Raw genomic sequence first — 67977 nt, forward strand, 5'->3', positions numbered from 1 at the left:
GTTGTGGGAAGAAGGATAGGTTTTATATCATGCTTTGTTCATCAGCTTTCCCCCTTGTGGTTTGATGTCGCTCAGACACAGCAAAAATGTCTTGTGTTTGTTACTCTAGTGGGTGAGAAGACTGATGGTACAGGATCAATCTGTGCAAAAAAAGAACTGTAATCCTGGGATGTGTATTAGGTTAGGTTTCCCAGAAGAAGACCTGGAGGCAGTGGCTTGAGTTTCTGTGCTTTATTTTGGAATTAAAAGTTGAACAACGTGGTGGGAGCATAAGGAGAGTGAAGCGCACAAATTCAGTCATTCAGCAATGAATAGATTCTTTGTGTATACAACTGAGACACAATCACTCTTCAACAGCCTTGGAACCACTGGATGACAGTGTAAGGCACAGCCACAGTCATGTCTCCTGAGGAGAGGAATCTGGATATTCATTTTTGTACTTCTGTCTTTTATTAAGGCTGCTACCAGAGGAATCAAATGTCTGCCTCGTGAGCTAAGTATGCTTTTGCAGTGAAAAGAAATTCTAAGTCTAGGAAATACAAACTCCTTTTACAAAACAGCAAGCAAATGAGTATCAGGGGCATATGTATAGATCAGCAATATCTATTAGAGGAGGACAAACCAGGAAGGGCCAGGAGCTTACACACCTGCACAGAATTTTTCTACTTATTCATATTGGTATTGATGGGTTTTACTCATATCTCTCTGACATCGATAAATGTTTAAATAAATATTTTAAAGTGTTATTTGTTCTTAAGGCAAAGGCAGATTTACAGAGAGAAGGAGAGACAGAGAAAGATCTTCAAAAACTGGTTCGCTCCCCAAGTGGCTGCGGTGGTAGGAGCCAAACTCAATCTGAAGCCAGAATCCAGGAGCTTCTTCTATGTCTCCCACATAGGTACACCAACCCAAGGCTCTGGGCCATTCTCTCCTGCTTTCCAGGGTCATAAGCAGGGAGCTGGATCCCATACCCATATGGGATCCTGGGTGTGCAAGGCAAGGATTTAACCATATAACCATCATGCCTGGCCCAAAAATATTTTTTACAGTTATCTATAATTACAGAAGTTAGTGAGTTAAATATATTCTCCCTGAGAGTAAAAGACAGCATAATAAATAATTGGAGGATAGCAGGAATAACAGTACTGACTGTATTCCTGTATCTGTACTGTATTCTTGTACTTACTGTGTTACTGTATCTAAATGTTACCAAACCTATCAATGTATGTCCCTATGCAGAGATTGGGTACTTGCTCACCAGATAAGTAGCATGATGGAAATGATTGCCCTCGAAGGGAACATGCTCCCCTGAGAGCTCCCTGCTTGTGGACTTTTTCCTAACTCCTATATCAGAATGAAATCCATCACTTCTCACAATGTTATTTCAAGGAACCAGTGCCAGAGAAGAGCTGCTTTGGTCATCATTTGTTCATGGGAATGCTGATGCTTTGAAGTTCTGTCCTCAAGTGAAGTTTATAGTGAAGCTACAAACCTGGACAAAACCCAAGATACAAGTTACATTGAATTCATGGTGATAGGCTAAGAAGTTAGTTTTTTTTTTTTTTTAAACATGAATCTACTTTCATTTGCTATCCACAAGCACTGCTCTGTAAAAATATGAGCAAAAGATAATTTTGTCATGTCTGTTCCATGGTTGAGGGTAACAATTTGGAAGAAAGTAGATAATTCTTCCAGGGAAACAGAAAAGTCCGTGATAGGTGCAAGATCAAAATCCAAGCATCCTGGCTCTGTGATCCCATCTCCATCTTGATGCCTCTGGAACTTAGTCTTTAAACGAGTACCTGAGAAGCAGTTTCTCCAACATGACTCAGAGGTCTCCCAGAGATGAATTTCTGGTTTCAGTTTTGTAACTCACATGCTCTTTTCCTTCTTTTTGAGGAACAAAGTCAACTTCTGTGCTCAAGAACACTGTGAACAAATCTGGGGGCAACTCCATCTCGTACTAATCTTTTAGCTTACATCTAGCTGTTTGGACTTTGTTCTGAAATATTGACATGATTCTAGAATTCAAACAGAACTTCTTACATAAGCAGATAGTATAGTGAAGCTTCTGAAACAGAACAAAAATTCTGGGAAAAAAAAAACAACCCTAAAAAGGCATGCACATTTGGTTCTTAGGGCCCGGAACAAGCAGATCCAGAATCTGGCAGGTTGGAGAACAACTTGGAAATATTTATTGATTTATCTCTATTTTACTCACAGTGACAGTGGAAAGTGCCCAAGAAACAGCCACTTGGCCCCAACTGTATTGCAAGGACATTTTTATTCTGTAACTTGTCTGGATTTACAGAGAAATGTAACTGATTTGATCTCAGATGAATGTAGCCTCGTTACATTACTGCTATTCTTTTAACCTAGCTTCATGTTCTATGAGGATCTAGTTGTCATAATGCCCAGTGTATTAATGTTACATAATGAATGCTCAATGAGCATCTGTTAAATGTATGAATGAGATAGTTAAGGATTGACTCCAACTGCATCAATAAGCCGAATGTTTGAATTGATCGTGATCATGAAAGTGAGTTACACAAAATAAAGCACTTCTAATATGCATATATTGCATGTCAATAGGCATACTCAATTTAACTTGCACTTTTCCTTATCCGTTACACTCTGCCTTTAGTTGCAACAGCTTCATGGCAATCCTATCAACAATTAAATCATCTCATAATTATTACTTTGAAATATAAATCATGAAAATAAATATGAGATGATGTAAAGTTTTAACATATTTGGAAAATTGCTTCATAAATACCTGATATGCAGTCACTTGAAATGATTCTAAGTATACATATAAAATACACATGTAACAATGTAAGTAATTAACATAACATCCACCCAATGTGCTGATTTAGTGCACACTCATTTTCTAATTTTTAAATTAATTAATAGGTTAATATTATGATATAATTCCACAGGCTCTGGGATTTTCCCTTCCCCCACCTATTTCCCAACTAGTTTCCCTTATTTTGTTGCAATAGTATAGTCCTTCAAAAGCATTCATAAGTTCATCATTCTATTTAAGTGTATCCTAACATTGTGGGTATATCTGACTTTGTAACAAAGATAAATAAATCTTTAGAAAAAATACAACGATAGAGAGTGTAACACTTGAATGTAGATCAGTAAAGAAAATAAAATGTTTTTGTTCTGTTTCTCAAGAAGCTGAAGAGACTTTGTATATGTATATATGCATATGTAATATGTATATATGTATATCTTGACTTCTACTTGAGCGAGAGAGATAATAAAGAAGTAAGCAAATGCAAGGTGGGGGACAATGAGAACAGTATAGTTCAGAGTGAGAGGACAATGACCATGAGAAGGGATGAGTGACATGCGTATAAAGGTGGTCAGGGAAGGTTTCCATGATGAGCTAACATTTGGTTAAGCAGATACCTGAGTGATGTGAAACATTCTTCCAAAGAGAGTGGACAGGAAGTACCAGTGTCCCCTGAAAGAAAATACTCGTTATTATAGAGAAACATTAATGTCAGTGAGAATAGTGTCTTGCAAAAGACCGGGGGAGTGCTCAGAGTGGGTGTAACTCAATTAAATTAAAAAGTAATGGCCAAATTAACCACTTATAAGAACTTACAGAGAGAAAAACACATTGAGTATTATTAATATTTCAAGGCATTTCAATATAGCATGACTATCAGTAATCACATATGAATAAATAAAAAATTTACATTTCCTATACCTTTCCCATACTCCAGCCATTTCATTTTCTTGGAAAATGTAATGTGAAAATGTATGTTCTACAAAATGATGAACTTGAGCCAAAAATGTTAACATACCTCCAACATTTCAGCTGTACACCTCTTGGTAAAATAAGTCAACAATAGAACTACACATCTTCATTTAAAACCGTGTAACTTTCCTCCCCAAACTAAAACTTGTATAATGGTTATTCAATTAAACAAAAAAGCAACAGTGGTCAGGAATTTATATTCTACTATGACAAATGAACATTTAGATTATTTTTATTAAACACTAACAATATTCCATTTATATCTGTCTAATTTTTAACTTTCATGTGTATATACCCAGGGAAACTTTTGCTAGTATTTTTTTCAGCAGGCTTGTTTTTGCCCCCATTTTACAGGTATGTTAGTTCTGACATTGAAGGGAAGACAGGTGTGTGAAAAGGAGTAGGTACATGAAGTCTCTTCAAACAGTTTTTTGACAAGCAGAAGAAAAAGATTTTATTTTCTTTACTGATCTACAGTCAAGTGTTACACTTTCTTATATTTAAATCCTTCTATGTAAGAATCTAAGCTCTGGAGAAGATAAATATCTTCCTTGCAGAATTTAACTTTAACCTGGGACTTAGGATATCACTTGTTGATACCTGGAGAAGACCAGAGAAGAACGATTTGGTTATTATGCGACCTACAACGGTATAGTTACAATCTTATGGAAATTTTGCCTTCAAAAGAACTTTCCTGAATGCAATCTTCACCTCCTTGTTCCTCAGACTGTAGACGATAGGATTCAGCATGGGGATAACCATGGTATAAAACACAGATGCAACTTTGTCTGTGTCCATGGAATGTCTGGAGCTGGGTTGCAAATACATAAAGATGACTGTTCCATAAAATATGGAAACTGCAGTGAGATGGGATGCACAGGTAGAGAAGGCCTTTTGATACCCAGAAGCTGAATGCATACTTAGGATTGTGATAAAAATGAGTGTGTAGGATATTAGGATAACAAGAATGGCAAAAAAGATATTGTAGGTCACAACATAGATAAGAACCATCTCATTAATATGTCTGTCAGAGCAAGAGAGAACCATTACTGCTGGAATATCACAGAAAAAGTGATGAACCACATTGGACTTACAGAAATAGAGACTGAATGTGTCTCCTGTGTAGATGAAGGCATTCAGAAGACCACCAACATAGCAGCTTATGACCAAACGAGCACACACACTTGGTGTCATGGTGGTGGTATAATGGAGAGGTTTGCAAACTGCTGCGTATCGGTCATAAGCCATTGCTGCCAAGAGGAAATTTTCCACACTGGCAAAGGTTGCAAAGCAGAACATCTGAGCGGCACAGTCATTGTAGGAGATGACTTTATGTCCTATACGGAGCCCAGCCAGGACTGTGGGAGTGACAGCTGAGGAGTAACAAATGTCGGCCAGAGACAGGTTACTGAGGAAAAAGTACATGGGAGTGTGGAGACGAGAGTCCAGCAGAATCAACATGACCAAGCCCAAGTTGCCAACCACAGTGGTGAAGTAGATGAGGCTGAACATGACAAAGAGTGGAGTTTGAAGTCCTGGGGCATCGGTTAATCCTAGGAGAATGAACTCTCTTACATCTGTCCTGTTCTCTACCATTGTAATTTTAGAATCAGGGGATGTCCTATAGCAAGAAAAAATGAGAGACTTTCGAGGAAACAGAAATGTTTATAAAAATATACATTATTCTAATATAGCAATAAGACATGTTTTGGGTGTTTCTATAATTAAAACGAGCTTCAAAACAAAACTTAATGTATATATAGAGAGCTCTAGATGATTGAATGAAGAATCTTCACATTTTGCCTTTACCATTTTTAATTTTATGTATTTTAAAACTGAAATTATGGAGGTTTGATTAATTATCTTACACAATAATTCTTTACATATGTGTTAACATGTAATAATAATAGCAATAAATGCCTCACATGTTAAATATAAGTTGGGTATGGATAAAATCAATGTAGGAAGATTTACACAGGAAATATTAACAGTATCTATAGTGTTTTCAAAAAGCATAGAATTCCAGTGTTTAATAAAGGTGATCCATAGTTGAAAAAAAAAAGAAACTAACAGTTTAGCTTTACCATAGTAAATTCATGGGTTTCTGTTACTGATGTTTTAAGAACTGGTATCCATATTTACTTTTCAAAAATTTTATGAGATACTAAAAATGTCACTTTCACTTGCACTGAGAAGAATTAAAAGTTGAGTAATATGACTATATTAATGTTTATAGGAATTTTTATTAATAGCCATTTGATCTAAGACAGATGTCTGCCAAGCCCAACCAAGTATAAATGATGGAACCAAGTTAAACTTAACTCGTCTTTTAAGTGATCATACTTTAAATTGCTTCAGTCTTAGTGTGTGAATTTTTAAATCTTTATTATTGTTATCATTTTATGATACAGTTAAAAAGGCTCTTGGAACTTCCCTTATCCCAGACCCAATTTCCGCCCCACACCTAGTTCCTCTATATCATTAATATAGTTCTTCATACACAGTCATATGTCCATCATTGCGGGCATGGACAGTGGCAGAGAGTTCAGCATCCTATTGTTAAGATACAGTAAACAGTTTCATTTTAAGTCCATCTTTGTCTGGAAGTAGAGATGAATACTACATTGCATCCTCACATCTGGATATGTTAGTCTCCATTTCGAACTTACTGTGAAGTTTCGAAGTTAAACATGTTACTAGATATGACAGTCTCCATTACACAGCTACTATACATTCCCTTAAATAAAAAGACACAAAACAAAATCAACAAGAGGAAGAAAAAAGAAATTAACAACACCGTGAAGTGAAACAACATGCTACTGAATGACTAATGTGTCACTGAAGAAATGAAAAGCTCTGTTTCCAGCTGTTTGTTTGCTTCCCTCTGGTGACAGGAAATACCTTTCAATTCTGAGATTCTTTCTTCTGCTTGCTTCATTCTATTTTGGAGACTCTCCATTGTACTTTTAATTTGCTCTACTGTGTTCTTAATTTCTAATATATCAGTCTTGGTTTGTTTTATTGCTGTTGTTTCCTGTTTAACATATTCCTTAAGTTCTTTGAACTCTTGTATGTGCTTCTCATTATTGATCAGAAGCTTTATAATGAGTTATCTGCATTCTGTATCCCCCATTTTCTCAATGTCTTCCTCAGTGAACTCTGAGGTTGGCAAAGGGTTTTGCTCCTTTGTAGGGGAGTTGTCGGTAATATTCATTGTGCCTTTGTCTCTTCCTTTGCTCTTGGTCATTGTACTGGTTAGCAGAGTCTTCTCCTTGGGGCAGGTTTCTAAGCTCTGTCACCCACAGGTCTACAATGCGATTTTACTTATTACAGTTGGTACAATGCTCTTTGCTTGCAGCCAATTGTGCCACTACCTCCAGAGAATTCCAGTTCTGGGTTCTTATGTTAGATTTCCACTGTGGTCCCCGCAGCTCCAGCTCCTGGCTCACCACTCTCCACCTCCTGTGATACCATGCTGAGACTGCGTTGTTGTCTCTGCAAGCTTTCTTCCACTTCTGGTTGGGGCAGGTCCCAGGATTAGGGAGACACCAGTTGTCCTATATAGCTAGTTTGTTGGTGGTGCTGATCTTGACAGAACCTGTTGGCAGTTTGGTCTGGGTGCCTCATGGACCTATTTTGAGCGGTACAATGCCACATTCAATATTGTTTTCCTGTGGCACCAGTGCAATCCACTGAACTCAGTGAGTTCTCACGAGCTCAGCATATGTGCAGTTCGCTGTTGTCCCCTGCAGTCCTAAAACTTTTGCCACACTGTACAAAATGGCGCCTAATGTGCCACTAGTAGAGTTCCTGATCTTCTGGCCATCAGATCTGAGGGCTACTTGGACCTATCTTGGTGGAACCTGTAGAATGCCATGTTGTTGCTACAGTTCACTCTGTCAGAAAAGAGTTCACTTCCAGCTTGGAGTATGCTCAGTCCTTTCCCTTGCCTTTGCCTCCTTAAGCAAAATGGTGCTCAATTTGGCTCTAGGGGGCTGACTGGGTTGTGAAATCCACCCTTTTCCACACTGCCTGTCTGGGATTTGCTGCTCTGTCTCTGCTCCTGGTCAAATCAAACGGACCAGCAGGTCAGACAGCTCTTTGTCTGGGTTCACCTCCCAAGCTCCCAGTCAAAGTCCCTTCCCACCTGGTTGCTGGTGGAGTTCTTTTTCTGGCTGCTGGTGGAGTTCAGATTGCTGTTAGCTGAATGCTGCTGGAGTATCAGTCACTGCAACACTGCACCATTGTGTCTGCTGCTTTCTTGTCAGTCTCCAGGTGCCCCTCTGCTGTTGTTCTGTCCTCTCCTATTTCCTGGAATGTGCCCGCTATGCTCCACACTGATTAAATGTTTCTCTGTGTATTTAAATGTGTCCTTACCCTATTCTGCCCTCTTGATTCTCAGAGTGTGAATTTTAAAGTCAATGTATTGAGAGATATACATGTAGTGGCTTTGGTGAACTCATGGGAAATGTGCAATCAGCAGATAGAGTTACAAGGCAGACGGGAAAGCACAGGAGAAGGCGCTCATGCTATGGGAAGAGGTGTGGGTCAGTGCACCTTCGCAACCTTTAGGTGAGTTGCCCTAAAATGAAACTCTGTAGAGCGACATCAAGGCGATATTGTAAAAAACAGTGAGAAAATACATGCAAAGCACACTTGATATTGAGCTCAAGCTGAGGAATGCTAAGTGTACCTCTATTTTGAGATGGCATGATAATATCTATGTAGTTTGAGAAAGGTGAATGGCAGCACACAGGGCTTCATGTGTGGTTGAGACAACTCTACACTCTTTTACACACCACGTCCCCTGACATTTGTGTGCCCTCTGTGAAGTCATAATCTGTATTTGTCCTTCCCATGTGACTAGCTGCTATGCCCTTCCATGTGGACCAACACTTTCATTTAATACCTTCCTCAAAATACATATACATTTATTTTCTACCTTATGTATTTTTATTATATATATTTTAAAACACATGAAATTATAAGGACCTCAGTAAGGCCTCAGATTTTAATAATTTTTAACAGTTTTTAACATTTCTTTAGTAATGTTTAACATTTATATATATGTATGATTACTATCTTTTGATTCATATATTCAAATTAATATTATAAAATAGATATATTTTTAAAGATCAAAAATGATTAAGGAATGATTTATTACTACATAAGGGGCATAATTCAGCAAAGATAACATTTATTTATATCTATATACCCAATATCATGATATGCACACATTGATTTCATTCTGTGTGTGAGAGAAAACATGTTGTACTTTAGTTGAGAAAATATTTTTCTCCTCCTTACTACTGTCATTCTGTAGCTAAGGAATCATAAGATACTGGGGGATTGGAAGCTCATTTTTCATAGGTTATATTTCCCTGTAGATTTTTTTGGGTGGAAATTCTATGTTTAATTTTTAAAAATAAATGGAACGAGTCTAACATGAAAGCATATTTTATTTTAAGCCTTTGGAAGAATATCCATCCTGTTCTTCTCAGTATTCCCTCTTATTCGCCCCCTATTCTTTTTGTAACTTCACTTTAGCAGCCTAGTTTCTAAAGACTTTGTTTGACCACATAAAATTATCTCTAGCATATATTACATTCCAGAACATATGGTGTAAGCATTATATCTATTCCAGTATGTGTTTCAATTTCTGTGAGAAAGTGTGAATACAATTTATTATCATTGATGTTATTATTGTCTCTTACGTATGGTTAATGTGACTGGCGATTTGCAAAGTTAAGCAACGTTCTCTGAAGATCCTTCAAGGCTTAATATTTAAACTCAGTTTCATCCTGTTTAAAATGCTGTGCTGCTAGACGTGTGTCTAGTGATGGTGATGATGTCCATGAGATTATGGGAGGTGTTAAAGTTCAGCTCTTGCTCATTCATTTAGGTTCCTTAGGAGTTTGAACAAAGGTCTTTTCACTACTTTTTTTTTCTGAATTTCCAATGAAAGGTGATTAGATAATAAATAAATCAAAATTAGTACCTACTCTTCAGAGCAACAACTATTCTATTTTTACTTAACAACACTTTGGACAGCATGCCTATGTCTCATAAACATTGCTAAACTCTACACCGAAGAAGGCTTGATATTTATAAACCAAATTTTCTTTCCTGTTACAGAAAAATATTCAAAAGAATTCATTGTTCAAATAATCCATCATGCATTCAACTTACTTCACTAATTTTCCATGTATTATTACTTTCTTCAACTTTTATTCTGAATATATGAGCTTACCTTACTTGTTAAAAACAAGCAACCGTCAGTCCTGAATACTGTGTTTGAAGTTGGAAGCTCTCCCACGGAATAATGCATGAACATCATCAGGGGAGCTCTCTTGCACGCTGTGGAGAAAGGACTCAGGCCTCTAATGCATATAAATGTGGGAGAAAGGACACTGATATGCTTCCAGATTCTAACCTAGCATTCCTTTTGTGACCCAGAGGAGTCACTTACCTGCTCCTTGTCTGTGATTAGAATCTGCAGAATTGTGCTTATAAATAGAAAAATTTAAAAAGTCTACAAAATGACTTGATTATTTCGAAGTCACTCAGCGTAATTTCAGTCTTGGGATGTGTTTTCTAGTCACAGTTGTAGTCCAGCAGCAAATATTCAGGTTAGAAGAAGGCTTGTGTGTACTAATAAATATTAGCATTCAGATGAATAAGTGATGACCAGATGTATCCAGCACTTAGTCTGCTCCCTTACAAAAAGGTCATGCATAATTATGTTGGATTTGGAGCCTAATGCACCTGAGTGGAAATGGAATTATCAGAGACACTAAGCTCTTTGAGGTTATTCCCCATGAGGACATTTGCAGCTCCTCGTCCTGCTTTCCTAGAGTAGAAGCAATTAAGCCCTCTGCAGGGACTGAGCTGGATATGTTAGGGTGTACACATAATGTTTATGCTGCTTCTTTTGTCCCTTTCTTTGTCCTTAATCAATGTAAAATTTCTCATTTTAATTGTTAAAATTCTTAAGTTAGGTTGGTGGCAAGAGGGAATGTGAGAAGATGAGAGAGAGAGAGAGAGAGAGAGAGAGAGAGAGAGAGAGAGAGAGAGAGAAAGAGAGAAACATGAGGGGCAGAGTTTATTCTCCTCATCCCTTTGCTCACTTCACAAACAATGACCAGACCCTGGCCAGGATTCCTTCCAGTTGAATTATCACCTGCTGTCTCCTAAGGTCTGCAACAATAGATATCCGGGATCAAGAGCTGGATCTGTGTTAAGAACCCAGGCACTGCAGCACGGACTACAAGCATGGTAACTGACTTCTCAATCACAAAATGCCTGATCAAATTTAAACTGTCAGTACTAACACCCATACTCTGTATGGTACAGCTCACCATACTCCTAACGTAATCCATGTACCCAGTAGACTACCATTCCCTATTAAGAAAGATTAGATCTATTCCTACATAGTATCATAGATAAAGCAGGAAGCCATTAGGTTAGGTTACAGAAGCCAAGAACGCAAAGACAAGTGCTAATCATCTCATGCTGAATAAAAAGGTTGACCTTATAGAAGTTAAAGATATAATGGTGGTTACAAGAGGCCGGGGATATGTTGCTATTGGGTCCTTAAATAGTTAGCAATGAATAAACAGATCTGGTGATCAAATGTAGAGAGACCATAGGTAACATACAATATATTTTATATTGGCTGAATTGAGATATAGTTAAATAACAATGCTTTAAATTGAACAAGAATATTTAAATGTGAATTTAATTTATTACTTGCAAGTGAAATTTTATGAAATGCGATATTAATGTCAAAGATCGGTATCCTTTCCATGAACAGGAAATAAAGCTATCACATTATCATAGACATAGATATAAATAATAAAAAATTATGCTAAATATAGAAAATAGTTACTATACATCCCCTTTACTGAAAAGCCACAATACAAAATCAACAATAGGAAGAAAAATAGAAATTTATAATGACATGAAATTAAATAACTTGCAATAGATATGAGAATCTCCATTACACCAATTCTTAAAAAGTTTAAAAAGAAAAACTGATAATTCCCTACAATCACAGACCAACAGGTGGCAAATAAAAGGAAATTTTGTTATACTCAATCAGAGCACTATTTTATATGTGTGACCATCTTCCCTTCTGTGTTTCTTGTTTATGAGTTAACTTCCTACTCAATATTTTGTCATTGGGACTGCAGCCAAGTGTTCTGGAAAAATGTTCATGACATCCTGTTTTGAATTCATATAACTCATGGCAGATGTACCTTCCAGACTGTTTCTGCATGTATCGGGATTCTTACTAACATTGTGTGTGGAATGTAGATGCTTATCTCATTCTTTTAGAAAAGGTGCTGAAAATATGAATATTCCGTGAGGCACTGCTTGGAAAGCCTGCCAGGGGCGACTATACACATGCCCTAGGGGCAGCTTGCTCCAAAACTGCGCACAAGTGCTTGGGGTTTTCACCTGATGCCAACCTCGATTCATTTATTTGGGAAATAAAAATAATTCAGGCTTCCTCACATACCACAGAACTGTGAAGAGTTATACATTGGCTGACAGAAACAAATGACAGAATGCCTGCAAAACAATTCAGTGGTGCATCAATAGACGTTATTCAATATAATGTATATCTTAAGTTGTTTATCTATCAATCATGCAGGCACAGAAACCCCTAAGTGTGGGGAAAGGCTACTGTGTAGTTTTTTTTTTTTATATATAAATTTAGAGGCATAAATGTTGGGGTTGAGGATCTCTGCACATGGTCTGTTCTTTCTAAAACTATGTCAACCAAAAGATATGTGTTCACATTTTTAAAGCTGATGAGTAGGGTCAAGGGAATCTCCACTGGACAGCCACCCACCCCCTGTGAAAGAAACAGGTTCTTTCCCCTCTGTTTTTAGAAGGAAGAAATTAATTTTTAAAAACAAATTTATTTATTTGAAAATCAGAGTCACAAAGGGAGAGAAAGGCAGAAAGAGAAATCTTCAATCTGATGGTTCATTCCCCAAATGACCACAGAAGCCCATGTTGGGCCAGAGTGAAGTCAGAAGCCAGGAGATTCTTCTGGGAGTTGGATCATCTTCTGCTGTTTTCCTGAGCACATTAGCAGGAAGCTGGATCAAAAGTAAAGCAGCCAGGACATGAAGCAGCACCTCTATGCAAATGGCAGCTAAGCCACTGCACCACAGCACTAGACCCAGCAACTAATTTTTCTGTGAGAACCTAATTCGTTTTATAAGATAGCACATAGATGTATTGTCCTTATTTGTTTTAATTTCTCGCTTTATTCTTAATTTAAAAAATTATTTATTTAAGTGGAAAATTAGATTTACAGAGAGAAGGAGAGAAAGATCTTTCACTCCCCAAGTGGCCACAACGGTTGGAGCTGAGCTGATCCGAAGCCAGAAGCCAAGATCTTCCTCCAGGTCTCCCACACGGGTGCAGGGTCCCAAGCTTTGGGCTGTCCTCTACTGCTTTCCCAGGACGTAGACAAGGAGCTAGAAGGGAAGTAGAGCCACTGGAATATGAACTGGCATCCAAATGGGATCCAAAGGCAAAGACTTTAACCACTATGTCATTGTACCAGGCCCTATTTCTTGCTTTTTCTAAAAATAAACTCAAATTTATATACAGAATATTTAGTTTTCCCTTTTCAGAGTTTAGACAAATGTTGTGTGGTTGTATAACCATCTTCACAATCAGGCCAGGGTAAAGGTACTGGTTTGTGGAGGGAAAGACTGGATACATCCTACCTGGGATTCCCAGGCTTCCATTGGCCCTAGTCAGGTCCCTTTTTATCCTCTCTTCTGCTCCCTCCTAGGCAGGTTTCCTATGTGTTGTAAGGATGACTGAACTGCAGGGCCCCTATGCCCTTTTCTGTTTCTGGTCATTTCCAGAACTGACTCCTGTATCTGTGTGCACGCATGCACACACACACACACACACCCCTCTTTATATAGTAATATAGTATACTCCCTGTGAACAGGTGGCCAGTTGCCCCCACTGCATGAATGGCAGGAGGCTTTATGCCACCTAAGAGAAGGACAGCAACAATTAGGCACCAAAGAGAGACTTTCCCCCAGTGTGGGGCTCACTTTTTCATTCGCTTAACAGTTTCTTTCAAACTCTATGTCTGATGAAAGCATTCTATTTTATGAGTTATGGATATCAAACCAAAACTCTTTCTTTTTACTAATTGAATGTTGCTGAAAACTTTTATAGTAAATTCTAAGAATTACATGATTTGAATTTTATGGGTCCAGTATGATGGCTCAATTAACTAATCCTACCTCGGCAAGCACCAGCATCCCACATGGGTGCCGGTTCATATCCCAGCTGTTCTTCCAATCCAGTGCCTTGCTTGTTGCCTGGGAAAGCAGTAGAAGATGGCCCAAGTCCTTGTGACCCTATACTTACGTAGGAGACCTGGAAGAAGCTACTGGCTTTTGGCTTTGGATTGTTCAGCTCTGGCCAAGTCAGTCACTTGGGGTGTGTACCAGCATGTGAACATGCTGACATTTGTAATGTGATCTTTATGCAACTATGCATGGGATTGTACAGTAATTAATAAAAGCTAATATGTAAGAATATTAATAGGATTTAGTCTTAGTGTATTCTTGTGCTTACAATGATGTGAGAAGAACTTATTTGCCTGGGTTTAGCCAAGTAAGTGCCCACCAGGAGAACAAGTCTTTTAGTTGATGAAATCCTTAGATGGGCTCTAGAGTGAGTGTTACCCCAACTCTCGTCTCGAGAGTTGGAGGGTGGATAGCCAACTTTGTGAGGGCAGTTCAAGACACTTTTGGGGTCAGAAGGATGAAACTTTCTAGGACTCATCTATAAAATGCTTTTTTATCTGTAAAAACATGTCTGTTGCCATGCATAGCCAAGAGAGCACAAGAAAATGCTCAGAAATTGTGGAAAAAACAAAAGATAAATGCAATACAAATATTCAGGGTTTGACCACTAAGTCAAGAGTTCAGGAAATAACTCATGCAAACCTGAGGTGGCCAAACCAAAGAACATGAAGGCAAGAGAAGGTTTGAATAGGATGAGGGGGTGGGCCACTTCCCAGTTCACTCGGTGGTGGTTAGAGACCTCAAAGCCTCTAATGTTTCTGCGGCAACTTCTGTGAGGTTTTAGAGACAAGAAGGCACTAATTGGAAGGAGGATGATGGAGAAGGTGAAGGTGTAGTGCCTTCACCAGCACAGAACCAGCAATCCAAGCTCTGTAGTTAGGTCTTCATGGCCTGGCATCTCCTTCCTTGTGTCTAGCTATAGCTTTTGGCAGGAGGAGTAGCTGGGCCTGTCTCTGCCAGGCAAGGGGGGGGGTACAGAAAATGTGTGTGCATGCGTGTGTGTGTGTAGGTTAGTTCCGGAAATGAGCATAATCAGAGAACAATATCCAGGCTCTGCATCCCAGATTACCACTCAAGATACAGGAAACTAGACTTGGCAGCGAGCCGACAGGAGGAGAAAATGGACTGGGGATATGGCTTTTGCTGATGTGGGGATCTCAAATGAGGATAGGAGGAGCTTGAGTTCAGTCCTCCACTCCACCTGCAGCTGTCTCTTTCCTGGGCTGTTCCATTATTGTCGAGTTTGCCACTTCTTAAGGACTGAGTCTGTTTCTCTTTCTACCAGATATGTAAAAACACAATTTTATGCTCTTCATAATAAATAAATAGGTCACACCAAACCATTTTGGAGTAAAACACAAAAGGAAATCATATATACCTGAAATTAGCCTTAGGTTCTGCAGAACTAGGTCCTTGGGTTTGTGATTCTCAGACGGAATGGATGGTGAGAGGCAGAAGTTGGCGAAACATTCAGATTGTTCAACCACCCCTACATTCAGGGACTACAGCCATATACTCACCCAGTGGCTAGAGGTGATTCAGGTAAAATAATAGTTTCGGGGCACAATGGGGAAGCTAACAATCTGACTTGGGAAAAGATAATTACAGGGTCTAAGGAATGGGGAAAGTGTAGCTTTCCTTTAAAAACACACATGTTGTGCTCGCTTCGGCAGCACATAAAATGAAAACACACATGTTCGAAAAGCCAAATTAGCCAAGGGGTACTGGCTGTTCCAAAGTTGGCTCAAGTCAGGTATGGCCAGAGGGACTGAGTCTGGGTCATTTGCATTTGGCTCTGTCTGTAGTGTGGACTTCCTAAACCCAGAAGAGCCTACTGAGGTTGAAAGAGCTACAATAGGAGTACACATCTCCATGTGCCTGCAAATAATTGCATGAAGCACCGTGAATCCAGTTTTGGATGTAGAGGATGCTCCCTGGGGCTTGGGTGCTTGTCCAGTCCAGCCTCTCTAGTACAGATACGTGTTCTTGGGTTATACATGTGGGCTGGTGGCATGCTCCATCACCCCTTGGGAACAGCTCACTGCCAATACCACCTGCAGGTTCAACACTTTGGGAGAAGGAGAATCTAAGCCAGTGTTTGCTCTGGAACATGATCATTGATCTGGGAGATAGGAAGACTGGAGTTGCATAAACGATGCTTCCTCATGACTTTGTGTTTGCAATGACTGGATAAAAACATTGATACGTGGGCTTTTACGTTCCTCTCTCTAGGTTTGGAGTGGGGTTTACTTCCTCAAATTTAAATATCTTCTTGCTCTGGATTGGCTTCCTGTGGCAGTGTCTGGGGAGCACTACCAAGGACAGATATTGGCTGGTGCCGCTGGAGCACAGGGAAATGTCATTCTCCAGGGCTGATGGTGATCTGGACACACCGTAGCAGTGATGTTCTCATACAGGCTGACATATCCTGATTCACCTGGGGCTAACCAAGAGGACCTTATGTCATCAGCCGTAGGTATAATGTACTCATTTGGGGGAGGTAGCCTGCAACTCTCAGCTGTGTTAGAACATAAAGGGTCACAAAATGCATCTCATCCATCACCACACACTCCTTCCTCAATGCTGTGCACATTCAGAGCAATGGTTCCAGAAGGCCTTCTGTTAAGCTCCAAAAAGAATAGAATCATGTCTTTTGCAACAAAATAGGTACAATTGGAATCCAGTGTGCTTAGTGAAATAAGAAAATTCCAAAAAGATAAATTTCATACATTTTCTCTGATTTGTGTTAGTCAATATATAGATTACAAAAATGTAATGTATATGAATGAAATTCACATCTTGACAACTGATTGTATTATAGCCTTTGGCCATATTCCTAAGGAACAATGGTCTTTCTATTTACCACTTGTTAAATTCTTTATTTCCTGGGGGGATTAATCTTCAGATTATTAATTGAAAATATAGCATCACAAAATTTGAAATAAAATTAAGAAAGGGAGGAGGAAACAGAGGGTGTGGGAAGCAACTTTGCCTTACTAACACTGTATATGTGCAATACACTAAATTTATTCTCTTCACATGCACACATAAACATTTAAAGTTCTACTTGAAATTAAAGTCTTAAATACCTTTCTCAACTGTTCCAGGCTATCATAGGAATTCCTGTTCTTTTAAACCTGTGCATTTTGCTTAAATTGCCACAATTTTCTTTCTTTTGTGACTTCAAGATTTTTTAAATTTTTAATTAGTATTTAACAGATTCAATGTGATATGTAGATACAATAATGACACTTCATTCCTTCTTCCCTCCATTTTCCACCCCAACCTCTTCTTTTTGTGTTATTTTAAATTTTTGAGATAACACATTTTAGATTCACATTACAGTGAAAGTCTTAATTCCTTCACAAAATAGTAAGTTTAATAAGTAAAAAGAAATACCCAAGTCTAAGTGTGAATACAATTTTTATAAACAAGTGAACTGAAAAAAATGACCATGTTATAGTTACTCAGTAAATTAGAAAGTAATCAGAGATCATTAAAACTACAGTAATGTAACATTTCAAGCCACTGGTTTGACAAAGGTATAAAGCGAAGTTTTACAAAATCACCGATTTTTAAGCATAGATTTAACTATGACATCTTTTTTTTCTTTATTGTAAGAATGCCCCCCTCCCAACACAGGCCCTTACTTCTTGGATTGTTGACTTCAGCTATAAGCTCATTATTTTATTACACTTTTTCTATCTCTAACCCAGATTTTTGCTTTTATTTGTTTTGTTTCGTTTTTCTGTCTAATTTCATTGGTATTTGCTTTATTTTTGTCAAATCTTCTTTCTGTTTATTTTGATGTTTTCTTTTTTCTAATCAGTTGCATATGATGCTAGCTCATCTCATTGACTTGAGACTCATTTTTGGCCAGTGTAAGAATTTTATGCTATAGTTTTCCCCTCAAGTACTCTTTATTTGTACATTACAAATTTCAATATTAAAAAACTAACTTCACTAGAAATGTTTTCCACTATCTTTCCTTTTTGTGTTTTTTCACTTTTTAGTCTTAACAAGAGTTTAACAATTGGGTCTATGATCCAGGTTGCACTAGGTTTTGCTGATAAGATCAGATAGAGTTCAACGTCATTTTTTTTTTCCATTTGGACAGTCACATTTTCCAAGACCTTCCATGGAAGAAGCAATTGTTTATTCACTGACTTCTTTTTTTTTTTTAAAGATTTATTTTTATTTCATTTTTATTGGAAAGGTGGATATACAGAAAGGAGAGACAGAGAGGAAGATCTTCCTTCTGATGATTCACTCCCCAAGTGAGTGCAACGGGCCGATACTATGCCGGTCCGAAGCCAGGAGCCTCTTCCGTGTCCATCGAGTGGACCGCACCGGGCCCTATTCACTGACTTCTTTGACACCTATACTGGAAGTCAATTGACCATAAATACAAGGGTTTAGTTGTGATTCACAATTCTGTTTATGGATCCATAATGATGTGCTGTTCTTATGATACTTAGAAATATTCTGAAATACTTGATACTAGAATACTATTATGGGTGAGAGTTGGTGTTTTATTTTTCACTATGCAATTTGTGAATTAATAGTAAATAATCATGAAATAGATGTATTGTGTTGAAATGCAGCCATTGTGGGAAAACAAGAAGAAAAAAACTTGAAGAAACTAAAAGTAGCATGACCTATTGTGCCCAGGATCCCTCGAGAGAACATTGACAGTTCCAAAACTGTGATTTGAAACATCAAACATATTCTCGAGTCTAGACTTTCCTTAATGTCTTTGCACTGCATTAAAGTGTAGACATTGTACCTGGTTTACAAAATTTAACCTATGTGTTTTCAGTACAAAAAACAGATAATAAGAATTCTCTTCATTTTACTTCAGATTATGTGCATTGGTACTATAGAGATATCTTATTAATGTTTCTATATTTATTTGATAGTCTGAAATTTGTTGAACTAATGTCTTAGATCAAATCCATTTCAGTGATTTGTTCGTGATTCCACATATTTCTAAATAGGTAAGTCACTGCATCTGATAAAGAAGACAGCTTTATTTTTTACAGCATGAGAAATAGGTTAAAAACTTGAAATATCTTTGTTTTATAAAATTTAATAAAGATATGGATGACTTGCAAATTATCACAGGTCCATCTTTCTTATACCAAATAACTCAATAGTGACAGAAACATGAGCTCCTCTAAGGTGACCTGAGCCTGGGAACAATACACTAGAAAATGCGTGTCCCATTGAACTTAAAGAAATTACTGGTTGTTTCTATTTTGTACAAGACCACAACAGTTCTTCCATGAGAAATAACAATGTAGATAGAATTGCCTGATCCATTTAACTTTTGAGTTATTTCATGGAGTAGATCTAGGAAGGGTGAATTCATGTTCGCTATTCTTGCTATCACTGAGCAACGAATCCAAGAAAGCGTTTTGCCTTGTGGACCACTTTCCTCAATGCACTCTTGACTTCTTTGTTCCTGAGGCTGTAGATGACAGGGTTCAGCATCGGGATGATCATGGTGTAAAACACAGATGCAACTTTGTCCGTGTCCATCGAGTGGCTGGAGCTAGGCTGCAGGTACATGATGATGACAGTCCCGTAAAACAAGGAAACAGCAATGAGATGAGAGCCACAGGTAGACAGGGCCTTGTGGTGTCTCTCACCTGAGTGCATCTTCAAAATGGTGATAAATATGAACAGGTAGGAGATCAGAATCACAACAAGGGCAAAAAAGATATTGAAACTTGAAAAGAGAATAAGAATCAGCTCACTCACATGTTGTTCAGAGCACGTGAGAGCCATGACTGCTGGGATGTCGCAAAAGAAGTGATGGATCACATTGGAAATGCAGAAAGGGAGTCTAAATGTATCTGCAGTTTGGAGAATAGCAATCAGAAAACCAACAGTATAGCAGCCTATGATCAGAGAAGTAAACACGTTCTTTGTCATGATTGTGGCGTAATGCAAGGGTCGGCACACAGCCACATATCGGTCATAAGCCATGGAGGCCAGAAGGTAACTTTCCACAGTGGCAAAGAGTGCAAAGAAGAACATCTGAGCAGCACAGGCGCCAAAGGAGATGACATTGTGTTCTATGCACAGGCCAGTCAAAACCTTAGGAGTGACTGTTGAGGAGTAGCAGAAGTCCACCAGAGACAGGTTACTGAGGAAGAAGTACATCGGGGTGTGGAGACGACAGTCCAGCAGGATCAACGTGATCATGCCCAGGTTCCCAATGAGCGTGACGAGGTAGATGGCAGTGAAGATTACACAGAGTGGCACCTGCAGTTCAGGGGCGCTGGTTAGTCCCAGGAGGACGAATTCACTCACCTTTGTATGGTTCAACATTGTCTTAGAATCACAAGATGGTCTACAGCAAACAGAGACGAGGGGCAGCATGATTAATAAAGTGTGATACAAAAATCAGAACGTGTGGGCATTGTTTCTTTACTGCAGTTTTCCAGATCTGAAGTATAGAGATGGCCACACAAGTTAACGTGCAACTAAAGTGAAGAATGTAATGGAGCATATTGTTTGTGAGCAAACTGAGTCACAGAAAGGGATAATAAGCTGTCCTGTATCAGAGGGTAGGATAAAACTGCCTTTCAAATAAGGTCTGTTAGGTCTTGCAGAACACATTCTGAGTTCTCATGTCCACATGCCTGGCGTGTACATTTGCTTAATGTTCTCAAGCATTTCCATGATCAACCTGTTATTGTTCTCTTCAGGTCTGAAGTGACTTGGACATAAAGAGATTGAAAAATTATTCAATATTACACCACCACCTACCAACAGAATTACTCTTTGATCTTAATCAAAGTAATTATGAACCTGAATGCTATTCCTGAATTTGAGCTGGTATTAAATTCACATTTAATAATTGCCACTATAACAACATACAGAATCCTGAGGTTGCACTGTAGACTAACTCAGACGGAAAAGCAGTAGGATAAATGCATTTTTACAAGCATGTAAGAGACACTTGTGTAAAAGGTACATCATGAGGTGTAAGGTCTAAAACTCTAGAAAAAAGTTGAATTTATGTTGGCAAATAAGTGCTATAATGATGATGATTATTGGATCTAACTCATGGGATTATTGTGAATTAAGTGAGATGACTTATGAGGAACATTTAGCATGGTGTGGAAATTCAGCACAAAACCAGCCTATTCCTGCTGAGCTATAAAAGAGGTTTCTATGCTGACATAGGAAAGATTTCTGGCAACGCAAAAAGTTCGATTTCAAGTGTCTTTTGAGATTTCCCCACATCTTATGTCCTCTCATATGTTTGGTTTATGCTTTCATTATTATTCTACTCTTTTTCTCAAACATGGATGGTTTTGTCAGCCATACTGTAAACAAACAAACAAAACCCCACATATTATTGCATTCTCATTTCTTTCACTTCTTTCTTTCAATGATATTTTAATTCATGGTGAAGTACTCTTTCCTTATGTTACACCTTCTTACTACCACTTTGGTCAACCTTTAGATGCAGCTCAGATTATTTTTTAAAGATTTATTTATTTATTTATTTATTGGAAAGTCAGATATACAGAGAGGAGGAGAGACAGAGAGGAAGATCTTCCGTCCGATGATTCACTCCCCAAGTGAGTGCAATGGCCGATGCTATGCAGATCTGAAGCCAGGATCCAGGAATTTCTTCCAGGTCTCCCATGTGGGTGCAGGGGCCCAAAGCTTTGGGCCATCCTCGACTGCTTTTCCAGGCCACAAATAGGGAGCTGGATAGGAAGTGGAGCTGCTGGGATTAGAACCAGCGCCCATATGGGATCCTGGCGTGTTCAAGGCAAGGACTTTAGCTGCTAGGCCACACCACTGGGCACTGCAGTTCAGATTTTTAAGAGTAAACTTTATTACTTTGGAGCACTTTGCAGTGACTCAGTGGCTAATACTCCTCTTGCAAGCATTGGAATCCCATAAAGGCACCAGCTCTTGTCCCAGCTGTATTTCCTGTCCAGCTGGCAGGCACTGGAGGCTTGTCCAAAGCTTTGGGACCCTGAACCCACAGGGAAGACCCAGAAGTAGCTCCTGGATTGTGATTTTGGATCAACTCAACTCTGGTCATTGTGGTCATCTAGAGAGTAAACCAGCAGATGGAAGTTCTTTTCTCTCTGTCTCTCCTCTCTGAAACTCTGCCTTTCCAGTAAAAATAGACATATGTTTTAAAAACTCATTGCCTTTGGGGTTGATTTTGGTCATCACATCAGTTTTTCAGGAAATAACAGTTTCACATCTTCTTTTTAATGTTAGATCCTTGAGGGAAACTTCTCTCCTGAGGAATAATACTGTTAATCTCCTTTTTCTGGCCCCACATTTTGTCTTGATATGTCCACATTTTATATTTTTTTGTTTGTTAATACAACACTCACACTATATTATGAGATACCATTTTTATTTTTAGTATAATTTATGTTTTTTCTTTGGATTGCTCTGTAGGAAACTCCTGATAAATATACCACCTCAAAATTCTTACTCACTGTACACAGCTTCTTTCATCATGGAAGGCAAGGTAGCCATGGTTTCCAGGATTTAGAGCAGATGGCAGCCCTTATTAAGGTTGCAGTAGTCAATGAGAACACAACACACAGTGAGTAAGTTATCATGAGTTAGAGATTGCTTAGGATGAGATCTGCTAAGAAATTCCTTGGCCAGCTTAGCAATGGTGTCCAGGAATCAACAAAGAATCACCAAGAGCATTAACTAGTGAAGATCTAAATCTGCAATTTGTATGTCTCTTCAATTAGATCTCCTAAAGTCATTTAAGCTTAACATTTGCAAGCCAGTTTATACATGGAAGGTATATGAGAAATAATGGAGAGAGCTAGATGCTAGGTAGGTGATGGACAATACATAGATAAGATGTAGGTAGCTAGGTAAATGGATTCATAGCGAGAGAGCAGTGGATGGAGGGAGATAAAGTGCTCATGCCCACCTGCATATAAACATGCAACCTCACAGACTGCTAAGGTAATGGAGGGTTGGAGGGATTAAGTGCCTTTCTCATATCCTGGTTCTAGCAAGAACAATGCAAGAAGAAAATCCACATTAAACTATACTGGGGTCTATGCCTTTAATATCTTCAGTGTCAGATTATCTAGATGAACAAGTATTCAGAATTGGAGATTAGAAAAAAATGTTTGTGAAAATGGAGTGTGTATCTTAGTAGCTTCTTAACAATTCACCTGATGTTTTTTCATTTTTGGTTTTATTTTCGCATCCTATTTGTGAACTTTAAAATCAACAATAACCCACGACATAGTAAGCCACATAATAAGCCATCACAATAAGCTTTCCTCATATTCTGGTTCTTGCAAGAATAATTCAAGAAAAAAAAAATCCATATCTAAATAACACCAAGTTCTATGCTTTTAATGACTGAATAGCATCACACAGAATTATGTAGAATCTTACCTCGTTCCTTCACGATAAGGAATGGAAATTCTGAATTCTGAGTCTGGATTCACAAATTCATCCTTGGAAAAAGGTACGGATGATATTGTAGAAATTCTATCTAATGCACTTTCCAAAAGATTTCAAGGTCCTAAAACATTAAGGAGTTAGAGAACAATCATAATCCTGGAACTAGGAAAACTGAACTTGGTTCTGCCACCATGAATTTTTCTGTACACTAGAAAGAGCTATTCAATGCTGTCCTAACTTTCCTAATTTTCCAATAAAAGATATTTTTATATACCTCCAAAATCATAAAACCATGTCTGAGAAAAATCCATGATGATGTTTTCACACAGTTTTACTAAGGTGTCAATTTACTGAGGTAAATTATGCCCTAAGGCATTTTCATAGCCTATGTTTATAGACTTGCTGCAGATATTAAGCTTGTGGAAAATATAGTTTGGACCCGAAACAGAAGCATTTATTAGAGATATATTGACCAGAGAGGCTCTGGTTAGATTCTTCTGTTTTTAAAATAATGTCATATAGAGTCAAGAAGTCATTCCAATCCTAATAATGGCACCCAGGAGAATATTATGCAGGCTTGGGATTCTCTAAGTACAGGGTTCCTGTGAGGGCAATTGCTTCTCCTCATCCCACTTATCTAGGAACGAGGCAATTACACACATATAGGAATACTGTTTGTTATAGTGAGCAGTACATAGGTTCATTTTCAGCAACTGTTACTAGAGCCTAGTTGACAGATCATAAGGGTTCTATTTTAGTCCACTGATTCACAGGGAGAGTATTATGTCTCAGGAGGCCATTTTTTTCCTTCGTAAGTGGTAGCTTCATCTATCTAAATTTATTGTGAAATTACGCTAATTCAGTGACATCATCACGCTTCTCCTTCCATGCTAATTTGATGCAGCTTCTACCTACCACATCTATGGTTACATCCGCCAATGATGTCTTCAAGCTCTCTAAGTCATCTGTGAGATGTGGAGTCAGCTCCTTCAAAACCCCTGATAAATGTTGGTATTTTGATCTTCTCCCACAATTGACAAAAATTCTAAGCAGATTTTCCAGATTTCAATGTACTTTTGCAAGCTCTAGCAAAGGGCTCAGTAGCTAATTCAATTATTGTTTATGGGAAGTGTAGCTTACAGAGTGATTTCAAAGTCGAAATTAATTCTTAAAAACAGTAATTCTTGATCCATGCGTTACAATAGTACATTGTATTAGTGGGCATGTGCATTAATCTCATGTTACTCCATCAGAGCTCTTGTGTGAACACAAACCTTGTTAATGAAAAACAATACTTAGTAAATAATCTTTTTATGAGCAGTAGGTTCAACAGTTGGCAAAAGTATTCAATCAAACAATTGCCATAGAAATACACTGTTACCTGATCCCCTTGTTCCATTTGTAGAACAGAGGTGGGTAGAAGCAGCATAAGGTTCCTGGTGTTCAGGGAATGGTAAGTAAACAGTGGCTTTTATTTAAATCACTAATGGAGTCTACATGTCATACCTCAGGAGAAGCTATTTAAGGAGACCAGTCCTTTTATTTTGTAGTGCCTGGAGTAGCACTGTTGATCTGCCCCAATAAGCTATTCTTTGAAGTCAGTGTGCATGAATGTTTGGGTTGTATGGCAGGTCAATTTTCAGTTCTTGTAGCACTATCTACGTTGACTTCCATAGTGTGGTTTTTTTTTTTTTTTTTGTAGTAGTAGTAGCCTACACTCCCACCAAGTGAAGTTGGGCACCTTTCTCCAGCTCCTGCTTGCTGTTGGTACGTAAATATCTCAGTTCTGTGCTCTGCCAAACAATTAACAATTGAGTGCTCCAAAATGCTTTGGGAAACATACAGAAAGTAAATTTATCCCCTCTAAAATAACTTTTGTTATTACAAGAACTGAAAAAGTTAATATACAATAGTTAAAGCACTTTCTGAGCAGCAAACATTGAGAGCAAAAGATTCTGGGAGTTCCTTATGAATCATAGAGACTAGTCTAGAGGAATCTGTCTAGTGACCACTGCCACTGGGGCTGGATTATTGTCCTAACCAGGGCAAGACCAAAATCCCACTGCCAACAGAGCTGGATTTTAGTATCTGAACCAGAGCATGGCCAGAGCCCACTGCTAACGGAGCCAAGGCCTCACCCAAACTTACTTAACATCTTCAAGTTCCTGTTCAAGATGCCGATTTTTGGGGGTTTCTTGGCAAGGTCACTGAGGGTGAGGCAGCCATGTGCCTCAGCTGCAATAATCATCCAAGATTACCCACAGGAAGGACATGTTAAAAACTCAAGGTGAGATACAGATGGGGCCTCCCCCTCTGTGGACACTCAGAAACCGAGGGACACTCAGAAACTGAGCTAACCAATTTCTTGGAAGAAGCTAATGAGAAAGGACCAGCAGAGATGGTGAGAGCGTAAGAGTCATTGCTCACCCTGAGGAATCATCTCCCTCTCTTTTGGCCTGTCTATAAGAAAGTCCAGAGCACCTTGAAAATAACCCAACCCAGGGGCATCTGTGGACACTCTCAGTCCCCTTGGACTGGAGAGGCAGCCAGGCTGGGTTCTCAGCCTCCCAATTTCAGCTATGCAGGAACAGCTGAGTACCATGAAATTCTTCTAAGGACTGGACAAAGTATCCCAAAACAGACACCAAGTGCAGCAATGGGTAGCAAAAAGCCCCAGGTGAACAGCGGTGCACTGGCCTCAGCACACTCTAGCTGTGGCCTGTCAACCACAGAGTTCAATTAAACTTCCCAACGTATGCATCCTGGAGAAACCATGCAGGCTGTAAAGGCAGGGGAGGACAAGCCCTCTCCTTTGAAGTCATCATGGGAACGAACTTGAAAACAGTAGCCAACTTGAAAACACTCAATACATCTATTAGAATATCTAAGAGCCAACAAAGCATTGTCCCCTCCAGCTTTCCTGCTGGATGTTAAGAAGATGAGGCTGACCTGAAGGCCCAGGTCACTTACAGGAAGGACCTCCCAGTATAAAAGGAGTTGGAGGACTTAGCAACAGGTGCCATCCTTCAAGATCTTGCCATTGACCACCACCTCCAAGACTGTGTCCCCAAGATAACCCTCACTATGGACAACTCCTTTTCATGCCACTGGGGGCAGAGCTGAGAGCATATCCAGCAGCAGCACCCCATGGGAGAATGACCACAAGACGCTGTGTGCCACTGACTAGTGGGATGTATGTAGGAGTGCATCAGACTCAGACTAGAAGGGCAGGAAGGAAGCTTTATAGGAAATGCCCTTGGGTTGTGCTATCCTGCCCAGGACTCGCCACCCACAGAGTGTCTAATGAGCAGAACCTTCCTTGTATTCCAGGTCAAAGGGAAGGATGACTAATGTGTATTGCATCACCAAACCACTTGCACAGACTGTGACTGGCCACATCTGTCCTATCAAGAGCAAATGGGCCTGAGACACAGAGAACAACCAGACTGTGCTGCCCAGGGAGCCTGTTTCCCAGCCAGACCCTGCCAGAATCAGCTAAAGGCAACAAGTGGCATGGAAACATGACAGCATCAGATATGGGCAACAAGTGACAGGTTGACAAGTGCCCCAGGCCTCCCCGGCCTCAGTGTTTTTAGACCAGCAAGAGTGCTGGCACTCAGGTGTTTTAATGCCCCAGGGAACGCCCTGAGCATCGTGGGCACCAATAGTGCCAAGGGAAGTCCTCAGGCCACCCCACTGTGTGCTCTGGGAGCTTGGGAGTGTGGGTCTGTTCGGAGTCTGCTGAATGGAGCAAGAGGGACTTAGAAGAACCTGAGGACTCATGTCCAGATGAGGAATAATTTCTGAGATAATGCCATTGACAAGGGCACTGTAGTTGCAGGTAAGCAGTGGGCCAAGACATAGCTGTTTGGAGGGGACAGGGAGACCTTTAAGGATCAGACTGAAGCATCAGTACACGTGGGAGATCTGAGCTGGGCTGCTTAATATTGATCACCGCTGGCCACCACTCACTGGCACATACTTAAGTCAGGGCTGAGAACCAATCTTGCAGGGCTAGATCACAGATTCTGCCAGTGAGAGTCAGAACAGAGTGTAGGTCATATTAGCCTGGGCCATGACACTGTCCAGCATGTGGGAGAATTAGGTCTGGGGGCAGACCCTGTGTTGGGAGTATTTGGACCCACCCCTGTGGGAAAGCAATTTCTGATGATTTACTCAAGAGCTTGGAATGGTGACCTGAACTGGATATGACTGAAGAATCCTCCAACATTCATGGATATAGGGGTTGCACACAGGCCAGGCTGTTCCAGGTTGCAGCACCCAAGAATGGGGTGTGGGGTGGGGTGGGCCACAACACTCACCAACTCATTCATACACTGGGGGCAGATTGTGCTAGGTAAAAGCCTAGCATTCTCTGACATGAAGATGCCAGAAAGATCTTTCTTTGTCTCCTCTCTGTAAATCTGACTTCCCAATAAAAATCTGACTTTCCAATTTTTGATTTCCATTTTCAACACACATTAGACATTTATGTGTATATACATACATACACACATATATAAAAATATTTCTCCTAGCATCATTTTTAAGATATATTGCTTAAAAACTATAAATCCAATGCAATTGCCAACAAAATATTTTGACATCTGGGCAATGAAATAATGGCTGGTATTTAGTTGTCCTCTTCATAAGACCCTTTCTTTTATGAATGTGGTTAAGGAAGACCAGTTGCACAAACAAATCTGTGGAAGGTCATGAAATTGTGGGTGGATGTAGGTTTTTGAGGGGGTGTAGAGGGCAAAAACAGTGGAGGAAAATGGATGGCAAATGCAGGAAGGAGGGAAAACAGAGGGAGAAATATCCATAAAATACCTGGAATATGTACACTTGATACAAATTAAGGAATTGAAACCATTTAGAGCACTATTGATGAAGTGAAAATAATATTTATTGGCTGGAGTCATTTCTCTCTTACTAGTTCTGTATATTTGCCATTTAGCTACATCAAGACAAAAAATTAAAACAAGTTACATTTAGTTTCAGTTCCCTGCCTGTATGACAAATCAGATGTTAAAACAAATGACAATATCTCTTACTTATCCATGAGGGACTGAGAGCTGTGTACCCAGGGGCCAGGCCCAGAGACAGTTATAAACGTAGGTCCTCCAAGGAACAATCTTGGGCCCTTGAGGAGGCAGAACTATATACAATTAAGAAAATATTGCTTCTCTATCAGGTAACACCGTTTCTTCTGTTTTTATGATTTATTATGCATGCTTATTGCATCTTTTTATCCTTTCCTCCACTGAAGGGATGCTATAAACCAATGGATAATGTGAAGTATCATGAAAATATTGATTTACTTTATTTGTTATTTCAATTATCCATAACTTAAGAATTTTTTACCTGACAGACAATTGTGTGTGTGAGTGTGTGAGTTGTGTGTGCATGTGCGAGAGACAGAGAGAGAAAAAAAGAGAGATGGAAAGAGAGAGAGAATATCATCTCAATGCCAGGACTGGGGACAGGGCCGATGCCAGGAGCCAGGAACTCCATCTAGTCTCCTACACAGGGAGACTTGCTCCATCAGCTGTTGCCTTCTCAGCACATCAGCAGGGAGCTGGAATGGAAGTGGAAGAGATAGAGCTCAAACTGGCACTCCAGTATGGGCTGCCAGCACTGTAAGCAGCAGCCTTTGGCATTTCAAATTCATATATGCATAGGTAAAAGTAAATACAATAAAATACTAATATGAGCTTCTGAAGTAGTCAAGCATTATTCATCATTTCAAACTGTTATCTGTACTATTTTAGTATGTTCTCATAGTACAAAGAATATCTAAGTTTTAAAACTTTGTCTGCAGGGACAGATGTCTAAATGAGTTTAAGCCAAGCCTCAGAAGACTCATACAAGGATGACAACATTTTTGTCCAGACATCATCCTTTTTGCTTCTATTTTCCTTGTGTCTTCAGTTCCATGTTAATAACTTGACAGACTGTGCCACTAGATAACATAATAATTGGTCTATTTAGCATATGGCAATAGGATCTAGAAGCAGACTGCAGAGGTTATTTAAGTCAAATAAGGATGAAAAAGAGCAATCAAATAACAATAAAACATCTGGAAAGCTGGGTTAGGAAACATAGCCCAGAAACAAATGTTTGAGGTGTTGGGAGTGCGGATATAGAAGCAGTTCTTCACGTGTCTTACACATATAATCTGTCAGTGAGATCATGTGCATTCTTGTTAGTCAGGGTACAAGGATTTGTGTAGTATGCCCTGTCACGTGTGCTGTAAGTATTCCTACGGTTGAGCTCAAAATGTTCTTCAATATCTATTCTGAGAAACAGTAGATTTTACACGGGGACGTGAATAGCCCTGATCTGTTTCTATCAGCTCATTTCAGCTTGTGGTTCACAGATATCCCCCCCGACACACACACACACACACACAGCTGGTATTTCAGATCTACCACCTTTTCTAGCATCTGTGAAGGCTGTACCACAGGCAATCTGTATCCCAGTAACAACGGGATACAGTTTTACTTATAGACTCCAGGTTGCAACAGTGGAATAATGCCATGTATGAGTGTGCATGTGTGTGTCTGATGTGTCTGATGTGACTTTGTTCCAAATTTTGAATGATGTAGGAAAAACAATGGGACATACTTACTGCTCACACTGCTCAGTTAACTATCTCTAACAAGGTATGACAATATTTCTATAAAACTAGTAAAAATAATCTTGTCAAAAGATACATTATTGGGATAGACTAAGTTTAAGAATGTTTACCTTTTATCTGAGGACATAGAATTGTTATTCTATACAATGGAAGTATCAAAAATATCATATGCTGTATGTAGATTTATATAGAAATGACGTATTTGGTTGGATAAAAGTGTACAATTTCCCTAAGGAAGATGCACATATAAGAAACATTACTGTCATCTAATGGGTTTACATTGCATAAGTAAAGTCAGTTCAGTTTAAACAATCCTGGTATTGCTTATCTTGCTTTGTTTTCATTTCTGTAGGAAAAAACCCGACAGTGTGTTATCATAGTAAGATCATGATGATCATCTACTTCCATTTCCTTTCACAGCTGAAGGTTTCTGGAGCTGAGGATAGCTAAGAACTGCAGTTTGTTTCTGGACTTTCTAGTCCTAAGACTTTCTGGCAAGCAAGATGTGCAGCTGGGGCTCCTCGTTGTCTTCCTCCTTATTTATGGAACTAGTGTGATCACCAGTCTAGGGATAATTGTCCTGATCAAAATGGATCCCAGACTTTGCGCATCCATGGATTATTTCCTCAGCAATTTGTCTTTTTATGATGTCTGCTTCTCTTTAATCTTCCCTCCTAAGATATTGGCTGATTTTTTTGGAAATATTTATTTATTTTTATTGCAAAGTCAGATAGAGAGGAGGAGAGCCAGAGAGGGAGACCTACCATCTGTTGATTTACTCCCCAAGAGACCACAATGCCCAGAATTGCACTGGTCCAAAGCCAGGAGCCAAGAAACTCCTCAGGTCTCCCGCGCAGGTGAAGGGTCCCACGGCTTTGGGCCCGCCTCTTCTGCTTTCCCAGGCCACAGGCAGGGAGCTGGATGGGACATGGGGTTGCCAGGATTAGAACCAGGACCCAAAATTGGATCTTGGCACATTCAAGGTGAGGGCTTTAATTGCTAGGCCACCACATCAGGCTGATATTGGGTGATTTTTTTTTTTTTATCAGAGCAAAAGAAGATTCCACATAATGTTTGTAGCTGTTGTCATCACCATGGGCTTGGTTGATTCAGCCATCCACACAAGCTGCACATTTCGACTCTCCTGCAATTCAAATGTCATCAATCACTTTTTCTGTGACATTCCACCCTTGCTGGCCCTCTCTGACTCAGACACTTCTGTTAATGAGATAGTGATGTTCACGTTCATTGGCTGTGTTGTGGGGTTCAGCATCGTCACTGTCCTCCTCTCCTATAGTTACATCATAATTACCATTCTTCAGATGAAATCAGCTGAGGGCCGGCGCAAAGCCTTCTCTACCTGTGCCTCCCACTTAGCAGCGGTAGCTGTGTTTCATGGAACTCTACTGTTCATGTATTTCCGACCCAGCTCAAGTTACTCAGTGGATACAGACAAAATGGCCTCTGTTTTCTACACAGTTGTCATCCCTATGTTAAACCCACTGATCTACAGCTTAAGGAATAAGGATGTGAAAGATGCTCTCAGAAAAGCAATCCAAACTATAGTGTCTTCTGGGTGAAATGGGGCTTTCCACCTGAAATCACACAGCTCTCCCGAGAGTTAAAGTTCAGGTATAGTTTAGCACAGCTCCCTGTAATCTTGACAATACAACTTTCCATGTTTCACTTTCCATGATTTTCAACTATTGGAACATAAGTTGAATGTAGGCAGCAGAGATGTTTGATATTCTCCCTAAACTAATAGGAACAGAAACAGACTCCCTGTGTTGCTTCACGTAAAGGTGATTTTATGCATCTGTCCTTGGGTGAGAAGCATGTTCTAGGGAGTTATTAACTCAACATACTCTTCTTAGCTTTTTGGCTTGATAAAAGTGGACTTAAGTGGCATAATTTCTCAGTCAGAAGAAAATTTTCAATCAATAAACTTAGTCTGTTTCACGACCCTGTTTTGCACAGTATCTGCATATACATGCTCCATTGTAATACTTAGAATAAGTACTAAATCAATGAATAATTGTCAAGGGGAAATCTCCCACCTCAGACTCAGAGTTGCATCATTTCTGCTTTGCTGTCTGGAACATGTGATTCTGGCATGTCATTCACTGAACAACTCAATGTCCTCTGCAAAACATTGTGATCAGCGCGTTGTAAATGAACCAGAAAGAAGACCTCGCCTTCCTTTTGCACTTCTGGTTTTGCCTACGCTTGTCTGTGTTGTCAGTAAATATCAGAAACAGATATCATTTGATATTTAAAAAAAAGTTTCTCTTAAATTTTTCTCATCAGTCGGCTCAACTATATCAGCAGACTTTCCAGAACTGGCAGCCTCAGGTTTTTAAGCACCTCACTGTCTCAGCAGTGGACTTAATGGTGTTATGTGCAACTTCATACAATTAGACGAACAGAAACTGATGTATGTTAACCTGCTGATGCTTTGAAGGTTTCTGTTTGATTTGATGAGCTCAAGGAACTAGCATTGGATAGGGTTTAATTAAAAAAAATAACAGAGGGCTCAGCACGGTAGCCTAGTGGCTGGCGTCCTCATCTTGCACACACCAGGATCCTATATGGGCAATGGTTTGTGTCCCGGGGGGGGGGCCCACTTCCCATCCAGCTCCCTGCTTGTAACCTGGGAAAGCAATACAGGGCGGCCCAACGCCCTGGGACCCGGCACCCACGTGGGATACCTCGAGGAGGCTCATGTCTTCGGATCAGCTCAGTTCTGACTTTGCAGCCACTTGGGGAATGAATCAGTGGACAGATTTTTCTCTGTGTCCGATGTAACTTATCACTGTCACACACTTTGGGAGGAGGCAAATGGTGGCTCAAGTACTTGGACTCTTGTCACACACAACGGAGAACTACGTGAAGTCCCTGGTTCCTGACCTGGCCTGGCCCACTGTGGGCATTTGAAGAGAGAACCAACAAATAAAAAGAGCTTACTTTTGCTCATTCTGCTTTTCAAGTGAGAAAAAATTATCAACTTCTAAAATGTAGGCGAATAAAATGGAGTTATCTTTTTCTACTTGTCTCTATGTGTCACTATGTGTGTATATGTAATAACTTGGCATGGTGCTTATGGTGTATTATTTCATGTAAATTGTCATCATCAGGTATACATGTATGTATATATTATGATCTTAGTTACATAATTACCCAACAATATGTTTCTAAAATGTATTTCTCCAAGATTGCACCCAAAGCTGAAAAATTCTCACCAATCAACACAGCAGAACCATTCCTCTAAGTGCAAACCTGTGGGAGCAAAACAAAGGGGCAATGGGGACTTTAGCCACTAGGCTACTGCTCTGGGTCCCCTGTATATTTTCTAACATTGCATTTGCTTCCAGAAGCCATCATATGGGATAAATGATACATGTAATTTTGTGGACCTAGACAAGTCAATCCCTTTTTCTGACTTATACAAGAATAATCAAGTGTAGCCACTGTGTCCTAAAACTTATAAATCTCTTTCGTCCCAAAGTGGAATGCAATTAATTTATGAAAATCTGACGTTAATTTTTGGTCAATAAATTCTCACTTCAAAGTTCATTCAAAGAGAAAGCACTATTGTATAATAACCATAACAAGCTTATTCTAGCGCATTAAACAATAGGAGAAGATGTGCTCATTATCTTGCTGACTGTATCTTTCACATCCTTTATCTTGGACTACAGATCAGAGGGTTCAACGTGGGGATTACCAGGGTGTAAAACACAGAGGCCACCTTGACGGTGTGTCTGGAGTTCCTGGAGTTGGGCACAGAGGAAGAGGATGGTGCCATGAAAGGTGGTGGTGGCAGTCAGGTGGGAGGCACAGGTGGAGAGGACTTAGCGGCGTCCACTGGCTGAATGCGTCTTGAGGATGGTCACGACGATGAACACATATGATATGAGGATGAGGAGGAATGTGCTGACGTCATGGAAAAGGGCAATAGTGAAAAGAAGCAACTGAGAGAAGAATCAGAGCAAGAGAAGGGACATCAATGAGGACAACTCAGAGAACTATTTGATGGTGTTCCAACCTCAAAAAATATAACCTTAGTGTCTGGTGCAGTAGCCTAGTGGCTAAAGTCCTCTCATTGCACCTGCCAGCATTCCATATGGTCACCAGTTCATATCCCAGGAGCCCAGCTTCCCATCCAGCTCCTTGCTTGTGACCTGGGAGAGCAGAAGAAGATGGCCCAAAGCCTTGGGACCCTACATCCATGTGGGAGATCCGGAGGAAACTTCTGGCTCCTGGCTTCGGATCGGTTCAGCTCTGGCCTTTGCGGCCACTTGGGGAGTGAATCATGTGATGTAAAATGTTCCTGTCTGTCTCTCCTCCTCTCTGTATCTGGCTTTCCAAATAAATAAATAGATCTTTAAAAAGAGAAGATAGCCTTAAAGCCGAGCATTTGAGTGCCAAGGAATGTGCCATTCCAAACGAATAGTAACTGTCGCAGCACAGGGGGGAGCATGATCACGCTGTAGAGCAGAGGGCTGAACATGGCCACAGAGTGACCATAGGCAATCACAGCAGATGAAATTACAAAGAGAAAGAATAGAATTACAAAAGAGACAGTATTGTATTACGCATTCTGCAAATGAAATGGTTCTGTCTTCTGCAATTAGGCTCACCAGCATCTTGGGAGCAATAACAGAGGAAAAGCAGAAATCCACAAATGAAAGATAGCTGAGGAAAAAAATCCATGGGGGTGTGCAATGCGGGGTTCACCGTGATAATCATGATAATCCCAAGATTCCCTACCACACTGAAGCTGTAGACTACAGGAACACCAGGAAGAGGGGAACCTGCAGTGCCGGAGAATCTGAGAAGCCCAGGAGTATGAATGTGGCTTCAGAAGTTACACTTCTTCCTGTCAGATACATTTTTTTTCTTTGTTGTAATCTAGAAATAAGTCTTGGAAATTAAACAAACAAGCAAACAAATGGAAAGTGATAGCCACATAAAGAGTGCTTAATTATCTCCTGCATAGAATATAAAATCAGACTAAATAGATCTCAGTTTATATTTGTGGCAAACATTCACTGTGAAACATAAATGAACAGTTTCAGAAATTTAATCATTAATAAAATGGTGCTTTCTCAAAAATTGTTAACTCTGCTCACTTTAACAATGCAGTTTCGGGGCTGAGGCCATGATGCAATGGGAAAGCTGACACCTGTGATACCGACATTCCTCATGGATGCTGTTCTGATTTAGGTGTTGCATTACTAAACCAACTCCCTGCTGATCTGGGGAAAGCAGCAGAAGATGAACTTGGGCCCCTGTTTCGAGACAGGATGTACGGAAGAAGTTCTGGGCTCCTGGCTTCAGTTGAAGCAGGCTCAAACAGTGCTTTCATTTGGGGAGTGAACCAGAGGATGGAAGATTGAACTGTCTCTCACTATCTATCTAGCTAGCTCAACAGTCAAACGATTTGCTATCATAATCTACAATTATAATGGGAACAAAAAATGTGAACAGCTTCAATATGCATACAACTGTTTGTATACAGTAATTATATGTGCACATACACTGATATCGAAAGAGTTTTCCTTGTTATCATTATATCATTGGCTTAAGTATTAGTTCAGAATTCTAATTGTTGATATTCTCTTTGACCAAACAAATCCTACATGAAGGTTTTTCAGGAAAAATTACCAAATGCTTTTCAATAGATATCATTTAATAAGTGAATTTTTATACAAAAGACCAAAGAATGAAGAGTTCAAAGCTTGTTCTAGGATAGTTTATAAAAACTAACCAAGAACTGATTGTCTTGAACCTGAGTATCTTCTCTACTGTATCTAATATTCAATATGGATACACATATTAAGATAGTACTATATATAGATCAAATTTTCATATTTTACTTAATAATTAATTTGACCTCCACCCAAATAATATTTTGTTATTTGTGCATAAACAACAAGCTAGTAAAAGTACTGAGGGCACAGAGATGTTTTGACTATGCGTTTGACAGTACATCACTCAAAATGGAGGTTATAGATACATCCCTTATGTAGAAATACATACGATAATAACTCACAAACCTTAAGAAAGACGCTTCCATTTCTAGGTCCCTTGCTCCTTGTCCTGTAAATCCCCACTCTGCTCTGTCAATGTCGGCTTTCATTTGTTTGATTTGGACACACGTTCCAAGACCGTCTGTGAGAAACAACGGTTCACTCATTGACTTCTTGGACACCTATACTGGAAGTCAGTTGACCGTAAATACAAGGGTTTATTTGTGATTCTCAATTCCATTGATTGAGCCATAGTATCTACTATTCTTATGATACTAGAATATTCTGGTTGCGAGTTAGTGTTTTATTTAACTATGTGATATGTGTAATGATAATAGTACGTAATTGTGAAGTAGATGTAATGTTTTCAAATGCAGCCATTGTGGAAAAACAATATATAATAACCTCAGGAAACTGAACGTTGCGCAGGATCCCACTAGAGAACATTGCAAGCTTCATAACTGTGATTTGAAACATCAAACACATTCGCTAATCTAGACTTTCCTTAATGTCTTTGCACTGCATTAAAGTGTAGCCATTGCACCTGGTTTACAAAAATTCAACCTATGTGTTTCAATATTTATCATGAAAAAAGAATTCTTCAATTTTTTCAGGAAAAGCAGAAAAATAGAATTCTCTTCATTTTACTTCAGATTATGTGCATTGGTACTATAGAGATATCTTATTTCTATATTGATTTAATAGCCTGAAATATGTTGAATCCAATCCAATGTTTAAATCCAATCCGCTTCAGTGATTTGTTCATGATTCCACATATTATTAAATAGGTAAGTCATTGCATCTGGTAAAGAAGACCAAATAACTCAATAGTGACAGAAACATGAGCTCCTCTAAGGTGACCTGAGCCTGGGAACAATACACTAGAAAGTGAGTGTCCCATTGAACTTAAAGAAATTACTGGTTGTTTCTATTTTGTACAAGACCACAACAGTTCTTCCACGAGAAATAACAATGTAGATAGAATTGCCTGATCCATTTAACTTTTGAGTTATTTCATGGAGTAGATCTAGGAAGGGTGAATTCATGTTCGCTATTCTTGCTATCACTGAGCAACGAATCCAAGAAAGCGTTTTGCCTTGTGGACCACTTTCCTCAATGCACCCTTGACTTCTTTGTTCCTGAGGCTGTAGATGACAGGGTTCAGCATCGGGATGATCATGGTGTAAAACACAGATGCAACTTTGTCCGTGTCCATCGAGTGGCTGGAGCTAGGCTGCAGGTACATGATGATGACAGTCCCGTAAAACAAGGAAACAGCAATGAGATGAGAGCCACAGGTAGACAGGGCCTTGTGGTGTCTCTCACCTGAGTGCATCTTCAAAATGGTGATAAATATGAACAGGTAGGAGATCAGAATCACAACAAGGGCAAAAAAGATATTGAAACTTGAGAAGAGAATAAAAAACAGCTCACTCACATGTTGTTCAGAGCACGTGAGAGCCATGACTGCTGGGATGTCGCAAAAGAAATGATGGATCACATTGGAAATGCAGAAAGGGAGTCTAAATGTATCTGCAGTTCGGAAAGAAGCAATCAGAAAACCAACAGTATAGCAGCCTATGGTCAGAGAAAAACACACGCTCTTTGTCATGATTGTGGCGTAATGCAAGGGTCGGCACACAGCCACATATCGGTCATAAGCCATGGAGGCCAGAAGGTAACTTTCCACAGTGGCAAAGAGTGCAAAGAAGAACATCTGAGCAGCACAGGCGCCAAAGGAGATGACATTGTGTTCTATGCACAGGCCAGTCAAAACCTTAGGAGTGACTGTTGAGGAGTAACAGAAGTCCACCAGAGACAGGTTACTGAGGAAGAAGTACATCGGGGTGTGGAGACGAGAGTCCAGCAGGATCAACGTGATCATGCCCAGGTTCCCAATGAGCGTGACGAGGTAGATGGCAGTGAAGATTACACAGAATGGCACCTGCAGTTCAGGGGCACTGGTTAGTCCCAGGAGGACGAATTCACTCACCTTTGTATGGTTCAACATTGTCTTAGAATCACAAGATGGTCTACAGCAAACAGAGACGAGGGGCAGCATGATTAATAAAGTGTGATACAAAAATCAGAATGTGTGGGCATTGTTTCTTTACTGCAGTTTTCTGGATCTGAAGTATAGAGATGGCCACACAAGTTAACGTGCAACTAAAGTGAAGAATGTAATGGAGCATATTGTTTGTGAGCAAACTGAGTCACAGAAAGGGATAGTAAGCTGTCCTATATCAGAGGGTAGGATAAAACTGTCTCTCAAATAAGGTCTTTTAAGTCTAACACAATACATTATGCTGTCCTGTGCCACATGTCTGGTGTGTACATTTGCTAAATGTTCTCAACCAGCTGTTATTGTCCCCTTTGTTTATGAAGATGATAAACAGAGTCCTTGATAAAAATGAAAGTGATTGTCAACCTCAACACTATTCCTGAATTTGAGCTGATATTAAATTTACGTTTAACAATTGTTATGATAACCCAAACACAATCCAAATTTTCATTGTAGAGTAACTCTCAATAAAATGCAATAAGATAAATGTACTATTACAGGCATGTTACATAAAAGCCAATCTTGGAAAAAAACTATATCGTGTGTTGTAATTCTAAAACTTCAGGAAAAATGCATTCATCCTGGCATCTAAATCCAACATTGTACATCTTGGGGGAGGCTGATTACAAAGTAGCTGCTCTAAAACTGTATATTCCAACAAATGAACATGATTTAGGACCTAGTTCATGAGATTATTGTGAGTTAAGTCAGATTCATGAGGAACATTTAGTAAGTATGAGAATTCAGCATGCAACAGTTCAGAGTTGACCACAGTATTCCTATTGATGAGCTAGGAAAAAATGTCCTAGGTTGATACAGGAAAGATTTTTGCTAACGCAAAGGGTTTAATGCCAAGTGAGTTTTGACATTTTCTTACACTTTATGTCTTTGCATTTCTTTGATTTCTCCTTATTTATTATTCTGCTCTTTTTCTCTAAGTTAAATGGCTTTGGGCCATCCCATGAAAAAGTCCAGATATTATTGCATTTTTGTTTCTTTCATTTTTAACTTTCAAATGATGTTTTAGTTCATGGTGAAGTACTCCTCTCTTATGTCACATGTTCTTACTATCACTTTGCTCAACTTTTACACGGGGATCTGATTTTTAAAGGTAAAATTTGCTGCTTTGGAGGCATGTCACAGTGGCTCAACTGGCAATATTCCTCTTGTAAGAAGCATCAGAGGTTGGTCCAAAGCTTTGGGACCCTGAATCCACAGGGAAGACCCAGAAGAAGCTCTTGGATCATGGCTTGGATTGACAGCTCTGGCAATTGTGGCAATTTAGGAAGTGTTCCAGCAGATAGAAGTTCTTTTCTCTCTGTCTGTCCTTTGCTCTGGAAACCTGCCTTTCCAATAAAAATAAATATGCCTTTTTTAAAAATTAACTGTCCTTGGAATCTTTTTTAGTCCCCACATCAGTTTTTCAGGAAATATAGCTTTTTATCTTCTTTTTAATATTGGATCCTTGGAAGAAAACTTACTTCCTGAGGAATACTACTGTTAATCTCCTTTTTCTGGCCCCACATTTTGTCTTGATATGTCCACATTTTATATATTTTTTTGTTTGTTAATACAACACTCACACTATATTATGAGCTATCATTTTTTATTTTTAGTATCATTATGCTTGTTCTTTGGATTGCTCTGTAGCAAACTCCTGATAAATATACCACCTCAAAATTCTTACTCACTGTACACAGCTTCTTTCATCATGGAAGGCAAGGTAGCCAAGGTTTCCAGGATTTAGAGCAGTCGGCAGCCCTTATTAAGGTTGCAGTAGTCAATGAGAACACAACACACAGTGATTAAGTTATCATGAGTTAGAGATTGCTTAGGATGAGATCTGCTAAGAAATTCCTTGGCCAGCTTAGCAATGGTATCCAGGAATCAACAAAGAATCACCAAAAGCATTAACTAGTGAAGATCTAAATCTGCAATTTGTATGTCTCTTCAATTAGATCTCCTAAAGTCATTTAAGCTTAACATTTGCAAGCCAGTTTATACATGGAAGGTATATAAGAAATAATGGAGAGAAATAGATGCTAGGTAGGTGATGGACAATACATAGATAAGATGTAGGTAGCTAGGTAAATGGATTCATAGCGAGATAGCAGTGGATGGAGGGAGATAAAGTGCTCATGCCCACCTGCATATAAACATGCAACCTCACAGACTGCTAAGGTAATGGAGGGTTGGAGGGATTAAGTGCCTTCCTCATATCCTGGTTCTAGCAAGAACAATGCAAGAAGAAAATCCACATTAAACAATACTGGGGTCTTTGCCTAAATATCTTCAGTGTCAGATTATCTAGATGAACAAGTATTCAGAATTGGAGATTAGAAAAAAATGTTTGTGAAAATGGAGTGTGTATCATAGTAGCTTCTTAAGAATTCACCTGATGTTTTTTCATTTTTGGTTTTATTTTTGCATCCTATTTGTGAACTTTCCATTTAGCAATACCACCTCCAGAACCAGGGCATAATATCGGCTATGTGTCTGATACATTCTTATGGAGACCAGAAAGGTATGTGTTTTGGGACTTGAATGCTAGATTCATGGCAATGCTTTCAAGAAAATCATCAAACAAGAAAATATGAGCTCAAAAACTGATAGAAGGTTGATACACCTGATTTTTTCCTGTGTAAATCACATGGCCACCACACATAGATACTGAATGTAGAATCTTACCTTCTTCCTTGAAAGGGAAAGGTATTCCTGAATTCTGAGTCTGAAATCATAAATTCATCCTTGAGAAAAGGTGTGGGCGCTCTTGTAGAAATTCTATCTGATGAACTTTTCAAAAGATTTCAAATACTCAAAGTGCCAAAGTCAGAAAATGGGCATCAACCCAGAATCTTGAACTTGTTCTGTGCTCCCTGGACTTTTTGGCGCATATGGAGGAGTTACTCAACTCCTTTCTAATATCCCGGTTAGTGTAATAAAAAGTTACTTACTCCTAGCATCATAGAACTGTGCCTGAGAAAATTCCATGAGGACGTTTGTATACAGTCTTTATTAAGGTGTTACCCTGTCCGGACGAATCAAGTTAAATTTTATCCTAAGGCATTTTCATTGCCTATGATTATAAACTTACTGCAGATATTAAGCTTTTGGAAAATGCAGATGGATCAGAAACAGAAGCATTTATTTACAAAAACAGCGACCATAGAGGCTCTGGATAGATTATTCTGTCTTTAAAATAATGTCTTATGGAGTCATGAAGTCATGCCAGAGCCTAATGAATAAGGCCCAGGAGAATGCTATGCAGACTTGGGATTCTCTAAGTACAGGGTCTCTGTGAGGGCAATTGTTTCTCCTCATCCCACTTATCTAGGAAGAAACAATTGCATACATATAGAGATATTGTTTATTATGAGTAGTACATAGATGCATTTTCAACAGTTGTTGCTAGAGCTTAGTTTGGAGACCATACCTGTCCCATTCCAGACCACTGTAATAAATTGAATGTTGCAATAAAATTATTTCAACAATCAAATTATTTCATTTTTCAGTGCATCCAGAAGTGGTGTTTACATTGCATTTTAATCTAGTGTTGTATAAACAGCGTCATGCATTGAATACACATAGCTTAATTAAAAGATTTTATTGGTAAAAGGTACTAAGGTCACCCGAACTTTCAATGAGCCACAATCTTCAATCTGGTGGGGGATCTTGCCTCTATCTTGACAGAAGTAGTCTGATCGAGATGGTAGCTCATAGTCATTAGGAAAGTCCCAACAAGTCCTTATTCTAAGACAGAAATGAAGTTTGCCCCATGATTGATTCTTCTTTCCGTAAAAGATTTCCTTGTGACATATGATGCCATCTGGTGGCATTTTACCTGTAGAAGAACTTTCTCATTTCAAACCTTGCCACTGCTGCATCAGCTGAGTTTATATAACGTTTTTAGTCCTTTGATGTTATTTCCACAATGTACAATTTTCACAGGGAGGGGATTATGTCTTAAGAAGCCATTTTTTTTCATCCATAAAGGTAACGCTTCATCTATCTGAGCATGTTGTAAGATTGCACTGATTCAATGACACCTTCATGTTCCTTCTGCCATTCTCATTTTGATGCTGCTTCTACCAGATCTGTGGGTACATCCGATACTGAAGTCTTCAGGTTCTTAGGGTCATCTGTGAAATATGAAATCAACTTCTCCCAAACTGCTGATAAAAATTTATAGTTTGATCTCCCACAATTCTGAAAATTTCTAAGTGGCCTGTAGAATTTTCCTGATTTCAATGTATTTTTGGAGGTTTGTCAAAGGATTCAGGAGTTGTTGCACATATTGATTTATGAGATGTTTTTATTTTACAGTGACTTGAAAGTCAAGATCAATTTTTGATTCATGGGCTATTCGTATATGTACCATTAGTAGGCATAGCATTAATCTCACTGTATTTCACCAGAGCTCATGTGTGACCAAGAACGTAGTTAGCATATAACAATATTTAGTAACACATCTTTTATGAGCAGTAGGTTTCAATTGTCACAAAGCATTCAACAAAACGAGTGCTGTAGACATACTGTTGTCAGACCCTTTATTCCACCTATGAAAAAAAAGCAGAGTACAAGGAGCATAATCTTTCAGGGTCCTGAGATTTGGGGAATGGTAAGTAAACACTGGCTTTAATTTAAAAGTCAGCTGAGGCTTGCCTGTGACGTAGAAGGAGAAGCCTCTGCCTGGGATACCAGCATCTAATATTGTCATTGGTTCCTGTCTTGGCTCTCCACTTCCAATCCAGTTCCTTGCTAATGCACCTGAAAAAAGCAGAGAAGGGTGGTGCAGGTCAATAGGGCCGTGTGTCATGTGGATGGCATATAAGAATCTCAACTCAGCTTTGTACTGGCCCAGCTTCAGCTGTTGCAGCCATTTGTTTTAGTTCCTTTTCAGAATGTGCAAAGCTTTTCCCTTTGTGAAGTAAAGCTATTCTTCCTTGTTGTTCTGTGTTCCCTGAAGTAGCTCTGTAAACTTGCTCCAAGAACGTATTCTTTGCATTCATTGTGCATTAATGTTAGATGAGGGATATCTTGTTTATACCTTTCCTTTTGACATTTCTCCTCACTACGCTGAACAATCTAGCTTTTGATTTAAAGTAAGGAATGCGTGACTTCTTTGTACTTAAGCACTAGAGAATAGTGTACAGTTATTAAATTGCCTTATTTCAAGACTATTGTGTCTCGGGGAATAAGAAAACCTGACAAGAGTGAGACAGATGAAGGAAGGTCTGAAAAAATGAAAAAGTCAGAAAAAATTATCAGAGAAGTTTGGTGTCTTACAAGGGTGTTTTATATATATATATAGTTTTTTTATATATATACATAGTTTTACAAAGCAATCCCAGTAACAGCAAAAAGCACTGATCACCATAACTGATAGGAAAACAATGAAAAAGAATGAAATACTTAAAAGTTGCTGCAGTGTGACACAGAACATGGAATGTTACATGCTGTGGGGAAAATGGTGCCCATAGGATTTTTCGGTGTAGGATTTCCATAAGCTTGCTTCATAAGAATATAGTTTCTGTGGCAAACAGTGAAATTATTTTTATCGATACTTTTTTTCCCCCAATTTTGATGCCACAAGCATTAGGAAAATGTATATAATTACATGTGGTGTAAATACCATGTGTTTTAAATATTGACTTTGTTATACTTTAATTTCCTCCTTTTCCTTATATTACTTTTCATAACTAGCATAAAATTGAAGCTACTGAATTCTTAAAATATTGGTGAACAGAATGTCTTCTCTTTCCTACATGTACAATCAACTGTTAAATGTGGCACAGCTGTCAGAGAGCTGGAGATTGGAATATGTCTTAACACAAGTAAGTCCATTTAAAAACGTTATGCAGATGTGCAAACGTGCTTCTATTCTCATCTGAATTTCTCTTCCCTGGAAAGCACTGAGGGTGCTCCTCCTACATCCTCTATGTTCTAACCGTCCATTGCTTGTGAAAGTAAGAAACAGTCCAGTGTATCTGTTAGAGTTTCAGCTTTTATCATTTGCATGCTCATCCCATGTGTGGGATACTCATATTTCATGTACCAGCAACATTAACTGATGAAAGTAAAATCACAAAAGTCCAATTTTTCTGCTTTGGGGTGATATACAGGCATGCTTTACACAATCATGGAGTCATGCCAAGTGGATGGAGGCTCACGTTTTTTGCAAATTTAACATTTACTGTGCAAGCCTGTCTTGACATCCTCCCTTGGCCGACTGACTTTCTCACCATCCTAACAGTGCTTCCCAGTGCTATCTTCAATGCAAGGTACTGGAACTCAAACCGTGTGTTCTGACCTGATGGCTGAGAATATAGTCATATCTGCATCTCAGGATTAAAGATCTTTCCTTTGCATGGGTTAATCTCCTATGATCCACATTGTACAAATAAACTGCATGAAATGACAGAGGTGCTCGTGCAGATAACAGGACTATTTTACTGGCAGTTAATTTTAACTGGATGGAGAACTTCCAGTTAAAACTCACATTCCATCTGTGTGTCAACATGCAAGAACAATGGCTGTTGATTTAGTTTTCTTCCCGGTGAAAAAGATGAATGTCAGGCTGTTTGTTACTGTTTTAATCTTTTTCTCTTTCACAAGGGAAAAGTACATGTTTTCCTTGGTTCGCCACTTTCCCAGCCATGTGAGCCAATGCAAAATTTTAAAAATGGATGTCAAAAATTGGTGTGCTTCACTCAAAGGACTTGCATTTCTGAACTTGGTTAATTTTCAAAAGATTTGGCCATTTTTTAAGCATTTCACTATTCTTTTCACATGGACGTCACACACTCACACACATGAACTTCTCAGTGTACCAGAATACTGTCTCTCTTTTCAAATGTATTTTATGTTTTAATCACTTGTCCTTGTATTTGGATACTTGAAGTTTCAATCTGCATGCGTTAATTCTAAGTTCAATTTGTCCAGTCTAATATTTATTTATCTATTTATAAGTTGAAGAATATTTTAGGAAAAACGGTGGTGAAGGGGCATCATGAGAGAGCGAGGGCAGAGTGTGACTGGACAAGCTTTTATTTTGCTGGGTGAGCAGGCAGAATCCTCTCCTCACATGGACTCTGGGGAGCATGATCACCGGGGCTTATTTCAGACCAGGCCAGACAAGGCTGCAGCACTCTTAAGATTTGATTGGGCTTGATCTGGGGCAGGCCAGGCTGAGCCAAGCTGCAGTATTCATGGGCGTGCCTGAGAACATGTTTAGGAACAGACCAGGCTAGACTGCAGCACATGTTGGCACACACAAAAATCAGGGCTGGAGTGGGATGGTCCTGACTAGGTAGTGGCACTTGCTCTGTGTCTGAAGACTGGGTCTGTGGCAGGCTGGGCTGGGCTAGGCTAAAGCACTCATCAAGTGCTTAGGATTGAAAGAAAATTAAATTGGTGTAAAGGAATACCAAATTCATGGATTAGGAGATATCAAATTGATTGTCTTACTGAGTCTGTGCAATCTCAATTAAAACTCAATCAGTATTTCAGGGATTGTATTTCCATGAAGGTTAATGCACTAATTTAAAATTACATTGAAATGATAAATTTAGTAGACAGAGAAAACAATGTGAAAAGAATGATGCTTGAACAGACATGATATCTGATTTCACATGTTACTATAAATCATAGTAATGCATGCAATATGGTGCTGAAGAAATACACACACACACACACACACACACACACACACACACACCATCATCATCATCATCACCATCATCATTGGAATAGACCTTAGAATCCAGAATGTGATTCACAGTACTGAGTGAACTGATTTTCTGTAAAAATACACCAAGGCAAGACAATAGAAAAAAAAAATGGCAATTGTGTGGCAATAATGATCATTCCATATGAAAAAAAGGCCCCTATTTTCAAATGTAAGCTGATGTCATGTATAATTCATAAAACTCTATAATATTTGTAAAAGAAAATTGAGGCACCAGATGCACTTTAAAATGTGAGTCATTAGGCCGACTGTAGTACTTATCAAGGCTATTCAATGACAGAATATTATTTATTGATGCAGCTCCATGGATGAATTAATAGACCTTAAAATGGAAAATAACAGAACACACAATGTCCAAATATACGCCAACATGTGTATAACAGGAAAACAGCCCGATGATTTCTGTGCATTGAGGAAGTGAGGATGATTGGATTCAAAGGGGTATAAAAACATGACTTGTTATAAAGATGAGTGAATTCAAACTCTTTGACCTCTGATGAGAATATATGAGACTTCCTCTACATCACTCACAAACCACCTAGGAAAACCTCTCAGTGTTAACAGTCTCATTTCGATGCTATCTGAATAGCCCCTTTTACCATAGAAGTTCAAACGTACAGGTTCCAAAGATTAGGACATGCATATCTAGCAGGCTATACCACTGTCAGTCACATTCTGCAGTGTTGAAAGCTTTCCGTTCTTTATTAAAAGACTCTAGAATCAAAGAATAATGTAAAATAATAATGATTAAAAATATCCCAATAGAGAAAAATAATCCAGAGACTGTATTTGAGTCATACCACAATGCCTCCCACATACCAGGATCAGCTTTTGAGCAGATCCAGGCACAATATTACAACCGTCCACATGTGGGAGGCCTTACTATGCTGTGTTCTCAAAATAGAGAGGGGTCCACATTCCTGTGGTGCAATGTTGTACATTGTAGGGTACAATAGTGAAAAATAAGAGCAAAAACTGTGCAATATGCTAGCATATGGAATATGTGCTGTTTTTAGTATTGACAGCTAACTTCAAGCTTCATTTTCTATGGATGTTAAGATTCATTTCAGATAACAGTGTAATTTGCACATGAGAAGAAATTTTCAAATACTATCAGATATTAAGCATTTAAATCATCTCAGGATTAATGTCTGTTTATGACCTAATAAATGGTACTTATTTAATATGCTACCTGCCATCTAATAAGAGAAATAGGAAAACCTCTCAGAGCTGATAAAAGAGTTTGTAATCTTTTTCTCAAAAATTATTAAAAGAAGCAAACAAAATCTAAAGAAAAGCAGATTTCAGTAACTGTGAGAACTTGATCTAGTTAAGAATTAGCAACTACTTATGAGCAAGCACAGGGTACATATCGTTCCATACCTGCACGTATGAACATGTTCATGGGCTCATTTACTTCCATCTTTCACCTGTATGTTTTCAGCGGTGTGTGGTAGGGAAATGGGTGCTGAATGACTCAGCCTTAAAGCTTTTGATAAGCTGCATCCAAGATCTTACAATTCACCATATCCTCTTTGTTCAGATAATATATTTATGGGTGTTAATGTTTCTTTTTGTGAATAATACATCTATGAAGAGGTAAGCATCTCATTTTAAAAAGTTAATTTCCAGGGCTGGCATGATGGTATAGCTTGCTAAGTCACTGCCTGTGACACTAGCATCGCATATGGGTACTGGTTCACATTCCAAGTGCTTCATTTTTGATTCACCCCCCTGCTGCCAAACCTGGGAAAGCAGCAAAGATGACCCAAGTCCTGTACCCATTCAGGAGACACTGATGAAGATCCTGAATCCTGGCATTGTCCTGCACCAGACGAGCCCCAGCTATTAGGACCAACTGAGGAAAGAACAGCAGATGATTCTCTCTCTCTCTCTCTCTCTCTCTCTCTCTCTCTCTCTCTCTGTCATTCTACTGTTCACATAAAATAAATAAATCTTTAAAAAACAATCTTGGCTGCCATTTGCACCTTGAAATGTGACTCAGTAATGAAAAAGATCCAAAAGCAATGAATTTAGATTAATGTGCATGCCATAATATTCCATAATATTAAAAGTGAACACAGAGAGACAATTTTGCTTGCAAAACAATTCTTTTGCAAGCACCCTTCACCTCCTTGTTCCTCAGGCTGTAGACCACAGGGTTCAGCATGGGGATAACCATAGTATAGAACACAGATGCGATTTTATCTGTGTCCATGGAATGATTGGAGCTGGGTTGTAGATACATGAAGATAATGGTCCCATAGAAAATGGAGACTGCAGTGAAGTGAGAAGCACAAGTGGACAGAGCCTTCTGGTAGCCTGAAGTTGAGTGCATCTTTAGGATGGTAACAAAAATGAATGTATAAGATATCAAGATAACAAGGAGAGCAAAACAGACATTGAAGCTGGCTACATAAACAAGCACAAGCTCATTAATGTGTCGGTCAGAGCAAGACAGAGCCATGACGGGGGGCACATCACAAAAAAAGTGGTGGACCACATTGGACCCACAGAAAGAGAGGCTGAATGTCTCCCCCACGTGGATGGAGGCATTCAGGAAACCACAGATGTAGCAGCCTGTGACCAGACTAGCACATACACTTCTCGTCATGGTCGTGGTGTAATGCAATGGTTTACACACTGCTGCATAACGGTCAAAGGCCATGGAAGCCAAAAGAAAATTTTCCATGGTGGCAAAAACTGCAAAAAAGAACATCTGAGTAGCACAAGCATTGTAGGAAATGACCTTGTCTCCCGTTAGGAATTCAGCCATGAATGTTGGAATGACAGCTGAGGAATATCCAATGTCCACCAAGGACAAGTTACTGAGGAAAAAGTACATGGGGGTGTGAAGATGAGAGTCCAAGAGAATCAACAGAATCATCCCTAGGTTTCCCACCATATTAATGAGGTAGACGAAAAGGAACAGGACAAAGAGGGGTGCCTGAAGTTCAGGGACACTGGTTAGTCCCAGGAGGATGAACTGTGTGACTTCTGTCCTGTTCTCCAGCTCTGTTTGTGGTGTAGAAGATGATCTATAACAAAGAAAAGTAAAGCCAAGAGTGTTCATAGAAAGCATGACTAGATATTTCACTGAAAATGAAATGTTTGTGAACCATTTGATTTTAGCAATAATATCCATATATAAAGATTGTTCATACTTAAATAAAAAAAAATCACAAAATTTAGTATAGTGTTTACTTATAGTGTTGGAATAGTTCGACTTGAAGAATTTAATTGGTACTTTCATTTACATTTTTATGGATAAAAAGTTGAAAATGTATTCATGTTTACACAAGTGATGATGCAAATCTGGGTTTGGGCGCAACCAGTGTGGTTTTAAGCAAAACAGTCGTACCTGCATATGAACCAAATTGTTGTAACTTACCTTAGACCCAGGAGATTTCACAGTGAACTAAGAGAAATATGCTCAGTGGATTTCTGAGGGTTGCTAAGACAGTAGGGACCTGTACATGCAACAGAGCCAGTTCTGAAGGGAAGACTGAGCCTCTGAAAGTGATAATGACATTAACTCCAAGTGTTACTGTAGGACTTAGATGTGAAAATCAATTCGATTTTGAAAAGACTGAGAGGTTAGCCAATTTCATGAGTGCTGTACGTAATGTTTAGAGTGGAATGATGGACTCCATCTTGGCTTATAAAAGTACAGGGAACGTATCTCACTTCTGACGTGGGTAAATTTTAAAGTTTTGTAGCCTTATCGGTTCCATTTCTCCTACATAGTGGGCAATTATCTCTTTCCCGTAGCAACTCTTTCTATGGTGTTGCTCCAACTGTGTCAATGGCAGCTCCAGCCCTTCCAAGTTTGCTTAACGTCTTTCTTGAAGTACACATTATCCATATTCTACATGTGCTGGACATAGTGAGGAGACTATGGGCAAATGTTAAAATTAAGTTCATTAAGATATTTCTAATGCTGTTCTGTCCTTTAACTAAGAGTTATCTTGCTTTTTTATCTTTAACACTAATGATAAGCTAACATACAGGGAAACTATCACCTTATCAATCAAAACATTAACTCTTCAGTTGTTTTCAACTAATCGTTTTCAGAGCAACAACATGATATTTTGCTAAGTAGCACCTAGTTATCTAATGGTAGAAGTTTTGAAATTTACACCATCATCTCAGAGTTTCAGTAAATTGTCAAAATATCTGTATCTACTGAAATAAATCACAGTAGTAATTGCTGTCCAATTACTTTTGAATGAATTACAGATTTCACTAGAATTGTGTATTGAATATAGATGCTTACCTTTCTCCTAAATATGAGACAACCACTCTTGAATAGTTAGTTTGAAATGAGAAATTCAGCCAGTTTTATGTTTAAATCAAGCTGCAGTTCTTGCTCTGAAAGTAGTCAATGCTTCTCAAATCTATAAATCAGAAAGAAAGGATACAGTTAAGAGTATTAACATGGTTTTAAGTCCTGAATCTGCCACCATGCATTCTCTCTATGACTTTAAAAGTCACTTACTTCCCCCTTAGCTGTTAAATAAACATGATAAATTCGCCTCACCCACATAATCCACAGACCTGTGTGAATGGCAAACTGCAAAGCAACTGGCCAATGGGGTTCTCATTTTCAAGCCGCTCAGTATAATTTTTATCTTAAAGTGTTCCCTTACCCAGGCTACAGGCTGATGAGAAATCCTAAAACCAAGAGTGGCTCTGCATCTGTGAACACCTGTTATCATTCAGGTGAGATGAATCAAAGAGGCTGGGGTAAACGTTTGGTTGGTTTAAAATGAAATTATTTGGAAATTTGTTGCACTGGAGAGAAAGTGAATCAGAAGGAAGAGTGACTTACAGAAGCATGAGCTCTCTAGGGATATCTCCCATGAGAACATCTGCAGCTCCTCTCCCTACTTTCTTGAAGAAAACAATTAAAATGCCTCCGGGGACCGAATTGAATACTTTTAATGTGTGTGTATGTTTTGCATTCATTGTTAATGTGTAAATTGGGAACAGTAGTATGTATACTTTTTAGTCAGTAATACTGGGAAATTTTGTTAAGCTTGTACAGCTGTATAACCACTGCCATGATCTTCTAAACTGAGTTCCCCCAATTTCTCTGTCAACATCATGTTTACCCACCCACTGGTCCTGACAAACACTAAGCTTTTTTATTTTCCATTAAATTTTGCCCTTGAAATAATGTAACTCACTAAAGTGCCAGAATATAATATCTCTGGCATTTGAATTTTTACTTGGTATACTTCAGTTGGGATCTATTTTATTACATCCATTTGCAGTAGAAGTTTACTTTCCATGTTTTTAAATTCCATGACTGATAATCATTCTTGTTGATTCCAGGGCTTGCTGGTTATGAATAACACAGATCAAAACGTGAAGTGGCATTCTTTGTGTGGGCACAGGTTTTAATTTCATCTTGATGAATCTATGCATATGAGATCATTTGGCAAATACGCCAAACTAAATAAAGATTCTAGATTATTGGTTTTTTTTTCATTTCCAGGAGCAATTAAGTCACCTAATCTTCATATTTTAAGTTTCTTAGTATTTTATAATATTAAGATTAATTTTTAGTTTTGATGTTGTCAGAGACCTCAAGCAACTTTTTAAAAAAACTTATTTTGGGTCGGAGCTGTGGTATGACGAATAAAGCCGCCTGTTGCAGCTCCAGCATCTCATACAGGCACTGCATTGAGTCCTGACTTAATAACCCAACTCTTTATCCATGTGCCTGGGAAAGCAGCGGAAGATGGCTCGGATTCTTGGGCCCATGCACCCATATGGGAAGCCCATAAGAAACTCCTGGTCCCTACCTTCTGGCTGGCCCAGCTTGGGCTGTTGTGGCCATTTCAGGAGTGAACCAGTGAATGGAAGACATTCTCTCTCTCTCTCTCTCTCTCTCTCTCTTTCTCTCTCTTTCTCTCCCCGCCCCCATAACTTTTCCTTTTGAAAAAATAGACATTGTTTTTAAAAAATAAAAATACATATCATTGAGTTTAAGGCTTTGTTGTCATCTAAAGAAAAACTGACCAATCCATTTCTCTGAATAGGATAATCTGAACCCTCACTTTCTAGCAGACTTACACTCCTTTTTCATTATAGACAAGTGTAGTGATTACAACTTTGATCTGTATGCTAAGGTGGTTTGATCTCAGATTAGATCACTTAACTTTATCAAATCAAACTTCTAGTTTGTAAGGAAAGTAACAGTATCATCTCATTCTAGTAGGATTATCAAAGCTAACATCTCATTGTAAATATAGAGATAACTATGAATATTTCACTATTAATGTAGCATAGTTAACACAGACCAGAAAGCAGTAGTGTTCAGACTTTCATTGGTTTCCTTTTTTTCTTTTTATTTATTTTTTATTGTTATTAACATTGTATTATGTGATACAGTTTTTTTTTTAAGATTTATTTTTTATTTTCTTTATTGGAAAGGCAGATATACAGAGAGGAGAGACAGAGAGGAAGATCTTCCATCCAATGATTCACTCCCCAAGTGAGCACAACGGCCGATGCTATGCCGGTCCGAAGCCAGGAGCCTCTTCTGGGTCTCCCACGCGGGTGCAGGGTCCCAAAGCTTTGGACCGTCCTAGACTGCTTTCCCAGGCCACAGGCAGGGAGCTGGAAGGGAAGCGGGGCCGCCGGGATTAGAACCGGCACGCATATGGGATCCCGGGCATGCAAGGCAAGGACCTTAACCACTGCGCCACCGCGCTGGGCCCATGTGATACAGTTTTATAGGTGCTTGGATTTCCCCCGCTTCTCCCACCACCCTCCCCCCATGGTACATAGCCACAGTTCAAGTTCAGTTGAGATTCCTTCATTGGTTTCTTAACTGTGTGTCTGCCTTATTACAGCGTGGCTAGGACATATTAAGTTTTAGACAATAGACTAAAGGGAAATTTAATGTATGACATTCTGGATATAGATGATAAAGTTTCCCTGAGCCTATGTCTTTGAATGACTTTATTTTATAAGGCCAGATAATCTTTGTGATAGGCATGTGGTAATATACATCAGAAAAGAATCTGATGGGGCTGAAAATGGTCCCCAAATGGGTCAGGATCGAATCTCTAGAATGTGTAAATATTATCTTAGATGAAAACAATTTTGAAATTATGATTAAATTATTTGGTTTGAGATGAGAGATTTACAGAGATTATTTTGGAAACCATAAATAACCAATGTACTTATAAGAGACAGGGGAAAAAGAATATTCTAAGTATCTATTCTTCCATGAAAACACTGACACAGAAGCATAAACTGTTGTCATTAATTCATGTGTAAACTTAAGAGGCCTGTGAGCTAAAGCAATCTTAACCAATAGAAACAAAAGAAGGATTATCACAATGCCAGGTTTAAAGACATACTAGAATGCCATTATAATGAAAACTGCTCAGTGCTAGCACAGAAATAAAGCAGCAGGTCAAGGAAACAATAGAAATCCAGAAGTTGATTCATGCATCTATAACAAACCAATCTTTCATAAATAAGCTAAAACCACTGCACGAGAAAGGGCACTCTCTTCAACAAATGATAGTGGGAAAACTAGATCTCTGTGTACAGAAATATGAAATAAAACCTCTAACTTCACCTAAGGCAAACACCAACTTACAATGGATAAAAGATCTAAATTTAAGACTTGAAAACTGAACATCGCTAGAGGTTAAGATAGCGAAAATGCTCCCTATCTTTTCTTGAACAAACAATGCACTTAAGGTATGGGCAAACTTTCAAAGGATGAAATACAAATGGTTAACAGATACGTGAAAAGCAAAATTTTCAGGATTACTAGGCATTACAATGTAAGGTTCCACTTCACCTCTGTTTAAAATGACCATCATCCGAAAATCGGAAAAACATAAATGTTGGTGAGGATGTGTGGACAAAGGTAACATAATACACCATTGGTAAGAATATAAACATAATGATAATTTGTTACAACTGCCATTGTGCTAAATCATTGTGTTTTAGTTTAAGCTTTTATGTTTCAGCTCCTTTCATCCCTTTCTCATTCCTGAGCTTTCTTGTTGATCCTCAAACCTGTTCTAAAGATGACTCTGGTAGTGAACAAATCATAAATTATTACGAAGAAAACACATCTCAAAGTTGTATAGTATATAAATATGAATTGTATTATTATTTTAAGGAAAACCATAGAAATAAAATCTTTGTTTAGCGCTCCGGAAGTGGCGCTGTCTGTCGCAGGCATGATGGTTACTTCGGCGAGCTGGGGCGCACGCTGCCCAGGCCCTGAGGGGCCGTGTGCCCCATGGCTTCTGGAGCGGGTGTCCCAACTGATGAGGAGCAGGCCACCAGGCTGGAGCGGGGGATCATGATGGCCGCCCGGAAGAGCCTGCACCCTTCACCTTGTTTCCCCCAAAGGCAGCTTCTGGCACCAAGGATAGCAGACTGCATCTGTGAAGAGGACGGCGGTGCTGCATCTGGTTCCGGCTGCACAAAGGGGAGGCCCAGCGATGCCCTAGCTGTGGAACCCACTGTAAGCTCGTGCCTCACCAGTTGGCACACTCAGTCCCTGCACTAACTGAATCAAAATGTGCTGTCAAGTTTCTTCTTCCAGTCAAGCTTAGCCATTGTGTTGGTGCCTCCTCCCTGCCCCCAAAATCTTTATTTAGTTAATATGCCAACTTACGTATATTTTCTCCTTTTCTGAATCAGTTTCATTAACATTAACTTCTTATGTAAGAGTAGTAATATAGATTCTCGGCATATAGGTCTAATGAGATATTATCTTTCATCTGTCAAGACTGATAACCCAGTATCACAGCTAATATGTAAAAATAAACCACTATAATTAGTAGATGTGTTAATTGTTACATGTGGGAACTTGGCAAATCAGATGAGAAAATAACTGAAGAATAGGAAAAGAAACAGAAAGAAAAATTACCCATACATTTTTAAACAGCTATTCTGTTTTGGACTTCAAATTGAATTTTCTTGTTTCCAAAAATCTATACTAATTTTATATATACTACTCATTTCAGTCCTGATTTGGAAATAGGGTGATAATTCACAAACAAAGAACTTGGCAGAATTATGTTGCAATGGGAAAAGGTAACAATATTTCCACCCACAGTCCACCTACTATCAACATCATGTAGATTGTCTTATGGGAACTGATTAGTTCAAGTGAATACTACTCTACCGAATGGGTAAATGCCAGACGGCAGTCACATAGCAAAAGAGGTTTGTCTTTTCCTACGATGTTCCATTAGTTGTTCCATGGGAACTTGTCCAATGATCCAAGTTCATTTCATTTATTGGTCTCAGTTCTCTCACGATCTTAATTTTCTCCACCCGGCTGCTGACAAGGAGGAGAAACAGATCATGAAGGATTCATAGGGAAAATTAAAATTGGGATATAGACTTCTACTCCCATGTTATAGACAATAACAGAAAGACAGGTCCTAATGAAATCCATGAAGGATAATAAATTGAGCCTAACGCTATGCTTAGGAACTAAAATGAAACTCTGAAAAACAACTAACATTTTCCATGATACAATTTTATATCATCAAATATCAAAGTTACATTTCTTCCCACACAAAGAACATATCAACTATGCCCACTGGGAAGATAATTTCACTATGGAAGACAATCAAAGAGTTTAAACTGCCCTTTAATTAAGTCAAGACGTACTAATTTGATCTGTAATACTACAACAAGGTGGAGGAATCCAGCATGGGGGGAGGGCACGGGGAGGGGTTTGGGGAATCCCAGAGCCTATGAAACTGTCACATAAAGCAATGTAATAATAATAATAATAATAATAATAATAATAATAAAGATGTACATCCTGTGGCTCAGGAGCTTATGACCTAAAAGAAAGCTTAGCTTGTTCTAAATTCACACTCACTTTATGATATTGTATTACAATAAAGATAACTAGAAAAATCCCATTTATAGAAGATAATAATGTTGAATTATTGCTAAAAAATCTCTCAACCAAGTGATGAGAAATAGGTTTTTGCAAAATTCTCATTTTTCTCCATGGGGGCCACTCTCTCTATATATATCACTATTTTCACTGGCTAATGCTCCAGTTGTTAAATTCTTTGTCCATCATTCATCATCATCATCATCAATTGTGTAGTGTATCAAAGGAGAAACAGAATGCAACACAAAGATAACACAGAAGCTTATTCATTGACTTATAGCAAAAGAAGCTGTCATCCTTCACTCTCACTTCAACAATAATTCAGGTGTCCCAGAAAATGGTTGAATAAAATGAGTAACTGCTGAATCAATATCTGATAGGAAGGTATTTTATTAAGATGTTGAAAAAAACAAGACTAGATTTGAACTGTAATACTGCAATAAGGTGGAGCAATCCACCATGGGGAGAGGGCAAGAGGAGGGGATGGGGGAACATCCCAGCCTACGAAACGTTAAAAGATGTGATTTTGCATATCTGGAGAGAAGTTGAAAAGAATAAACATTAGTAGCGACAGGAAATAGCACATGGGAGATAAAAAGCCAAAATACGTTTTGGGGTTTACATCACAGCAGGGGACTATAGCTCATAATAATGTATTAATATTTTATGAATAGTTTGTAGAAATGAAATAGAGTATTCTAAGTATAATGATAAAGAAATTAAATTTTGCATATTATATCCAAATATTTAAATAAATATCATGTTATATCCCAGAAAGATGTATGATTATCATATGGTAACTGAAAAATTTAAAAACTGTCTAAGCAAATGGCAATGTAAATACCTTGACTTACAGTTTGAAGTCATAAGATGAAAGTAAAGGATATGAGTGTTACCCATTTTTATTCAGTTGTAACTATTTTTTAGATATTCTTATATGAACATGCTTACATTTATTAAACAGTTCCATAATGACGGAACCAATGATTATAAACATGCTCTAATTACTTCCATCTGAATAAAATGTTCACTTAAAATCACACACTTCATTAAATCATCAATAAAATAGATACACATTCCGTATTTTCATATTCATACTTTTTCTTTATTAAAATTGCATCCTTTTTTAAACTATGGCTTTTGTTATCTAATCATATAATACTTCTGTGAATGAAAAAATCATTTTACACATAAAGAATCTATATTTGAAGCAGGCGAATATGTACATTATGACTCATGGAAAGGGAAAGATCACGGGTACACTGCTGACGAGCCTATTACACCATTAGAAACTGGGGATAGGAGATGAGTTATGAAAAAAATTCCGTGTACGATTTTTTAAAAAAACACAAGTCTGATTGTTTCTACATACCAAGGGGGCAATAAATATTTATTTTACCAGGTAGATAGAGGAAAAATATATATTCACTGAGTAATCTAAAATATCAAAAAGCTAAATTGAGAGGGAGTTTTACCTTCTCCATAACCTTCTTGAATGCGCACTTAACCTCTCGATTTCTCAGACTGTACACTATAGGGTTCAGCATGGGGATGATCATGGTATAGAACACGGATTCCACCTTATCTTGGTCCATGGAATGACTGGAACTGGGCTGTAAGTACATGATGATGACAGTCCCATAAAATATAGACACAGCAGTGAGGTGAGAAGCACAGGTCAACAAAGCCTTCTGGTATCCCTCCCCTGAGTGCTTCTTAAAGATGGTGATGAATATGAACAGATAGGAAATTAGAATAATTAGAAGGGCAAAAAAGATATTAAAACTTGAGAGAAGAAAAAATATCAGTTCGTTGATGTGTTTGTCAGAGCAAGTCAGAGTCATGATTGCTGGGATGTCACAGAAAAAGTGATGGATTACGTTGGACTTACAAAAGGACAGACAAAATGTGTCTGCAACATCAACAACAGCACTCAGAAAGCCAATGACATAACAACATATGATGAGACGGGTACAGGCATTGGCTGTCATGATGGTGGGGTAGTGGAGGGGTTTACACACTGCTGCATAGCGGTCATAGGCCATTGAGGCCAAGAGGTAGTTTTCCACAGTGATAAATAGTAAAAAAAAGAACATTTGAGCAACACATGCATTGTAGGAGATGACCTTGTAGGAACCGACAAGGAACCCATCTATGACCTTTGGAGTGATTGTTGAGGAGTAACAGAAGTCCACCAGAGACAGATTACTGAGGAAAAAGTACATGGGGTTGTGGAGGCGTGAGTCCAGCAGGATCAGCAGAACCATTCCCAGGTTCCCAATCACAGTGAGGAGGTAGACGAGGGTGAACGTTACCAAGAGTGGAACCTGCATCTCTGGGGCATCCGTTAGTCCCAGCAGGATGAACTCGCTCACCTCCGTGATGTTCTCCATGGACGTGGTGCCTTGTAGCAAAGGAGAAGAAACACGCTGAGGAACAAAGCCCTGAGTCACAGACTGAAATGTACAGGAAATACTGGTTGAAGCAATAATTCAATCTTCAACCTTCTTCATCCCTGAAACAAGGAGTGACAGTGCACCTTAGTTAATAACTGCTAAAAAAAAGTCATAAACATGTGAGGAGGAAGTATCGTCATGACTGATTTTCCCAAGTATGCAATGTTGTATGTGTGCAAACCTACTTTCAGAAAATTTGAAAGTATTGTCAATGGTCACATACTTAAATTGAATGCACCTTCCAAATGAGATCTAACAATTTTGCTCCTATATTCCACACATGTGATACACTATTTATCTATAAGATCATGATGTTAGCTATCATGACGATTTTATGTAGAGAAACCATTGGCTGTAAAAGTGATTAATAGTCATTGTAAGGTGTATAGCAGCCAGTTCTGTGTATAAACTAAAATTGAAATGTCAATGAAGTAGTCATAGGATCTTGTTAAGAATTAGCATTTTTAACATATTGATTACTCAATACCATGGAAATTAATTCCATAATGTTGTAAATTGTTGTTGATGTTTTGTTGGGGCTATCAATTGATCCAGATAATATTCTGCCAGCTCAACCTTCAGACCAGCTATGGTCTCCCCAAGAAACCATTGAATTTATCTGGACAACAAGATGCTGGACTCTATGCTTGGTATATGTATGCAAAGAAAGACTCTTGACTTAATTTGAACTGTCATACTGCAACAAGGTGGAGGAGTCCACTATGGCAGGAGGTATAGAGGGGTTGGGAAATCCCAGAGCCTGTGAAGCTGTGTCATATAATGCAACATAATTAATAAAAAAAACTGAGATTTATCAGAGATTAATTAAAAGAGATTAATTTGTGAATTGTTATGGAAGTAACAAAGCAAATATATATGCTCTAGACCCAGGTATAATGTTTGCAACATTCAATAAATAAGAATTCATCTTAATTTTATTCACTATAACTTTAACCAATGCATCAATTCTACCAAGTCTAAGGCCTAGAGTTGTATGGTTGAATAATTTACAAATAAAGGCATCGTAGATGGCAGAAGGATAAACGCTGCATGGGAGATCTGGACAGCCAGAAATCAGTTAGAAACTAAGGTGTGGCATTGATTGTAAAATCTACAGATTGGGAAGAAGTGAATTTGCATCCATCCTACAATCCCTATTCTTAACTACCTGATATACATTGTCCTAAACTAAGCTCCTTGAATTTTATTATATTCATCCACAAGGTTAAGGTGGTGCTGGAAATTGCTGCAAGGATTATTGTGAGAGTGAAGAGAAATCATGCATAAACACACACAGTGGGTGTTCCCTCAATCCGAATGCCTGCAAGCTGCATTACTTTGAACATGCAGCAAGTTTCTTGCATTGGCTTTGTCTTTTCTCACACCCTATTGCTGCTACTTCTCATTCTGTTCTTCATCTCATGTATGAAAGGCTGCATCAGATCTTTTTCTGAGGACTTAAGAATCTTAGAGACCTCTTTTGCTTAGTAACTTAAGATTCACATTTAGGCTCACGCTGGACAAATGCCCCTTCGAACTCTGACTCCTTCTTTTTACTCTACTTGGCTGCATCACAGACAGTGAGAGCTGAAAATTCACAGCCTGACAGTGACACAAATGTGCAGATCACTTTCATTAGTGAGCACAGTATTTCAAATCATCATATTAGTATTGGAGCCTTGGGGAAAAAGCATACATTTTTTAATAGCCACTACTTACTTCCTTTATCCTGGTCCCTAAATAGAGTAAACACACTCCTCAATTTCACAGGTACCTGCACAGTAATAAACTGATCCTAAGATGAAGGTACAATAAGTCCAAAATGAGTTCAATGCATCCAACACATGGAATAGCATCCATTTATCATCCATTTATGCTAGCTTCCCTCAAATGTGCTCATAGTACTTCAATCAGTCTAAGCTGGATGATGCAAGAGAGTATTACAGCACATATTACTAGCTTGGAATAAGATAAAAATTAAAAAGCTCACAACCTAACAACGCGAGAGAGACAGCCAGAGAGAAAGTGAGAGAGAGAGAGAAGGAAAGAGGGCAATTTGAGAGAAAGAGAGAAAGGAAGAAACTTTTATAAAGGTATCTTTGAAAAAGAATGGATGAACAATTCTGAAATCTATTTTCTACTCAAAGAGCATAAATTCAGCACCATCAAAATCAAACTCTTTTGAGCCAATGAATTCACTCTTTTACTTGCCTAAATTACATTATTTGTTTCTTCAATTAAACAACGTATCTGCTTAACGATTTAGTATATAACTTATGTGTGCATCTAAATGTGTCTATTAACATGTAAATACATAATGATACAAACTTTATTCCTTGTGCCTATGTTGATTAATATTTCCCTTTTCGGCATTTCGAAATTCTGAATCAGTTTCGTTTGTCATGTGAGGCAGCGTATACACAGACTCCAGCAATTACAGCGAAGGTGCTGTGACAGTGGTCATTATTCAGGCCAGGACAGCAAATGTGAAAACATCATAGCGTATGTAGCTCGTTTGCAGCAAAAGAGACTGTTGAAATTGACACACATCAAGATTGCATGCCCATTCTGAAATTAAGAAACTTGAAATGAGGTTTAGATGGAGATGTAAAAGTATCTAAGTGAAAATGCCTTCAATATCTCCCGAGAGGAATAGTAGCTTAATCGTACAGTCAGTTTGTTTCACAGCAGATACACACACAATAAGTAGAGGAACAGCCAGGGGGAAATGTACAGTGAATCTCCACGTACATATGTATAAAGTGCACTTTCACTTATAAATGAAGGATTTGGGAGTCTATGTAACTCTCTAAAAGTCATAATAGATCTAGCACAACAGATTCAAAAATTGAAATTTGTTTCAATACTTCCATTCACCGGGGTTTACATACCGTATATCAGGTGTTCTACAGGAACAATTCGTGAGTGACACTTGGAGAATGAAAGGGAGAAGCAGGAAGCCTGTTGGTAATTTTATGCTGAATTTTCTGGAGTCTCATCTGCAGTTTTAACCACTTTGGTGAACTTCTCTTTAATGACAGACTAACATGCATTGAATAGGGTGAGTTTCCAACCTCAACATTCAGAGCAGGATCTTGGTTCTTGCTGTCCAGGAGGGCAGCATATCGTGGCATGAATACTCAATGACTGTTCTTCTTTGTAAATAAAGTGCATTTGTGTTTGTAGTTCATGTGTCAAGAAAACATGCTCAACCTGATCTGAGTTCAAACATTTCTAGAAGTTGAAGCTGCCTTACCGCTTCAACATCCATTACATGTTCCAGTGCCGGTGTGTATGGTAGAGTGGAGAGGCTTACCTTGTCCCTTGTAAAGGAGACACAACCCTGAATCATGAGACCAACGTCAGGAAGTTATCCTCTTCACACATCTTCCTTCTTCCTTCTGCTGGTCACATGTTCCAAACACCCTGAGGCATGGGAAAATGGAAAGAAGATGGTAATATAAATTTAGGCACCCTCTCTCTTACAACATGGACTTTACGAGGTGCTGAAAAGGGTTATTCAGCTGAACTGGGTTTGCTGATTTGTGACAGAAATGACAATAGTAATTCTCCTGAGTGCATTGGTGAATTGTGTACAGCGATTGAAAATGTTACAAGACCTTAGTCAAGGGATACCTTTTTACTAGAACCCAATATTGTCTTGACTGCAGTGTGTTTCACCTGAACAAGTTTTCAGAGTCACTGCCAACACTCAGTTTGTGGATAGGTTGCTGTGTTAACAGCATGCCAAGAAATGATGGCCAGAGCCCCTGTGGCACCGGGCATCTCTAAAAGAGTGTCATGCTTAATCACTGTGGGATTTCTGAGCCAGATGAAAATTGTGCAGGTTTTGAGCTCTCAGGGGAGTGAGGCCCCTTGAGCTCCACCACCTCTCATGCCTCATATCCAGGCAAGAGGCAATTAAGCTGCAAGGAGAGGCACAGCGTTGTGTGTTGATTGGCACACACAAGTCTTGGCAGCACTTGTTTCTCTTCTTGTCTCACTTATTAGTATGGTGCCATCTGCATACACCAAGACAGTGTTGCTTCATTGATTCACATTCATTATCATTGCTGATGCTGGAATGTATTCTCAAAAATCTATTTGCTTTCTACCTAACATATATATATATATATATATATATATATTTTAGCTTTTGCATTCCTTTAGGTGTCATAACTAAGTATTAGTTTACTAGAAATATTGCAAAATTTATAAAGGCTAGCCCTATTTTCTGCTTATTATTATTCTCATTCTTTTATATCACTCTTTATTATTACACTGTATATATACAACTATGTACTTCATAATAACATTTCAGTAAATGCTGGAGTCCATATGTGACACCTTTGCCATACATCTAGTGACATCATAGCCAATATCATACCATGAAGATTTTGTGCTGACACTGGTGTTGACAAACCTATGGTACTATGGTTGTATGAAAGTGTAGTACATCCAGGACCCAGCGTTGTGGCCTTGATGCTAAAGAATTTGCCAAAACGCACCAGGGTCATCACATATGGCCCCCAGTTCTAATTCTAGCAGCCCCGCTTCATACCCAACTCCTCTTGTGGCCTGGGAAAGCAGAAGAAACTGTCCAAAGCCTTGAGACCCTGCACCCATGTGGAAGACCAAGAGGAGGTTCCTGGCTCCTGGCTTTGCATTGGCTTGGCACTACCCGTTTGGTCACTTGGCAGGTGAATCATTGGACTGAACATCTTCCTCTCTGTCTCTCTTCCTCCTGTACATTTGATTTTCCAATAAAAAATAAATAAAATAAGTAAATCCTTTTGAAAAAGTGTACACATGCGATCATGTACAGTACATCATGCTCAATGATATAAATGACTGTTCCTAGTTTATTAATTAATTTTAGTATGGTTTATGATACTTTGAATGTGCTCCTTTGACTGTAAACAGTGTGCCATAGTCGTGCAGCCTGTGTTTACCAAATTTCTCAATTCCCTCAAGAGCCACAGTTCGTCTCTGACATATGTTATGTAGGCATGTGCAAGCACACTTCCTTGATGTCATCACAATGATAGCATCACCAAAAACATTGCTCAAAATGTAGGTCTATCACTTCTCAGAACGTGTTCCTATCCTTATATAACACACGACTACACATATGTTTCCGTGCATCTGTCATGTCTCATAGAGATATTGTACAGAATGGGAGAAAATATTTGCAGACTACATATGGAAGGACTGAAACAATAATAAAAAGGGCAAGCAATCCAACTGAAAAATAGATGAAAGATCTGACTAGACATGCCTCAAAAGAAAGCACACAAATGATCCATAGCTCGATGCATAAGTGTTCAACATCCCGAATCAGCAGGGGTTGCCAAACAAGAACTACACAGCACTTCACTCTTGCTAGAATATCTAATATTGAACATGTTGAAATATTGAAGATTTTAAGTTCCAATGAGGATGTGGAGAAGTGAAACACATAGTGTTGGTGGTTGTCAATTAGGACAGTCCTATAGCTCATATACAATAAGTTTAATATTTATTTCATAACAAGTACTCAACATTTACACTGCTACCATACTTAAATGCCTGCTACAATTATTTCACACTGGTACTTCTGTGAAGTGACGAATAAAACAGTGAAAATGGAAAATATAGTAATACTAAAAAGCTCAATAAAACTCATTAAAGTCATTGATGATTGAGAGAGTGAAGGGAAAAATTAAAAGGTAAATGTCAAGCTGTGGAAATAATCAAACCATTTAAAAGACTCCCGGGACATTCACTCCAAAAATATGTTAAGGTTTTGCTTCTTCAGTAATGTACCAAGATTGAACACAAAACCTAAGTGATTAGCAGTTAGATAAACACAGTCTTGGGAACACTGCTACAACTCTTTGAATTCTGATTTCATACTCTGCAAAAACCCAGTTCCCAATTGTATTACAAATGGGTGAATTAACTTCACCAAAAACAGCTCAGGGAGAAAGCTGACCTTTTAGTGACAGAAATCTGTACACTGTGTGTTAGCTGAAAGGTTACAAAATAAAGAAAACCGTACAAACCGTACAAACCACTGAGAGAGAGATGTCTTGTCTGTGGCTGCACTCCCAAATGGACTAGAGCCAGACCATGCAGGAGCCAGGAGCTGGGAATTCCACCTCTTTCTTTCCAGCAGGTAGCAGGGCCCAAGGACTCTGCTGTCTTGTAATCCCTTTCCAGGCACACGAAACCAAGATCTGGACTGGAAGTGAGCAGTGAGTGACACAAACAGACACGTCCACATGAGATCCCTAAACCACGAGCAGCAACTGGACTTGATGCATCACAAAACCAACCCCGGGCTTTTCCTTTCTGTGGATGTTGCTGTTGCTGCTGTCGCTGTTGTTTGTTGCATCTTTATTTATTAGAGACTTAAAGTTTTGGCAATAATGTAAAAAGAAAGTTAACTTAAATAAACTACCAAATTAAAACGTAAATAGTCATTTTTTGTCTATCATCAAAAAAACTTGATGGTAGACCCTCTCCTTCAGAAATAATAACTACATAACTGTCAATAAGCTTTTCATTGAAGTCCTGAGGGTTTGAATTAAAAGCATGAAGAACAGACATTTTAGTAGTATTTTTTTAAGATTTTTTTTATTACAAAGTCAGACGTACAGAGAGGAAAAGCAATAGAGAGGAAGATCATCTGTGCGATGACTCACTCCCCAAGTGAGTGCAACTCAACATTGCTGTGCAGATCCGGTGCCAGGAGCCAGGAACTTCTTCCAGGTCTCCCACATGGGTGCAGGATCTCAAAGCTTTAGGCCGTCCTTGACTACTTCCCAGGCCACAAGCAGGGAGCTGGATGGGAAGTGGAGCTGTCGGGATTAGAACCGGCCCCCGTATGGGATTCTGGCAGTGTTCAAGGCAAGGAATTTATTCGCTATGCCACGCCACCGGGCACTTGAGTAGTATATTAAATGTGCCATGTTTAGTACTGAACGAATTCACTGTTTTCAATGCTCATCATTCACAGTTACAATCTTTTTCAGTTAACCATGCAGCATGTGTATGAAGTAATTTTATATGTAAGACAGCTGTAGGATTTGTATTAAAATCACAATCATAATCACAGATGCTGAGGGTTTAGTAAATTATATTTATTTGTTGTGTTACTTACCAGTTAATCAGATATGATTTCTATGTAACATCATGACATCATTTCATTTATCTACTTAATGGTGAATTTCTATGAAATTATGTCATCAAAATTGGGGAGGTTAAGAATGTGGTAGGCCCTGGCATGATAGCAGAGTGGTGAATTCCTCTCTGGGCTGTGCTAGGATCCCATATGTGCTCCGGTTCATGTTCTGGCTGCTCCACCTTCCATACATGTGGCCCAGAAAGCAGTGGAGGATGGCTTCAAGTCCTGAGACCTGTAGCCACGTGGAGGACCCAAAAACTCCTTACTTCTGGTTTCAGATTAGCTCAACTCCAGCCATTGCGACTGCGTGAGCAATGAACCAGCTGGTGCAGAGTAATTCTTTCTGTCTCTTTCTCTTTGTATATCTGACTTTAAAAAAAAAAAAAACAAAAAAACAAAAATGGGTGGGCTGCAGGATGGGGCATCTCATGCCTAGATTCCACACACCAGCCACCATGTGCACGTGGTGAGCTGTCCCCAGACCTGCCTAGGCTCCAAGTCTGCTCCTTGGCGGTGAGAACACCAAGGGGGGAAGTCTGCATGACTGTGTAGGTCCAGAGCCCACCCACAGCTCTCATTGGACAGTGAATGGGATTGGAGTGGGACGTGACCTTGGGCCTGGTGTTTTTACTTCCAGCAGTCTCCCGGCTGATGGTGGGCTACAGGACAGGGCATCTCATGCCTAGATCCCACACGGCAGCCACCATGTGTACCTGGGGAGCTGTCCCATGTCGCCAGTGCACCATTTGGTGCAGGCTCCGCCTGCTGGCAGGCCAGCCCAGGAGCTCTGTGGTTTTGGTTCTTTGAATTGCTGCTTAGTAGATCCAGGTTGAACCCACTGTGCTTCTAAGATGTGAGTCAATCCTAAAGATTCCCAATGACAGTAACTCTTCCTTTGAAGAACCTGTAATAACTTAACATTGCTGAGCAACGAACACCAGTTCATGCAAAAGCTAAGGCTCAGGGCTTGTCCAGCAAAATATCCTATGACTTGACATGGTGATGGATCAGCAGACTGGTCACATTAGGCAGGGCCATGATATTAACCAGCACTCGAGAACCATATTCGGGGGTATATTCTGTGGGGGATGCGTGGGCCACCCCCTGTGGAAATTCTAGCCCCACTGGTTAGCTCAACAGTTTGGGTGGTGATGATCTAAGCCAGGTGTGACCAAGGAGCCTGCCATCAATCACAGGTAAAGGAACCCACATCAGTCTGGACTGGTCAAGGCAGCATCACCCAAATGTGCATCCTGAATAGGGTGTTGGGTGGGCTGGGCTGCAACATTCACCAGCTCATGCATGGTCAAATGGAAGGCCAGACTGCACCAGGCACTGACCTAAATGCCAATGGCATGTATGAGAACTGGGTCTGGGAGTGGATCAAGTGGAGGAACCTGGGAAATGCCCATGGCGAGTCACAGCTCCCACTGCTGAACTTGTGGTCCAGACCTGGGGGTCAGACAAGCTGGGCAAAGTAGCTCCAACAGCTGGCTAATGTGCCAGTTGGTAATGGAATGGGGTGGCCTGGGCAGGATTGAGCTATCCTTAGCTCACAAGTAAAACTAGAAACCAGCATAGAAGCCAACAGGTCATGCTGAGCTAGGCTCTTGTACTTACTGGTCTGCATGACCCAGGAACGCTAAGCTACAATGTCTAAGGCAGAGGCTGGGACAGGTGAGGCGCAATGCCAAGCTGAGTCAGAGCAACCACTGGCATGCATGTGATCTATTGCTGGGAACAGACCCGGTTAGGGAGCTAAGGGGAAAGCTTAACTGGGTTGAGGTTCCCACCAATGGGAGCATGGGCTGGAATCGGGGCTGCGTTCTGATCTGGATCGGTTGTAGTCTCCCTTGGCACAAGTGTGGACTGGACTGGATGCACCAGGCCAGGCCAGACCCCAACACCCTCTGATGTCCTGAAGAACCAGGGTAGATGTGGGATGAACTAGGCTAGGTCTCTACCCCTACTGAGCCATGTGTGAGCCCTGTGTGGGTTTGGACGAGCCATGGCTGGGCTGAAATATCCAACAGCAAGAACCAGATTGGGTTGAAGGCCAGTCAAGAAAAGCCACTGTTTCTGCTAGGACAGGAGGTACACTGAGTAAGGCTGGCTCATGGACCCACTGGTATGTGCAAATCTGGTATTGGGAAAGGTTCTGATGGAGGAGCCTGGATAACTCCTCTGGCAGGACACAGTCCCTACAGCTAAGCGCAAGGTGCATGATAGGAAACAGCCCAGAATAGGCCATGGAAAGTTTCCCACTGGCATGCATTTGACATGGGTCGGGGGCAAACCAGGCTGAATAAGTTCACATCATCCATGTGCACATGGTGAGCTGTCCCCAGGCCTGCCTAGGCTCCAGGGGCTGCTCCTTGGGTGTGAGTACACCGAGGGGGGAAGTCT

The 67977-nt window shown here is 39.3% G+C and overlaps 5 protein-coding genes across 5 annotated transcripts; all 5 read right to left on the reverse strand.

The window, feature by feature from the left end:
* Positions 1–4438: 4438 nt before the first annotated feature.
* Positions 4439–5371, reverse strand: LOC121172283 (olfactory receptor 5B3-like). Its single transcript, XM_041004133.1, has one exon. It carries the CDS (start codon positions 5369–5371, stop codon positions 4439–4441), a length of 933 nt encoding a protein of 310 aa, XP_040860067.1.
* A 14147-nt stretch (positions 5372–19518) lies between these two features.
* On the reverse strand, positions 19519–20466 carry LOC121172284 (olfactory receptor 5B17-like). Its single transcript, XM_041004134.1, has one exon. It carries the CDS (start codon positions 20464–20466, stop codon positions 19519–19521), a length of 948 nt encoding a protein of 315 aa, XP_040860068.1.
* A 16831-nt stretch (positions 20467–37297) lies between these two features.
* LOC121172285 (olfactory receptor 5B17-like) lies at positions 37298–38245 on the reverse strand. Its single transcript, XM_041004135.1, has one exon. It carries the CDS (start codon positions 38243–38245, stop codon positions 37298–37300), a length of 948 nt encoding a protein of 315 aa, XP_040860069.1.
* Positions 38246–48111: 9866 nt separating this feature from the next.
* On the reverse strand, positions 48112–54323 carry LOC121172286 (olfactory receptor 5B2-like). Its single transcript, XM_041004136.1, has 2 exons — positions 54271–54323; positions 48112–49081 (listed from the first exon to the last, which is right to left on the reverse strand). The coding sequence occupies exons 1-2, from the start codon at positions 54321–54323 to the stop codon at positions 48112–48114; spliced, it is 1023 nt and encodes a 340-aa protein (XP_040860070.1).
* A 3069-nt stretch (positions 54324–57392) lies between these two features.
* LOC121172287 (olfactory receptor 5B17-like) lies at positions 57393–58340 on the reverse strand. The gene has a single exon (XM_041004137.1). It carries the CDS (start codon positions 58338–58340, stop codon positions 57393–57395), a length of 948 nt encoding a protein of 315 aa, XP_040860071.1.
* Between the last annotated feature and the right edge of the window lie 9637 nt (positions 58341–67977).

Source organism: Ochotona curzoniae, unplaced genomic scaffold (assembly GCF_017591425.1).
Source record: "Ochotona curzoniae isolate NIBS_2020 unplaced genomic scaffold, NIBS_Ocur_1.0 scaffold_3171, whole genome shotgun sequence".
Classification (NCBI taxonomy): domain Eukaryota; kingdom Metazoa; phylum Chordata; class Mammalia; order Lagomorpha; family Ochotonidae; genus Ochotona; species Ochotona curzoniae.

Bases quoted from the DNA above. Each gene is read 5' to 3' on its own strand.
- LOC121172284 (XM_041004134.1), bottom strand. From the start codon at position 20,466: ATGTTGAACCATACAAAGGTGAGTGAATTCGTCCTCCTGGGACTAACC.
- LOC121172285 (XM_041004135.1), bottom strand. From the start codon at position 38,245: ATGTTGAACCATACAAAGGTGAGTGAATTCGTCCTCCTGGGACTAACC.
- LOC121172287 (XM_041004137.1), bottom strand. From the start codon at position 58,340: ATGGAGAACATCACGGAGGTGAGCGAGTTCATCCTGCTGGGACTAACG.
- LOC121172283 (XM_041004133.1), bottom strand. From the start codon at position 5,371: ATGGTAGAGAACAGGACAGATGTAAGAGAGTTCATTCTCCTAGGATTA.
- LOC121172286 (XM_041004136.1), bottom strand. From the start codon at position 54,323: ATGGGGCACACGGCCCCTCAGGGCCTGGGCAGCGTGCGCCCCAGCTCG. The intron at 49,082-54,270 runs GTAACCATCATG...TCTTTGTTATAG, and splicing joins GTGCGCCCCAGCTCGCCGAA to ATCATCTTCTACACCACAAA.